Consider the following 70229-nt stretch of genomic DNA (forward strand, 5'->3'; position numbering starts at 1 on the left):
GGATCTCCATCCCCTTCTCCTCCATGTACACTGCGGCCCTCGCTGGAAACTGCCTGATCCTCTTGGCTGTGAGGAGGACCCCCAGCCTGCACCAGCCCATGTACTACTTCCTGTCCATGCTGGCCCTCACCGACATGGGCCTCACCTTGGCCACAATACCCACCACGCTGGCTGTGCTCTGGTTTGACCGTCGGCTCATCAGCTTCAACGCCTGTCTGGTCCAGATGTTCTTCCTCCACTTCTTCTCCATGGTGGAGTCCTCGGTGCTCCTGGCCATGTCGTTTGACCGCTTCGTGGCCATCTCCAACCCCCTGCGCTATGCCTCTGTCCTCACGAACAATGTCATCATCAGGATTGGGCTGGCCATTGTGGCCCGAGCCACTGTGTTCCTCTTCCCATTGCCCTTCTTACTAAAGAGACTGAACTTTTGCCCTGGCAAGATCCTCTTGTCCCACTCATTCTGTTTCCATGCAGATGTCATGAAACGAGCCTGTGCTGACATTACTGTCAATATCATTTATGGGCTGTATGTGGTTCTGTCCATGATGGGAATAGACTCCTTGCTGATTGTGCTGTCCTATACCCTTATTCTTCATACAGTGATGAGTCTGGCCTCTCCCAGGGAGCGTATCCGGGCCCTCAACACTTGTGTTTCTCATATTTTAGCCGTTCTGGTTTTCTTCATCCCAGTCATAGGTGTGTCCATGATCCACCGTTTTGGGAGACACCTTCCCCCCATAGTACATGCCCTTGTTGCCTATGTGTACCTGGTGGTGCCCCCTGTGCTCAACCCCGTAATCTACAGTGTCAAGTCCAAGCCCATCAGGGAGGCTATGCTCAGGGTGCTGAGGGAGAAGAGGAAAGGCTGATGATGTCAAGAAATAACCTCAAAAACAGAGGGAAAACACAGTCACAGAGTCATAACCTATGTCTGAAAAGCTCATTTTTCTGAGCCCTGACCCAGAGACATTATCAAGAGAATGGCAAACAAATGCATATCCTCAGACTCATGGGTGAAAAACAGTCCTGATTCTTTACTTCACTTATTAACCTCAGCTTTTTCATTCAAAACTTACTTGTGCAAGACACTGTAGTTGTTATAAGGAATAACATTAAATGAACCATAGGGAGTCTCTTCCCTCCATTGAAGGATAGAAGCTCTAAATACACAATTACAGTAAGTATAATAAGGCTGTGAGAGTTTCACACAAAGAGTTATAGGAATGTGGAAGAGGGTTTGCTCCCTTGCCAGGGGAAAATGAGAAAAGTCTCAAGGAAGGAGGCTAAAAGGTGAGTCAGTTGTCACGAAGACAAAGAGAGGTCACACATAATCACTGGAAATGATTGTAAAAGTGAATAAACTGAGGTGTGGAGTTCTCTGGTTGCTTGAGGAAAGGTGAGTGGTCAGATGTGGCTCAGCATAATGTGTGTTTGTGTGTGTGTGTACGTGCTACAAGCAATGAAAGTGTAGTACAGCTCTTCTGAGCTATGAATCCAATGGACATTCCTAGCTCCAAAAGTATACCTCCTTGCTTGAAAATGGCCTTTCTCTGGCCTTTGTCTGTCACCTGAGACTCTAATTTCAGAGACTATAGATTTTAATTACACATCATTCACGCCTTCCTCATCTCTTAAAATTCCATGTCCCTGGGTTAGGAACATCTTCATTCCAAAGTCATCACAAAGAGACCACTGAGGTAGGCACTTTCTGCATTGTCAGCTGCACTGGCAGAAAATCAGGGAGCAGGTAAGTTTAAGCAGGGTTTAGAGGCCTATGTTTTGACATAAATATTCTCTTATGATGCTACTGCACATATCTTTTACATCCTGGTGTCCATTTTGGTGGGCATATATTCAGAAGTGATAGTTAGATGATAGAGTAGCTCCCCATTTAATTTTTTAAGGATGCTCCATACTATTTTTTTAGTAGCTGCACCAGTTTACATTATCACCAGTGATGCAGAAGGTTCCATATTCTCCACATCCTCAACAATGCTTGTTATCTTATTTTTTTAGTGATAGTTGTGAGGCGACATCTCTTTGTGGTTTTGATTTGCTTTTTCCTAAAAAGTAGCAAGTTTAGTTGCTACTTGCTTTGCAAGTTGCTTTTTATATGCCTATTAGCATTTCTTCAAAGAAATGACTATTCAGTTCCTTTGCCCATTTTTTAATCAGGTTATATTTTTGTTCTTGAGTTACAGGAGTACTTTATATATTGCTAATTTTAATCCTTTATCAGATATGTAGTTTGCAAATATTTTCTCTTTTCCATGGATTGCCTTTTCACTCTGTTAATAATGTTTCCTTTCCTGTGCAATAACTTTTTAGTTTGAAGTATCCCCACTTGTCTAGTTTTGCTTTTGTTGCTTGTGATTTTGGTTTCATTATTTCATAGGTCTTTGCCAAGTCCAGTTACATAAAGGTTTCCCCCAAGTTGTCTTCTACTAGTTTTATAGTTTATTATGGTCAAATATTTAATCCATTTTGAGTTAACTTTTATATATGATGTAAGATCTGGTTCAATTTTATTCATTTGCATGAGGACATCCAATTTTCCCAACATCACTTGTCAAAGAGAACGTCCTTTCCTCATTGTATGTTCTTGGAACTCTCATTAAAAAGTAATTGAGTATATATGGGTGAGTTTGGATTTCTATTGTACAAGACAGGTTTTGTACCAGTGAAAGTGAAAGTCATTCAGTCGTGTCCGACTCTTTGTGAACCCAAGGACTACAGTTCATGGAATTATAGGCCATAATACTGGAGTAGGTAGCCTTTCCCTTCTCCAGGGGATCTTCCCAACCCAGGGATTGAACCCAGGTCTCCCACATTACATGCATATTCTTTACCAGCTAAGCCAGAAAGGAAGCTTATACACAGTACCATACTGTTTTAAATTGCCATAGATTTGTAATATATTTTGAAACCAGAAACTATGTGATGCCTCCAGCTTTGTTCTTCTAATTCAAGTTTGCTTTGACTGTTGTGGGTCTTTTATGATTACATATGAATTTTAGGACTTTTTTCTATTTCTATAAAAGGTATCATTGAGATTTTTATGTAACTTTCATTGACTTTGCAGATCATCTGGGGTAAAATGCACACTTTGACAATATTAACTCTTTCAATCCATGAACATAAAGTGTACTTTCATTTATTTATTATCTTCTTCAGTGATTTATAGTTTTCAGTGTACAAGTCTGCCACCTCTTTAGTTAAGTGTATTCCTAAGTATTTTATTTTCTTTGATTCTATTGTGAAACAGATTATTTTTTCTTATTGTCCATTTTGGATAATTGATTGTTAGTATAATAAAAACAAAACTGATTTTGTGTACTAATTTTGTACCCTGAAACTTTCTTGAATTTATTGTAAACTGTTTTCTTATAGAGCTTTGGGGATTTCAAATGCATAAGATTGTGTAGCCTGCAAACAGAGATAATTTTATTTCTAATTTTCCAGTTGGAGCTCTTTATTTCCTTTCCTTAAGTCACTACTTTGGCTTGGATTTTAGTACTATACTGAATAGAAGTGGAACAAAAGAGCATACTTCCCTTGTTTCCAATTCTTGTTCATGAGAAAAATGTTTCAGTTTTTACTATTGAGTATAATGTAAGTTATGGGCTTGTCATATATATCCTATATTAAGTTGGGAACACATTCTTTACATATCTATAACTCCCATATTCATTTTAGCATTATTCACAATAGCCAAGATAGTGAAACAATCCAAATGTCCATCAACAGATGAATGGATAAAGAAAATGTGGTATACACATGAAGTGGATTATTACTTAGCCTTTAAAAAGAAAATCCAGCCATTTGCAACAAGGAAACATTTGGAGATGATGGATGTCTGTCACCTCGATTGTAAGGAATGATTTTAAGTGTATATCAATTCAGTTCAGTTCAGTTCAGTTCAGTTCAGTTCAGTCACTCAGTTGTGTCCAACTCTTTGCGACCCCATGAATCGCAGCACGCCAGGCCTCCCTGTCCATCACCAGCTCCCACAGTTCACTCAGAGTCACGTCCATCAAGTCAGTGATGTCATCCAGCCATCTCATCCTCTGTTGTCCCCTTCTCCTCCTGCCCCCAATCCCTCCCAGCATCAGAGTCTTTTCCAATGAGTCAACTCTTTGCATGAGGTGGCCAAAGTACTGGAGTTTCAGCTTTAGTATCATTCCTTCCAAAGAAATCTCAGGGCTGATCTCCTTCAGAATGGATTGGTTGGATCTCCCTTCAGTCCAAGGGACTCTCAAGAGTCTTCTCCAACACCACAGTTCAAAAGCATCAGTTCTTCAGCACTCAGCCTTCTTCACAGTCCAACTCTCACATCCATACATGACCACAGGAAAAACCATAGCCTTGACTAGACGGACCTTAATCGGCAAAGTAATGTCTCTGCTTTTGAAGATGCTATCTAGGTTGGTCATAACTTTCCTTCCAAGGAGTAAGCGTCTTTTAATTTCATGTCTGCAATCACCATCTGCAGTGATGATTTTGGAGCCCCCAAAAATAAAGTTTGACACTGTTTCCACTGTTTCCCCATCTATTTCCCATGAAGTGATGGGACCAGATGCCATAGGTATGTTCAAATGGATCAAATTATATAAATAAAGGAATTTAGTTTTCTGTACATTAATGATACCTCAGTAAAGCTGTAACACACATACACACACACACACACACACACACACACAGATTCTTCTGCATGTTGGCTCTGGGGCTTCTTCATGCTTTCACGTTTTCACTTTAATAGAAGTAAAGGAAGCCCCTGGGGATAGAACGAGATGGCAAGGACAATGTCCTGGGTAGGATGGCATGCTGCATCTCTAAAACACAAGTCCAGAGACACAGGTGAGCTCTCATGTCTTGCCCCATTCATCTCTCTCTGTCTTAAGCCATTTATTCCCCATTTGTCCTCCCAGGTTACTTTATCCATAGTTGCTATGAAACATGATGGTGCTTACACAAAATCCCAGGAGAAACAGACACAGAATTGAATCTGCTTAACCTGCAAGAACAACCCTAGGAACCAAGAAGAGAGTGCAGAGAAATAAACACAACTCACCTGAATGTCTGTAAGGGTCACTTGGAGGGACCAGGAAGTATTCTGTGTGACTCCACATACTAAAAGACATAGTTTTAAAAAAAGTTTGAAGTGCCAAGTAAAATCTCCTACAGATGTGGTAGCAGGAATGAGCCTAGAGAGGATAATTCTAGCCCTCTCCTTCACAAATCAGGTGCTCAATAGTATAACTTTCCAACCAAAAATACATATTTTGCACATTTTTCATTGCCCAGGAAAGACTAAGCTGAGACTATCCTCTGTGGCCTGTCGCCAGGATGTCCCTGGGGAGCAGCAGCTCAAGGCACCAGGTATAAAGTAGGGTCTTAGTTGCAGAGATTTTCTGGCTCCTTCAGAATGAGGAACAATAGAGAAAGCTGCAAGAACAAGCAGGGTGAGTAACCTGGGGCCCAGATACAACCCTTCATACACATGTTATTTATTAGGAGGGGGACCTGGTAAGAGAATCTGAGATGCCCTCTTGATCAGCTGCTTTCATGTGGAAGAGCCATTGAGATGCAGAATGAGCACGTGTCAAGAATAGGAAGGAAAGGAAGGAGGCCAGCCTTCCCATAAAGGCCAGATCCGCATTCATACCCCTCCCCGCCCCCCCACCCCGGTAGGGGAAAAGAAGTGAAAGAGACTACTTTCCTGCAGCATAGAGACTGTCTAATCCAGATAATTATGCAAAAACCCAGACTCTGTGTCCAAGCAGATTAGCACCTTTTTATTTCTCTAAGTAAGGTATCAATATAAAGGTGTCTTAATATTCCACTCCAGAGAGCATGCTGTGGGTAATCTCGATATTTGCTTGCTGTCTCAATTCTCTCTATAAGATTTGTCTTTCCCATGTTTTCTGAGTAAGAAGAAACTCTTAGAAGAGCACTTGGCTTAAATAATGGAAAATTGTTACACCATAGCTTTAGATAGCACCTCCATCATGTCACATAATTATCATGTTTATTTCTCTCTTTTTCTGGTAGGAAAAAGAAAAGCACTTGACCTTTTTCGGCAGGGGGTGTATAGTTGTTTTACAATATTGTGTTGGTTTCTACTTTACAACGAAGTGAATCAGTTTTATGTTTGCGCTCGATTTTATACCTCCCACCCACACCCCCTCATTCAGCCCGTCTGGGTCACCACAGAGCCCTGAGCTGAGCTCCCTGTGCTGCGCTGCAGATATCCTCCCCGCGAGTCCACATATATGTCTGATCTCTATTCCTGCCCTGAAAAGAGGTTCCTCTGTACCATTTTTCTAGATTCCACATATATGCGTTAACATATGATACTTGTTTTTCACTTTCTTACTTCACTCTGTTGGCACCCCACTCCAGTACTCTTGCCTGGAAAATCCCATGGATGGAGGAGCCTGGAAGGCTGCAGTCCATGGGGTCGCTAAGAGTCGGACACGACTGAGCAACTTCACTTTCACTTTTCACTTTCATGCATTGGAAAAGGAAATGGCAACCCACTCCAGTGTTCTTGCCTGGAGAATCCCAGGGACGGGGGAGCCTGGTGGGCTGCCGTCTATGGGGTCGCACAGAGTCGGACACGACTGAAGCGACTTAGCAGCAGCACTTCACTCTGTATGACAAACTCTAGCTCCATCCACATATCTACAAGTGACCCAGTTTCACTTCTTTTATGACTGAGCAATATTCCATCATATGTATGCACCACATCTTCTTTATCCATTCGTCTATCAGTGGACATTTAGGTTGACTCCATGTCCTGGCTATTCTAAATAGTGCTGCAATGAATATTGGACTGCATGTGTCTTTTTGAATAATGGTTTTCTCTGGGTATATACCCAGTAGTGGTATTGCTGGGTCATAGGGTAGTTCTATTTTCAGTTTTTTAAGGAATATTCATACTGTTCTCCATAGTGGCTATATTAACATACGTTCTCATCAAGTGTGGGACATTTCCCTTTTCTCCACATCCTATCTAGCCTTTATTGTTTGCAGATGTTTTGAAGATGGCCATCTGACCTGTGTGAGCTGATGCTTCACTGTAGTTTTTATCTGCAAATCTCTAATAATTAGTGATATTGAGCATCTTTTCATGTGTCTCTTGATCATCTGTATGCACTTGATTTTGAGTTCAAGTAAAGAAAGTATGGTGGATTCAACCTTTTGCTTCTAGGCTATTTGACTTTCCCAGACACATGGAGTCAGAAGATAACAGAATCCTAGAGTGCTAAAGTGGAAAGGATGGAATTCCTCAGGGGAGAGCTATAATTTAAAATATCTTTGACCTTTTAGTGTCCTGGAGATAATAATAGAAGACCAAATCTGGTCTGATTCCAGGTTAAAATGATTTATTTTAAAATTCTGAACCACATGGGAAGCACGAAACATATCAATCCAACTTGGCTACTAAAATAGGCATTTCAGTAAAATAAGAGTGGGAAAAAAAGCCTTCCCTTTTTTTAAAAAACCACAGAGAATCTTTTCCAATACTATTTCCTCATAACACTAATATACACAAAAAAACAGGTAAAAAGGTCATTATCTGGATGTAAGGGAGAAATTGGCTTGGTTGTATAAGAGTTAATCATAATTTTTGGCAATTTTCCTTAAGGGGTATACTATAATTTTAACCCCTTAGAGCTCCAAACTTCTTGTAATGTTCAGCTTAAGTTACCATTTGGATCCTGCTACCACAGCCAAGAGTAATAGATCACACAAATACCCACAGTTACATGGGACCTACATATCAAAAGCAAGCACAAAACAAGAGATTTAATAGTAATTCAATAACAGATTAATTAATGCAGGATGAAAGAAAAAGAACTGTGACATTAATCCCAGATAAAATTAATCCTCTGCTCCTGCTTCTGCTGCTAAGTAGCTTTAGTCATATCCAACTCTGTGCGACCCCAGAGACGGCAGCCCACCAGACTCCTCCATCCCTGGGATTCTCCAGGCAAGAATATTGGAGTGGATTGCCACTTCCTTCTCCAGCGCATGCATGCGTGCTACATCGCTTCAGTTGTGTCTGACTCTATGTGACCCCATGGACAGCAGCCCATCAGGCTCCTCTGTCCACAGGATTCTCTTGGCAAGAATACTGGAGTGGGTTGCCATTTCCTTCTCCAAATTAATCCTCAGATTCCTTCAAATTAAACGGAGAGCTGACACATTCTATTTTGATTTGTGCTGTCAATGGCAAAGAGTATCTCCTGGATTGATCCTAAGCAAATCCAAATGAACTTAGTTAATAATGACAATTAATTGTATTAATCTGAAGAAACCACTGGTCTTTACTATGTACTTGAACATATGGACCTTTGAGATGCTATGTTAATGGACCGAGTGAAGAAGAACTGGGTAATAAAATTACTGTCTTCATTCAATCATTCATTTTCTTATTCATTCATTGGTTATATCTGGAAAAAAAAGAGTATAGAAATTTGTGAAATCATCAAAATCAGAACAGTAAGATGAACTAAGAGCTGAAGAAATATACCTGGGAATAGTAAAGAGAAAAGCAAAACCAAGGAGATAATTACCACAATAAAAGGCAAATGACTTTATAAGAAGGTTCTAAAGGGTCACAGCATTTGCCCTGCTTAGAGCAAAGGCTAACAGAGTTTTGCCAAGAGAACACATTGATCATAGCAAACACCCTCTTCCAACAACACAAGAGATGACTCTACACATGGACATCACCAGATGGTCAATACCAAAATCAGAATGATTATATGCTTTGCAGCCAAAGATGGAGAACCTCTATACAGTCAGCAAAAACACCGGGATCATGAACTCAGATCATGGACTCATATGGCTCAGAACATAAAACTACTTATTGCAAAATTCAAACTTAAACTGAAGAAAGTAGGGAAAACCACTAAACCATTCAAGTATGACCTAAATCAAATCACTTATGATTATACAGTGGAAGTGACAAATAATTCAAGGGATTAGATTTGATAGAGTGCCTGAAGAACTGTGGACAGAGGTTCCTGACACTCTACATAAGGCAGTAATCAAGACCATCCCAAGAAAAAGAAATGCAAGAGGGCAAAATGATTGTCTGAGGAGACCTTACTTATAGTTGAGAAAAGAAAAGATGTGAAAGGCAAAGGAGAAAAGGAAAGATACACCCATTTGAATGCAGAGTTCCAAAGGATAGCAAGGAGAGATAAGAAAGCCTTCCTCAGTGATCAGTGCAAAGAAATAGAGGAAAACAATAGAATGGGAAAGACTAGCGATCTCTTCAAGAAAATTAGAGAATACCAAGGGAACACTTCATGCAAAGATGGGCATGATAAAGGACAGAAATGGTATGGACCTAACAGAAACAGAAGATATTAAGAAGAGGTGGCAAGAATACACAGAAGAACTATACAAAAAAAAGATCTTAATGACCCAAACAACCACGATGGTGTGATCACTCACCTAGAGCCAGATATCCTGGAATGTGAAGTCAAGTGGGCCTTAGGAAGCATCACTATGAATAAAGCTAGTGGAGGTGATGGAATTCCAGTTGAGCTATTTCAAATCCTGAAAGATAATGCTGTGAAAGTGCTGCCCTCAATATGCCAGCAAATTTGGAAAACTCAGCAGTGGCCACAGGACTGGAAAAGGTCAGTTTTCATTCAAATTCCAAAAAAAGGCAATGCCAGAGAATGTTCAAAGTACTACACAATTGCACTCATCTCACATGCTAGCAAAATAATGCTCATAATTCTCCAAGCTAGGCTTCAACAGTATGTGAACCAAGAACTTCCAGATGTTCAAGCTGGATTTAGAAAAGGCAGAGGAACTAGGGATCAAATTGCCAACATCCATTAGATCATAGAAAAAGCAAGAGATTTCCAGAAAAGTATGTATTTCTATTTTATTGATTACCCCAAATCCTTTAACTGTGTGGATCACAACAAACTGTGGAAAATTCTGAAAGATATGGGAATACCAGACCACCTTACCTGCTTCCTGAGAAATCTGTATGCAGATCAGGAAGCAACAATTAGAACTGGACATGAAACAACAAACTGGTTCCAAATAGGAAAGGAGTACATCAAGGCTGTATATTGTCAACCTGATTATTTAACTTATATGCAGAGTACATCATGCAAAATGCTGGGCTGGATGAAGCACAAGCTGGAATCAAGATTGCCGGGAGAAATATCAATAACCTCAGGTCTGTAGATGACACCACACTTATGACAGACAGCAAAGAGGAACTAAAAACCTCTTGATGAAGGTGAAAGAGGAGAGTGAAAAAGCTGGCTTGAAACTCAACATTCAAAAAACTAAGATCATGGCATCCAGTCCCATCACTTCATGACAAATAGATGGGGAAACAATGGAAATATTGACAGACTTTATTTTGGAGTGCTCCAAAATCACTGCAGATGGTGACTGCCGCCATGAAATTAAAAAACACGTGCTCCATAGAAGAAAAGATTTGACAAACCTAGACTGCATATTCAAAAGCAGAGACATTGTTTTGCTGACAAAGGTCCATCAAGTCAAAGGTATGGTTTCTCCAGGAGTCATGTATGGATATGAGAGTTGGACTATAAAGAAAGCTGAGCACTGAAGAGTTGATGCTTTTGAACTATGGTGTTGAAGAAGACTCATGAGAGTCTCTTGGACCTCAAGGAGATCCAGTCAGTCCATCCTAAAGGAAATCAGTCCTGACTATTCATTGGAAGAGCTGATGCTGAAGCTGAAGAACTGACTGTGCAAAGAACTGACTCTTTGGAAAAGACCCTGATGCTGGGAAAGATTGAAATTTAGAGGAGAAGGGGACGACAGAGGATGAGATGGTTGGATGGCATCACTGACTTGGTGGACATAAGTTTGATCAAGCTCCAGGAAATTTTGATGGACAAGGAAGCCTGGTGTGCTGCAGTCTATGGGATCACAAAGAGTCAGCCATATCTTAGCGACTGAACTGAACTGAAACAGTCACAGAGAAATGGCAGAAGATTTTTGGAGAAAGAGGAAAGGGTTTCATTTCCAGAACCTCAATCTTATCACCATGGAACATCAGCAGAAAACAAGCTCTTCTTGATAATCTGATCCTGCCAGCCCCACACTTAACAAATCTCCAGTATCTACTACAGCCAACATAGGAGGTCTAAGATTGTTTAAAGTGTGTAAGCCAAATAGACCTGAATTTTAATTTGGATTCCTTTCTGACATAGCCTAGAGAAACTCTTTAAGCCTCTCCCTCCAGTTTTATCTTTTATTATTATTGTCATTTTGATTATTTGTTTAAAATATACTTTTTTAAAGTAATACTTGTCGTTTTTTGAGACTAAGTGGTATTATTTACTAATATATGAGAGAATAGAATGTCTAATATCTGGAAGACAAGAGGTATCCAATAACTGATAAGAAAATGTATTTCCCCAAAATCAACCTAGAGGGGAGGGGTAGGGAGGGAGATGGGAAAGAGGTTAAAAGGGAGGGGATATAGGTATACCTATGGCTGATTCATGTTGAGGCTTGACAGGAAACAACAAAAATCTGTAAAGAAATTATCCTTCAATTAAAAATAAATAAAAATTTAAAATAAAAAAGGAAAAATGCTATAAAATTTTTAAGTTAAAAATTTTTTTAAATATAAAATGTTGTGTTAGTTTCAAACAAAAAGAAAATTTATTTCCCCAAAATCAGAAACTAAACTGATATTTCTAGGACAGATCCCACTAAATCCTCATTGAGCCTAAATTTATGTCTTTCATTCATATCTTTGATTGGCTACTGTGGAAATTCTAACTTGGAGAAGAGAACCTTACGTGTCATCTCCTGCAGCTGTGGCCCTCCCAGCTAGAGCTGAGATCAGCGCTGAGAGATTTCAGGGAGGTCATTCAAGGACAAATCAAGTCCTCTTGATGAGTGTGCTAAGAGGCTGAACAAAAGATTTAGCTGGTATTCTAAACATTATGGGGAACGCTCAGTGAACTGAGTGAGAAAATGATTCCTACAAAGCAATGTGTAGCCTGGATTGCAGGGGCATTTAAAGACCCAGGCAGATATTCTCTGGGCAAGGCAGAGACAGACCCCAAATATCTAAGTGTTCTCAGCGACCTGGTGAGAATCAAGTGTCTCTTCATTCAACAAAACTTTTCTAGTACTTAACAGCCTAGGTATTAATCATTATGGGTCTTGATTAGAAGACAATGTCCTAGGGTTTGTACTCAGACCCTCCAAACACAAGAAGATCCCAAGTTCTAATAGTTTTAATAATTCAGGAAGAAGCTGCAACTTTCTTTTCCTTTGTTGGACTTCAGAATTTCTCTTTTCACTTTAGATAAAATATTTCCCTTCCCTATCTATCAGGAAAGTAATTATGAGAGCACATGTGATAACTATGTTAATCTTTTAAAATTTTGCAAAAAGGAATGACCATGAGCATTTAAAATGTCTTTTATATATTCAAGAGGGCTAACACACATCACTTTATTTAAAGAAAACACTGGAAGTAAGGGTGGAAATAGTATAAAATTTACATTTATTAAGAACTAAATCTTAAATCTATTTCAATCATTTATTTTCTGATAATCATAGAGAAGTTATGCTATCTCCTAAGTGGCATATTTGTTTTCATGACATATAGGTTGTTATATATACATTCTTGGAACAGTTAATAATACAAAGTAAAAGCTGAGAAATAGAAAATAATTAATGAAAGAGTCTACACAGTATAAATAAATGTCTTCCTAATAGGTGTATGGTCAATGTCTTTGTGTCTGCCCAGATTGAAAAAGTCGCAAATTTCTGGAGACCTCAACTGTCTTCCCAAGATGCTTGCTTCCTTGTCCTTTGCCAACATCTCCTTCTTCCAGCCTCATGCTTTCCTGATGATTGGCATCCCAGGCCTGGAGGCCATTCATGGCTGGATCTCCATCCCCTTCTCCTCCACATACACTGTGGCCCTCGCTGGAAACTGCCTGATCCTCTTGGCTGTGAGGAGGACCCCCAGCCTGCACCAGCCCATGTACTACTTCCTGTCCATGCTGGCCCTCACCGACGTGGGCCTCACCTTGGCCACAATGCCCACCACACTGGCTGTGCTCTGGTTTGACCGTCGGCTCATCGGCTTCAACGCCTGTCTGGTCCAGATGTTCTTCCTCCACTTCTTCTCCATGGTGGAGTCCTCGGTGCTCCTGGCCATGTCGTTTGACCGCTTCGTGGCCATCTCCAACCCCCTGCGCTATGCCTCTGTCCTCACAAACAATGTCATCATCAGGATTGGACTGGCCATTGTGGCCCGAGCCACTGTGTCCCTCTTCCCATTGCCCTTCTTACTAAAGAGACTGAACTTTTGCCCTGGCAAGATCCTCTTGTCCCACTCATTCTGTTTCCATGCAGATGTCATGAAACAAGCCTGTGCTGACATTACTGTCAATATCATTTATGGGCTGTATGTGGTTCTGTCCACGATGGGAATAGACTCCTTGCTGATTGTGCTGTCCTATACCCTTATTCTTCATACAGTGATGAGTCTGGCCTCTCCCAGGGAGCGTATCCGGGCCCTCAACACTTGTGTTTCTCATATTTTAGCCGTTCTGGTTTTCTTCATCCCAGTCATAGGTGTGTCCATGATCCACCGTTTTGGGAGACACCTTCCCCCCATAGTACACGCCCTTGTTGCCTACGTGTACCTGGTGGTGCCCCCTGTGCTCAACCCCATCATCTACAGTGTCAAGTCCAAGCCCATCAGGGAGGCCATGCTTAGGGTGCTGAGGGAGAAGAGGAAAGGCTGATGAAATTAAGAAATAACCTCAGAATCTGAGGGAAAACACAGTCAAACAGTCATAATCTATGTCCAGAAAGCCCATTTTTCCGAGCTCTGACCCAGAAACATTATCAAGAGAATAACAAGCAAATCACCCTCATACATATGGGGGAAATGCAGTCCTGATTCCTTCTTAAGTCTTTGTGGCTTCACATTTGATTTGTTTACTTATTTATTTGTTATTTTTCTCTGTGCTGCATCGCTTTCAGGATCTTAATTCCCCAACCACGAATGAAACCTGGAGCTCCAGCAGTGAGAGTGCCAAGTCCTAACCACTGGACCACCAGGGACTTCCTCAGTTCTAATTGTTTACTCCACTCATTAAATTCATTTTTTTAATTTAGTGTTTATTTATGCTAGAATCTATGGTTGTTATATGAAATATTTAAATGAACCATATGTAATCTCTTCCGTACTTTGAAAGGTAGCAGCTTCTAAACACACAATTATAATAATATGTAATAAGGCTGTGAGAGGTTCACACAAACTGGTATAGAAGCCTAGAAGTGGATTTGCTGCCTTGACAGAAGGAAATGAGATAGGAGTCAGGGAAGAAGGAGGCTGAAAGATGAGTAGGAGCTTATAGGCAGAAAATGTAGGCAATGGGAGGTCATACCTAATAAATGGAAAAGAACATAAAAAATGATAAAACTGAGGCATGGAGTTATCTGGTTGATGTGAAAAAGTGAGTGGTTAGGTATGGCTCAGCATAATGTGTTAGGTGTTGGAGGGAGAACTGGAGATGAGCTGGAAATGACAGGCAGTGGTGAGACCTCTTTAACTTTTCAGATCTGATTGGACCATTTGGTCTTCATTCTTTGTTTAAAAGTCAGCCTTGGAAAGGCTACTGCAACGTAAAAAGTTGTAGAGGCTTTACTGTGTATCACAAATTAGTAAGGTGAAAATAGAGGAGAAAAAAAATGCAAGGAAAACATTTAAGAAGTTGTTTTAACAGTCTAGAAAAAAGAATGTAAACTAAAGCTAAGTCAATAATTTGTTTTTAATAGATGTGATTTTTTTTGTTTAATTTCATCTCCACATTTCTCTTCTCTGTCTTCTGAAAGTACCTGGAAGCAATGATACCAGCATCAATGAGCAAGACTAGTATCTATTTGCTTCTAAATACCATTCACCACTACATAAAACCTAGGATTCTTAGAGTAGTGGCTAATTCCAGGTATCCAGGTATGAGCAGGGAGTACACAAAGTGAGATGAAATCGTTTATGTCTGAAGCAATAAAAAAATACAAAGTCAATAGGAGCATTAAAACACACACACACACAGAGAAATTCATTCAAAAAGGCTACTGCTGCTGCTGCTGCTGCTGCTAAGTCACTTCAGTCGTGTCCGACTCTGTGCAACCCCAGAAATGGCAGCCCACCAGGCTCCACCGTCCCTGGGATTCTCCAGGCAAGAACACTGGAGTGGGTTGCCATTTCCTTCTCCCATGCATGAAAGTGAAAAGTGAAAGTGAAGTCACTGAGTCGTGTCTAACTCTCAGCAACCCCATGGACTGCAGCCTACCAGGCTCCTCCGTCCATGGGATTTTCCATGCAAGAGTACTGGAGTGGGGTGCCATTGCCTTCTCCAGTGACCAAATGTAAGTCAATTAGAACATTAAAAATAATTTTAACAGCAATTGATTATAGAAAATAGAATTCTTTAAGAAAAGTATGAGTCCCCAGTGATATTCAAAATGAAGAGGGAGAAAAGAAGAAACTCTTTTTATAGAAGAAGGTCATGAAACAAATGCAGAAAAGTATTGTTTTATAAGATAACCTCTTTGCAGTTTTTAATGTGTTTTAAATAATCAACAAATGCTTAAAGGATGTTCAGATACAATATTCACACAGTTTCAAAGTACATTGCACAACTCACTTACTATATAAAAAAGGATAAATCTGTTTCAACAATAAAGAGACTGTCAATAATATCTTAAGCAAATGATCAAATTTAGGTTAACCAATAAGATGTAATCTGACCTTATGTGCCTTTTGATATGAATAAGGACACAAAATCTCATATGTAAAAGTCCTACCAAAAATGCTCAACCTGAATCTAACTCTGAGGAATAACCAGGGAAACAATAAATATGGAAAGCACCACACACACACATACCTACACTAACGTACACACACACACACACACACACACACACAAACTAGTAGCCTGGGATAGTTTTCAAAATACGGGGTTATAAAAGTTATGTCAGGGACTTAATCTAAATTAAAAGAGATCAAAGGGGCATAAAAACCAAATGCTAGCATTAATTAGCCATTATTAGGACAATCATGGAATTCAAATATGTATTGTATATAAGTACTAGTATTTAGTACAGTTCAGTTCCGTCGCTCAGTCATGTCTGACTCTTTGCAACCCCATGGACTGCAGCAGCATGAGAGGCCTCCCTGTCCATCACCAACTCCTGGAGTTTACGCAAACTCATGTCCTTAGAGGCAGTGGTGCCATCCAACCATCTCATCCTCTGTTGTGCCCTTCTCCTCCTGCCTTCAGTCTTTCCCAGCATCAGAGTCTTTTCAAATGAGTCAGTTCTTTCCATCAGGTGGCCAAAGTATTGGAGCTTCAACTTCAGCATCAGTCCTTCCAATGAATATTCAGGACTGATTTCCTTTAGGATGGACTGACTGGATCTCCTTGCAGTCCAAGGGACTCTCAAGAGTCTTCTCCAACACCACAATTCAGCAGCATCAGTTCTTCAGGGCTCAGCTTTTTTTGTAGTTCAACTCTCACATCCACACATGACCACTGAAAAAACCATAGCTTTGACTAAATGGACATTTGTTGGCAAAGCAATGTCTCTGTTTTTTAATATGCTGTCTAGGTTGGTCATAACTTTTCTTCCAAGGAGCAAGCGTCTTTTAATTTCATGGAGGCAGTCACCATCTGCCGTGATTTTGGAGCCCCCAAAAATAAAGTCTGTCACTGTTTCCATTGTTTCCCCATCTATTTGCTATGAAGTGATGGGACCAGTACCATGATCTTAGTTTTCTGAATGTTAAGTTTTAAGCCAACTGTTTCACTCTCCTTTTACTTTCATCAAGAGGCTGTTTAGTTCTTCTTCACTTTCTGCCATAAAGGTGGTGTCATCTGCATATCTGAGGTTGTTGATGTTTCTCCTGGCAATCTTGATTCCAGCTTGTGCTTCTTCCACCCCAGCGTTTCTCATGATGTACTCTGCATAGAAGTTAAGCAGAGTGACAATATTCAGCCTGACATACTCCTTTCCCAATTTGGAAACAGTCTGTTGTTCCATGTCCAGTCCTAACTGTTGCTTCCTGTTGCATACAAATTTATCAAAAGGTGGTCTGGTATTCCCATCTCTTTCAGAATTGTCCACAGTTTGTTGTGATCCACACAGTCAAAGGTTTTGGCATAGTCAATAAAGCAGAAATAGATGTTTCTCTGGAACTTTCTTGCTTTTTATGATCCAATGGATGTTGGCAATTTGATCTCTGGTTCCTCTGCCTTTTCTAAAGCCAGCTTGAACATCTGGAAGTTCATGGTTCACATCTGGAAGTTCACTGTTGAAGGCTAGCTTGGAGAATTTTGAGTATTACTTTACTAGCGTGTGAGATGAGTGCAATTATGTGGTAGTTTGAACATTCTTTGGCATTGCCTTTGTTTGGGTTTGGAATGAAAACTGACCTTTTCCAGTCCTGTGGCCACTGCTGAGTTTTCCAAATTTGCTGGCATATTGAGTGCAGCACTTTCACAGCATCATCTTTTAGGATTTGAACTAGCTCAACTGGAATTCCATCACCTCCACTAGCTTTGTTCATAGTGATGCTTCATAAGGCCCACTTGACTTCACATTCCAGGGTGTCTGGCTCTAGGTGAGTGATCACAATAGTATTAGGCTGGTATGATTTGTCTAGGTTTAAAAATAGTTTTGTGATTAGGTAGGAAAATCTATTTTTAGGAAGTGCATACTTCATATTTTTTAAGAAGGGTTAAAATAGCTATAATTTATTTTCAAATGAGTTATCAAAATAAATGTGTGTGAGTGCATATATGAGAGTGAAGGCAGGAAAGAGACAGAAAACAGTGTTAAAAATGTTGCTAATCTAGGTGATTGGAATACAAGTATCGAACCCTGTATACAAGACAGCAAAAGAGACACAGATGTATCGAGCAGTGTTTTGGACTCTGTGGGGGAGGGCAAGGGTGGGATGATTTGGGAGAATGGCATTGAAACATGTATATTATGATATGTGTAATGAATGGCCAGTCCAGGTTTGATGCATGATACAGGGTGCTCGGGGCTGGTGCACTGGGATGACCCAGAGGACTGGGATGGGGAGGGAGGTGGGAGGTGGGTTCAGGATAGGGAACACATGTACACCCATGGCAGATTCATGTCAATATATGGCAAAGCCAATACAATATTGTAAAGTAATTAGCCTCCAAATAAAATAAATATTTTTTAAAAGAATATTCTTTTGACTCCTGCAGACACTTTAAATTTATAAAAATGAGGAAGTGTGAGTGGAGCATATCTCATATATACATATGTGTGTATATATACATACATACATATATATAAAGAGAGAGAGACAGAGAGACCCTCATGCCCATGGTCCTATATTTCAAGAGAGATAGGACAGCCTCTTAGATAATTATTAGATACTGAGGAGATCCTAAGACTGAGCTTGGGTATGCATGTTAGGGATGCTGAATTAGAATTCAGAGGCAGCAAAATAATCATACCTCCTCTTGACTAGAATATGATTTTACTCAAAACTGTAATTGGGACTTCATGAACTCCCACCAACCCCAAGCCAAATCAGAGAGTTCAACAGTGATCACTGAGCACCCAATGTCTCCTTCAGTTGTAATACTTAACACACTGTATTATAATTATGGATAAAAAATGCTTCCCACTCAATGCATAATGTTTTAATGGATGGATGAATGAACACAGTGAGAGAATGTATCAGCAGCATAGGGCCTACAGAATCTCTTCAGAAATGGAGATCTCTGGAGGCAGGGTCTCGTTCCCCTCCCCTAGCTTACCTTCAAATGTATGCAGCAGAGGCCTGGCCCACAGCTGTGCGTCCCTGGGGGGAGGGCCTCCAGCTCCTTTACTGCTAATGTCCCCAACTCCTACTCTCACTGTCTCAATTAGAAGACTCTTCTTCTTCTGGAGGAGATGAAAGTTCCTGTCCTCTGGGTCTGTGATCTTCTCTCTGCTACTCCTTTTGTAGCCTATACACACCACTCTTAGAACTCTTACCACTTGCTGTTGAAACATGCTTTATGCTGACAGTTTCTGGAAGGCAACAGTGAAACCTGATTCACATTGAATGTCTTCATTATCCAGAAAAGAGATTAGACCAAAGGTGGCTTCAGGAATACTGCTTGAATAAACCTATTTATGAATCACAACTCCTAAATAAATGCACTGAAGTTTATTCATGTATTTATTCAACAACTACTTATTAAATTTACATCAAATCTCATGCAATGAAAGCTAGAGTTACAGCTCTTCACAGCTGTGGATCCAATGGACATCCTTGTTGCTCCAAATGTATACCTCCTTGCTCAAGAATGGCCTTCCTCTGACCATTTGCCATTGCCTGAGATTATAATATTAGAGCCTCTACATTTTAGTATATCACTCTGTCTGCCTCACCTTGTAAAATTTTGTGTCTCTGGGATAGAAATACCTTTGTTCCAAAGTCATCCCAGAGACCACTCCGGTAGGCACTTTCTTCACTGGCAGCTATCCTGGCAAAAAATTGGGGAGTGGGTAAATTTAAGCAGGATTTAGAGGTTGACACCTGGAAACATAAATATTTTCTTAAGGTGGTATTGCAGATATCTTTTAGATCCTGATGTCAGTTCTTTGAGTATATACTCAGAAGTAGAACTGCTGGATGATACGGTAGTTGCAAATTTAATTTTTTAGTTAAGTCCATACTGTTTTTCATAGCAGCTGCACCAGTTTACAGTATCACCAAGTGTACAAGGGTTCTAATTTCTCCACTGCCAGAGTCCAGCCCCGGTGGATCCAGGGAATTCGAAGTGGGGACGGAGTCGGCGTCTGGAAAAGGACTATTTAATTAGAAATATAAAGGTTAGGAAAGAATAGTGTAGTGGGAAATTTAGAGGAGGAAAGATGCTGTATTCCTTGGTTTATGTGGAAAACCAATAAAACTTCAAGACAAGAGGTTTGCACCATCTACGTAGGCCACCAGCGCCTGCTTGAATAGCAGAGGATGCCCCACCTTGGGCTCCCTCTTGTGTGGGTCTTAGAAGCCAGGGCAGTAAGTAGGCAGGAAGTAAGTAGATGTGGTGAGCCTCCATGCTCCAAAGGATCAGCCTGAAAAGGAGAGGGAGGGAGAGGGAGAAAGAGAGAGAGAGAGAGTCGACATGGGGGGAGCCCAATTTCCAAGAAACCAGTTTGAGAAGCTGGTCTGAGAAACTGGTCCATACTTTATTGTTCAGGAAAGCATTTTATACTTTTGGTTGTACATAGAGATCAAGGGATAATACAAAATTATGCAGCATCAGCAGCCCTGACTCTTATTGAGACCAGGCTTTTTCTCTGCATACCTAGCTGTATACACAAGTCTTAGGTGATTTACATCATCTTCTGGCCAGGAGGCCTATTAACATTTTACGGCCTTTTTCTGATAAGGGTCTGTCAACCAGAAAACTTATTTGCCTTAATAGTGTTGTTCTTTTCCAAAATCTGGTGCCACTCTCAGAAAGCATTAAATAAAGTTAGATTCCTACATAGCAAGGACACAACAATTTATAACAAGAAAAGACGAATACAGTGATTTATAACAAAGAGAAAATTCATTAACTCAAAAGTCTAGTATTGCTAACATCAAAACTACTATATTCTTGTTTCTGCATCCCGTTTACATTGATTAATATCCTCCCAGGTGCCTAAAAGATAAAGGATATGGAGGCCTGGCAGCAAACACTAACTCAACAATGAAACCCTTCACCAAACTAATTCTTAGCTCTAAAAGCCTCTATATCTTTAAGATGTTTTAAGCTTCGTTCCTCTCATGGTTGGGGGGCTGTAAACAATCACAAGTTGTGAAAGTCCAGGGGAACCTGTCAGGCAAGTTAGAGAGCCATCAGAGAGATTTGAGCTGAAACATTCCTTTCATATGCAGGAGACCAGTTGGAGCTCTAAGTTAACTTTTTCCAGAGAAAGGTGGTCGGGGATAGCCCCCTGTAATGTCAGAAGAGTATAGTATAGCAGACAGTGAACAGACAGATTTTGGTTTCGGGATAGATGCTCAGACAGAGGGCCCCTGGAGACCTGACTCACCTTGCCTTGAGGTCACTCACTCCGCATGACCTTGTCATGGGTGGGATCGCCCGTGCTGGCTCCAGCACTCCACATCCTCACCAATACTATTTTTTAATGACAGCCATCTTAACAGTTGGATCAACTTAGAAAAGATGATGATTCTAGGCCTCTCCTCCACAATTCAATTGCTCAAATAAACCATTTTTTATAAGTTTTCATCCAAACACATGTGTCCTGCATGTTGTCAATTCCCCAGGAAAGACTAAGCAGAGACTATCCTCTGTCGCCGGTGGCAGGGCCATCCCTGGGGAGCAGTGACTCACTAAGGCACCCAGTCAGTGGTATAAAGTAGGATCTTAATTGCAGAGTTTTTCTGGGCTCCTTCAGAATGTGGAACAGTAGAGAGGACTGCAACAACAAGCAGTGTGAGTAACCTGGGGACCAGATAGAACCCTTTCTACACTATTTAGAAGGATGAGGACCTAGTTAGAGAGTCTGAGATCCCTCTCTGTCAGTTGCTGTCTTGAGGAGCCAGTGAGCTGGAGAATGAGTAGATGCCAGGAGCAGGAAGGAAAGGACCTTCCATAAATGGCAGGTCCACCCCCACCCCACCCCCGCCCAGGTAGGGGAGAAGTAAAGAACTACTTTCTGAACAGAAAGATTTCCTAATTCATATAATTATTCAGAAACCCAGGCTCTGTGTCCAAGCAGATGAGTACACTTTTGTTTCTCTAAGTAAGGCGTCAGTATAAGAGAAATCCCACCTGTCCTGTGGGTGATCTGAACATTTTCTTGGTGTCTATATTCTCACTATGAGATTTTTGTTTCCATTTTTCTGAGTAAGAAGAGCCTTTTATAAAAGACTCATCTATTACAAAATGATTATACCATCATAATTACCATGGTTTTCTTTTTTGTAGAAAATTTTTAAAATAGAAAAGCATTTGGCTTTGAGGTCAAGTGGAGAAAGTATGGTGGATTCAGCCTTTTGCCTGTAGACAATTTGACATTCCCAGACACACCCAGTCACAAGCTAATGGAAACCTAGAATGCTAAAGTGGAAGTGCTTGAATTCCTTGGGGGAGGAGAGCTATAATTCATAATATCTTTGACTCTTTAGTGTCCTGGAGATAATAATAGAAGAACTAACCTGGTCTGTTTCCAGGTTAAAGTGATTTATTATAACACTTCCAAACCTCATGGGAAGCAAGAAACATGTTTATAGAAATTGGTTACTGAAATAGGCATTTTAGTAAAAGAACAGAAAATAAAGCTTTTCTTTTGTTTCACCACAGAGAATCCTTTTCTACTATTAGGCTCCTCATGACACTGTAATATTCACAAAAAGGGATAGAAAGGTCATGATCAGGATGCAAGGGAGAAATTCTTGTGATTGCATTGGAGTTGCTCATGGGTTTGGCAACTAGTCTTAACTGGTATCCTATAATTTTACTCCCTGTGCTCTAAATTTCCTGAAAGTTCAGCTTAAATTACCATTTGGATTCTTCCACCACAGCCAAGAGCAATAGGTCACACAAATATCCACAGCTGCATGGGATCTACCTATGAACTGTGGACAAAAGCAAGTTCTAAGATAAGGGATTTGTGAATAACCCAATAATAGATCAATTAATGCAGAATGGAAGAAAGAGATTTGTGACACTAATCTGACATAAAATTAATCCTCAGATTCCCGCAAGTTAAATGAACAGCTCAGAATTCACCTTCTGTTATCATGTCATCATTTATGTTACCAACGACAGAGGGTATTTCCTGAGTTGATCCTAAGTAAACTTAAATAAAATTGGATAATAATAAATAGTAATTGTATTAATCTGAAGGTGCCACTGGTTTTTAATATATACAAAATTTATACTTTAATTTGTGAACATATCCACCTAGGAGGTGCTGTGTTAAGGGTTGCAGTGGAGGGAAAAGTGAAAGCGAAAGTTGCTCAGTCATGTCCAACTCTTTACGACCCCATGGATTATACAGACCATGGAATTCTCCAGGTCAGAATACTGGAGTGGGTAGCCTGTTCCTTCTCCAGGGTATCTTCCCAACCCAGGAATCAAACTGGGGTTTCCTGTATTGCAGGCAGATTCTTTCCCAAATGAGCTATCAGAGAAGCCCCACAGTGAAGGAGAACTGGATTATAAAATTTAGGGTGTCTTCATTCAACTATTATTTTGTTCTTCATTCATCGATTACTCTTGGGAGGAAAAAAACAGAAATTTGTGAAATTATCAAAACACTGAGAATGAATGAGATTAGTGAGGAAATGTGTCTTGGATTAGGAAAAAGAAAAGCAGTAGCCAGGAGATAATTAACACAATAAACAGAAAATTTTAATTCTTTGTAAGAAGGAGCCAAAGGGTCACAGAATGGATTAAAAAGATTTTTGGAGAAACAGGAAGGGGCTTCAACTGCACAACCTCAAATCTTGTCACTATGGCATATCAGAAGAGAACAAGGTTTTCTTGATAATCTAATCCTGCCAACCCCACACTTAACAAATGTTCCATATCTAGCACAGCCCATTTTCAATACAAGTGGTGTATGACCCCTGAAAGTGTGTAAGCCAAATAGGCCAGAATTTGATATTAGGTTCATTTCCAGCGTACCCTAGGGGAACTCCGGAGAAGGCAATGGCACCCCACTCCAGTACTCTTGCATGGAAAATCCCATGGACAGAGGAGCCTGGTGGGCTGCCGTCTATGGGGTCACACAGAGTCAGATATGACTGAGCAACTTCCCTTTCACTTTTCACTTTCATGCATTGGAGAAGGAAATGGCAACCCACTCCAGTGTTCTAGCCTGGAGAATCCCAGGGACTGGGGAGCCTGGTGGGCTGCTGTCTATGAGGTTGCACAGAGTCGGACACGACTGAAGCAACTTAGCAGCAGCAGCAGCAAGGAAACTCACCAAGCCTCTCCCTTCCTTTCTAAACATTGCCTTATTGTTTTTATTAAAATTCCTTAAAAGTTATAGGAGGGAAGAGAGCTGGGGAAAGGGGCAAAATAGGTGAAGGGGATTAAGAGGTACAAACTACTAGGTATAAAGTAAGATATAAGGATATAGTCTTATTTTATAATAACTGTGTATGGAGTATAATCCATAAAAAATATCAAATTACTATGAATTTGAGTTGAGCTATTTCGAATCCAAAAAGATGATGCTGTAAAAGTGCTGCACTCAATATGCCAGCAAATTTGGAAACTTCAGCAGTGGCCACAGGACTGGAAAAGGTCAGTTTTCATCCCAATCTCAAAGAAAGGAAATGCCAAAGAATGTTCAAACTGTAGCACAATTGCACTCATCTCACACGCTAGCAAGGTAATGCTCAAAATCCTCCAAGCTAGGCTTCAATAGTACGTGAACCAAAAACTTCGAGATGTTCAAGCTGGATTTAGAAAAGGCAGAGGAACCAGAGATCAAATTGCCAACATCCATTGGATTATAAAAAAAGCAAGAGAATTCCAGAAAAACATCCACTTGTTCGTTGACCACACTAAAGCCTTTGACTATATGGATCACAACAAACTGTAGAAAATTCTTCAAAAGATGGGAATACTAGACCATCTTACCTGCCTCCTGAGAAACTTGTATGCAGGTCAAGAAGCAACAGTTAAAACTAGACGTGGAACAATGGACTGAATCAACTTTGGGAAAGGAGTACGTCAAGGCTGTATATTGTCACCCTGCTTATTTAACTTATATGCCAAGTACATCATGTGAAATGCCAGACTGTATGAAGCCCAAGCTGGAATCAAGATTGCTGGGAGAAATATCAACAACCTCAGATATGCAGATGATAATACTTTAATGGCAGAAATTTAAGAGGAACTAATGAGCCTCTTGATGAATGTGAAAGAGGAGAATGAAAAAGCTGGCTTAAAACTCAGCATTCAAAAAACAAAGATCATGGCATCAGGTCCTTCATGGAAAATAGATGGGGAAAAGTGGAAACAGTGGTAGGGAATGCTCAATGAATGCAGTGAGGGAATGATTCCTGTAAAGCAATGGATTATAAGGGCACCCAAAGACCCAGACGGATATTCTCTGGGCAAAGCAGAGATAGATCCCAAATACTTAAGTGCTCTTAGTGATCTGGTGAGAATCAAGCATCTCTTCATTTAACCTTCTGAGTACTTAATATGACATTCAGCCTAGGAATTTATCATTACTGGATGTTGATTAGAAGACAATGTCCTGGGATTGTACTCAGATCCTCCAAATACAAAACGATCTCAAGCTCTAATAGCTGAGTCAGGTGAAAGCTGTAGTTTTCTCCTCCTTTCATGAACTTAAGAATTTCTTTCTTTTTACCTTAGCTAAAATGTTTCTCTTATCTACCAACAAGGTACAAAATAATGTGCTGTGTGAAAGCACATATGCAAAATACACTATCAATGGAATGACAATAATAATCAGGGCAAAGGGATGACGATGATGAGCGTTTAGAGAGTGCTTTACGTAGTGAAGGGCTTCTCTGGTAGCTCAGCTGGTAAAGAATCTGCCTGCAATGCAGGAAACCACGGTTCAATTCCTGGGTTGGGAAGATCCACTGGAGAAGCGATAGGATACCCACTCCAGTATTCTTGGGATTCCATTGTGGCTCACCTGGTAAAGAATCCACCTACAATGCGGGAGACCTCAGTTCGACCCCAGGTTGGGAAGATCCTCTGGAGAAGGGAAAGGCTATCCACTCCAGTATTCTGGCCTGGAGAATTACATAGACTATACAGTCCATGGGTTCTCAAAGAGTTAGACACAACTGAGCGATTTTCAGTTTCACTTACTTAGTGAAGAGTGTTAACAAACATCACTTTTTTCAATATTAGAAGACACTGACTGCAAGTAACGGGCGAAAATAGTATAGCATTTATATTTAGAAAGAAAGAAATCCTAAATCTATTTCACTCATTTATTTTCTCCTGGAGGAGGAAATGGCAATACTCCAGTACCCTTGCCGGTGAAATCCCATGGATAGAGGAGGCTAGTGGGCCTCTGGGGTCCATGGGGTCCAAAGGGTTGTAAAGAATTGGACATGGCTGAGCAACCAAGCACCCACCCAGCCATGGAAAATTTAAACTATCCCCCAACATGCTGCATTTGTTTTGAGGACACATTGGCTAATGTATACTCATCCCTGGAAGAGTTAATAATACAAAGTAAAAGCTGAGAAAAGGAAAAATAATAAATGAAAAGCATAAATAAATGTCTTATTTGACAGATATCTGGTCAGTGTCTTTCTATCTATCTGCTGAGACTGAAAAAGTCACAAATTTCTGGAGACCTCAGCTGCCTTCCAAAGATGATCCCTTCCCAGTCCTTCGATAACATCTCCTTCTTCCAGCCTCCTGCTTTCCTGATGATTGGCATCCCAGGCCTGGAGGCCATTCATGCCTGGATCTCCATCCCCTTCTCCTCCATGTACACTGTGGCCCTCACTGGAAACTGCCTGATCCTCTTGGCTGTGAGGAGGACCCCCAGCCTGCACCAGCCCATGTACTACTTCCTGTCCATGCTGGCCCTCACCGACGTGGGCCTCACCTTGGCCACAATGCCCACCACGCTGGCTGTGCTCTGGTTTGATCACAGGCTCATCGGCTTCAACGCCTGTCTGGTCCAGATGTTCTTCCTCCACTTCTTCTCCGTGGTGGAGTCCTCGGTGCTCCTAGCCATGTCATTTGACCGCTTTGTGGCCATCTCCAACCCCCTGCGCTATGCCTCTGTCCTCACGAACAATGTCATCATCAGGATTGGGCTGGCCACTGTGGCTCGTGCTACCCTGTCTCTCTTCCCAGTGCCCTTCCTGCTTAAACGTCTGAACTTCTGCCCTAATAAGACCATTTTGTCCCATTCATTCTGCTTCCATCCTGATGTGATGAGAAGAGCCTGTGCTGACATCACCATAAACATCCTCTATGGGCTCTGGGTGGTTGTGTCCACTGCAGGCATAGATTCCCTGCTCATTGTCCTGTCCTACACTTTCATCCTGTGCACCGTCCTTGGTCTGGCCTCTCCCAGGGAGCGTGTCCAGGCCCTCAACACTTGTGTTTCTCATATTTTAGCTGTTCTGGTTTTCTTCATCCCAGTCATAGGTGTGTCCATGATCCACCGTTTTGGGAGACACCTTCCCCCCATATTACATTCCCTTGTTGCCTACGTGTACCTGGTGGTGCCCCCTGTGCTCAACCCCATCATCTACAGTGTCAAGTCCAAGCCCATCAGGGAGGCCATGCTCAGGGTGCTGAGGAGGAAATGCCAGAGTTGATGATGCCAGATGCCTACAAGATTGGGGGCCTTGAAGAAAGTTTGGCAAATCAAAATTTCAACTCCTGGATAGATCAAGTCCCACCATAGCACTGTTTTGGGCATCTGGGAAAGGAGATGATTGATAATCATGGGAAACTTTCATTTATTTATTTATTCTCTCATTATTTCACATACATTTTTTCACTGCTAACTTTTTTCTGGTCCTATGCTAAGTACAAGGAATACAGAAATGATTTACAAATGGTCTTTCCCTTCAAACATCTCAACTATGAATATACATAAAAATTACACATAGAAAAATGTTTAAGTAAGTGTACATGCTCAGCTGTGTCTGATTCTGCAACCCTGTGGATTATAGCCCACCAGTCGCAGTGGTAAAGAATCCTCCTGCCAATGTAGGAGACATGGGTTCAAGCCCTAGATTGGGACGATCCCCTAGAAAAGGATGGCAACCCACTCCAGTATTCTTACCTGGAGAATCCCATGGACAGAGGAACCTGGTTTGTCATAGATTTTCTTCCAAGGAACAAGTGTCTTTTAATTCTGTGGCTGCAATCACCACCTGTGGTGATTTTGGAGCCCAAGAAAATAAAGTGTGCCCCCGTTTCCATTTTTTCCCCATCTATTTGCCATGAAGTGACGGGACAGGATTCCATGATCTAAGTTTTTTTAATGCTGAGTTTTAAACCAGATTTCTGCCATTAGGGTGGTGTCATCTGCATATCTGGGATTGTTGATATTTCTCCCAGCAATCTTGGTTCCAGCTTGTGATTCATCTAGCCCAGCATTTCGCATGATGTACTCTTCACAAGCTAAATAAGCAGGGTGACAATATATAGCCTTGATGTACTCCTTTCCCAATTTGGAACAGTCTGTTGTTCCATGTCCAGTTCTCTTTCTTCTTGACCAGGTAAGGAGGTCTGGTAGTCCCTCTCAAAACTGACATCCTGTTATGCACCTGACAAATGGGTCAAATGATTATTTTCAAGTGTATAAGTGCTCTCTCTAAAACCCAAGGATGACTAATAGGTTCTGTGCCTGTTTGGAGGAAGTAGGAAGAACAAGGTGAAATAATTTTCCCTTTACCTTGGAGAGGGTAGGCTGACAGGACACAGAGCTTCACTGATGTGTCTGGCTGCCTAATATTTGAGCACCTTTTCTCCTTCTCTATGATGTGCAAATGTCTTTTTTTATATATAATTATTTTAATGATGGCCTTGCCTATGGGTAACCAGAATTGTGGTTGGACCAGCCCTTGGGGTTCTTATTATTTTTCAAGATTTTTTAAAGGTTTTTTTAAATTTGTTACAATATTGTTTCTGTTTTATGCTTTGGCATTTTTAGCCACAATGCAAGTGAGATCTTAGCTCCCCAACCAGGGATCGAACCCACACCCCTTACGTTGGAAAATAAAGTCTTAACCACTGGACCACTAGGGAAGTCCCCTATGTACATATGTTTTATGAGGATATTCAGAAGATTTACCACTTTCTGGTCTCTTCTCCAAGACCTTGGCCAGTGATCTTAATATCCATGTCCAAATATCATGCTCCTTCAGTTTTTGAAAATTCTTTTGGTGAAAAGCATTTTTCCTTCTGTGACATAGGCATTCCTTTTTCCCTCATGACCTACTTCTGAGTGTTCAGTTTAGTTATTGGTCGCAAGTAATGTCATCTCTGTGTTGGCTAACTCTGCCTCTTTCCAGCAAAGAGAAAGGTATTCTTTTTAAAATGACGTGTACAGCATAGATGGGCCCTTGAAGCATCAAAACTTGTTGAAAGCATGTTTTACAGAGGGCTGGGGTAGATTACCAGAGAGTCTCTACATTCTGGAGAGTTCTAATGGCCCATGTCTCTAACTGACCAGGGTTTCCCTTTCTCCTGAAAGCTCCCTTCAGCCTCCTCCATCTTTCTTACCCTCTCATCACATGTTCCCACCCCAGGGGTGAAGCGCAACAGAAAAAACTTTCTCTGTGGCCTAAAGCCTGATATCCCTAGAGATGGGCTGCATTCCCCTGAAGCAGCAAAAGAGGAGTGTCTTGGCTGCAGAGTCTTCTCCGGTTTATGTAAGAAGTACAACAAAGCAGCCTGGGGAAGCAGCCAGGGTAAGTATCCAGAGCCCAGACTCAGAGCCTTCTCTATGTCCAGAGTCCTAGAGGACACTTCTGTTATCTCCCCCTCTCCTCCTTCAAAATAAGAGTCAAATGGAGATAAGTGACAGAAGGCAGAGGTAGCAGAGAAATATGGAGACAGGAGCGCTAAGTACCCTCAGTGGTAGTTTCATATTCTGTGTAAGGGAAAGATCAAGGATAATCTTTTCCTGTGGCTCCTGGATTAGCTCAGAGAAGGCCTCAAAATCCTAAGCTCTGTTTCTAAGACTGGCGTCTATATTGGTGATCCAGAGTGGTAATGGTTAAGGGTACCAAAATCTCTTCTGGGCTACCATTCTAGAAAAATAGAAAGATGCATGCTTGGCAACACGCAAGCATAGTATGCAAATCACTCTGGTGACTTTCACTCATTCAGTTGTTCATCACAGCAACCAAATTCCCAAGATATACCATACATTGTGCTGAGTAGAGCCTTATGAATATAAATCAGAATTGCTGTCCTTGGGAGGCTCAAGCTAGCTGAGAGGAGAAAGAAATCAGAAATCTCCAGGTAAATGACTGAATGATTGAACGGGGTTTCTAAGAGATGTGAATGAAGAAACAGAAGGGAGGAAAAGAATGGTTGGGCATATGGAGGGTTGTTTAGCTAAAACAAAAGTGTAGGAGCATGAGAACCTTAAGGGAATGAGAATCAGAGGGCAAAAAAACAATAAAAGGAATAGGTAGGGAAGTGAAAAACAAATCTATCTTAGGAACACTGGGTCTTGCAATCATAGAATGCCAGAATTAGAAAGAGAGATAATCTGTCTCAGTTCCTGAGGAAATTGAGGATCACAAGGAGAAACTGACAGATTTTTAGTAAGCTTGGTACCTAGTACAGTCTGTGGCAAACAGTGCAGTTTATTTGGAACAACAAGGTATTATGTGACAAACAGAATTAAGGTTAGATCATGCAATGCTGTATCCTCACTAGAAACTTGATTTCTCCAAACGTCAGTGTCTTTCATTGATATATGTGGAAAAAGTTAGATATATCCCACCACGTGGCTTCAGAGTAGAGGGAATTCATTGTTGATCGTAACTTGACTAATTTCTAATCTGTGCAATACATAACCAGCACAACTCAATGATATAGCGGCATAACTCTAATTCTCTACATTAAAATAAATTGGAATGCATTGTATCTGCTGTCTGCTGTGTGATAGTGCTACTCCACCAATTACAAAGCATGGAGACAGAACCGAGGGTCTCTGCTCCTGTGCTTGCCCCAGAGATTCGGAAGCCTTGAAGGGATGTACACCTAAGTGACAGTACAGAGCTCCAGCCAAAGGCACTGGTGGACTGGCCTAGAAAGTGATTAAGAAGTTCAGTGGTGTAGGGATACACCAATTTCAGTGTGGAAAGGAAAGTTAGGAAAATTGAACTGATTGAAGTAGCTTGAGAAATCTGCCAGAAGAGGAGGTGGTCATTTAGGTAAGAGAAATGATACCAGCCAAGCATCCACCCTAAGAAACTGTAAAAGAAATGATGAGACTATGAACTATAGAATTAGGGACTGAATGATAGGAAGGAGAGCAGAGATGTAAGGCATATTGGGCAGATAGAGGAAGTTGATGAAAGGACATCTATTAGCGCTTTTTTTTTTTTTTAATTTTTATTTTTGCCTTATTTTACTTTACAATACTGTATTGGTTTTGCCATACATTGACATGAATCCATCACGGGGATGATCCAGAGAGATGATATGGGGTAGGAGGTGGGAGGGGGATTCAGGATTGGGAACTCATGTACACCCGTGGTGGATTCATCTATTAGCTTTAATTCTAGACAATAGTAAGGTTGGAAGTACACACATGTCTGTGAAGGCCCCCATCACACTTCTCAAAGCAGTATGGATAGACCCAAATACTTGAGATTCATTGTTGACCTTAATTCTTAAATTTATAAAAAATTCATTTTCAAAGATTTAACAAGACCCTTCATTGGGCATTTCTTTTATGCCCAGTCACCCTGAATCAAACATGTTTTCAGTTCTATAATGCATTAATGCCTAGGATAAGACCTCAACTACCTTCCTCTTTAAAATCAGCCCTTTTCCCAATATTTGGAGGATAGGGGAATAGTAGTTTTCTTTTCCTTCCTCTCCTTTCATTGAGTTTACAGGCTTGATTATTTATTTTGTCATTTATTTATTCAAACGAGCAAATATTGACTGAAAATCTGCTCTGTTCCAGGCACTGCACAATGCAAGAGCTCTGTGTCAGCAAATACAACCATATGGCTGTTGTATTCCCGGCTCGTACAGTCTCAGTGAGAGAGAACAAAAGATTTCCAGGAAAGCAGCAATCATAAAATTTTAAAATATGTGGAGTGGTATCAAAGAAACTAAGTATGTGTAGGGTGAGCATAATGGGTTTGGTATATGGCTCTTGGCACCTACTTAATGAGGGTCAACCCAAATGGTCTCTGAGAAAATATTTAAGATCTAAAGACAGAGGAGTGACCCAGGAGAAAGCAAACAGAGGGATGAAGGATGAACAGGAAAGCCCCAAAGTGAAGCAGTGACTTGGCTTTTTTAATAAACTGAAATAAGGTCTGTGTGGTTAAAGAATACTGAGCAAGAGGTTTTCTGTTCTGTGATAAGGGTGGAGAGTTAGGCAGGTGGGGTTGAGAGGGACAAACTGAGAGCTTGGGACTGACATATACACACTACTATATATAAAATAGATAACCACTAAGGGCCTGCTATATAGCACAAGGAACTCTACTCACTCTGTAATCATCTATGTGGGAAAAGAATCTTAAAAATGAATGTATATATATGTATGTGTATAACTGATTCACTTTGCTATACACCTGAAACTAACACAACATTGTAAATCAACTATATCCCAATTTTTTAAAAATGTTTGAAATGATAGGGGTCAGTATCACCATATAACATCATATCACAAGCATTTTATCAGACTGCACTTAGGAATGATTGAGAGATTTTAAGCAGGGGAGTAGCATAAATAAGCCACTTCTCTGAATCTCAGTTACATTATCCCTAAAGTAAGGATAGTAATCCCTTCAGAGTCTATATCACAAGATAATTGTGAAGACTAAAGGAATAATATACAGGGAAAGATTTAAAGAAATACATATCACACAATAATAACAAAAATCATGCCTGCGGTGCTTTGTGCTTAAGACAGTTTTCAAATACTTTCTCTCATTTGAAGAAGTCGCAGGAAAGAATATTGGATTTGGAGTCAGAGAGACTCGGATTTAATGTGAAGGACTACAACATAGGAGCAGTTCACTCAGAGGCCAGCCACTAGAGTTGAGTCTCAGTTTTCTCATCTGTATAATGGGAGGGGGGAGGTGGCCTTGTCCAAAGTCTCTGCTGGTTCTGAGATGGAGAAATTCAGTCAAAAATTCTTATGCACAAATCAATCCATTTATTATACTCAAAATGGTTTGTACAAGAGTCAAAAGTAAGAAAAACATGGGACCTTAGGAATGCCTGGTTTCAGGAAGTGTAAGGCCATCTCCATGGGGGAATAAAGCACCTAGTCACTCTTTCAGACCCTGTCTCTATCAGACTGCATGAGCTCTCACCCTTGCCTCTCCCTGGGTATCTGATTCAATTGTCCTTCTCTCTCTCCAAACAGGCATTCTTCTTATATCCCAATGCGCATAACACTACATCCTCAGTTTGGGCAACAAGTAGACAATGATCAGATTCTCTGAATTCTAATCGCTATTTCCCTACAGAGAAATGTCCTCAGCTCATACCTGGGCTCAACATTAGGGATGGTAAACTTTTGCAAGATAAAATTATGTCATAGTGACATGACTTATAGGGCCCGATATTGTGGATGAGGGGGAACAGCCTTAAAAAGAAATTTATGACATTGATAATGAAATGAGAATTTCATGCCAGGCAATACACTAGCATACTACATGAAATATAATAGGGGGTTTGTAAAGATTTAACTTGTTATTATCATTAGGTTTTAGACATGTTGATAAAAAATACAACCAGTTACTTGATTGTACTGGGACTCGATCAGGTACGGGACTTGATTTTTAGAATTCAGATTCAATATTAGATTTTTCTTTACTATCATTCTGGATCCTCTCAGTGCGTGCCCAGATTGAAGAAGTCACATCTTTCTGGAGACCTGATCTGTAAACTAAAGATGCTCTCTTCGTGGTCCTTTGCCAGCATCTCCTTCTTCCAGCCTCCTGCTTTCCTGATGATTGGCATCCCAGGCCTGGAGGCCATTCATGCCTGGATCTCCATCCCCTTCTCCTCCATGTGCACTGTGGCCCTCGCTGGAAACTGCCTGATCCTCTTGGCTGTGAGGAGGACCCCCAGCCTGCACCAGCCCATGTACTACTTCCTGTCCATGCTGGCCCTCACCGACGTGGGCCTCACCTTGGCCACAATGCCCACCACGCTGGCTATGCTCTGGTTTGACCATCGGCTCATCGGCTTCAACGCCTGTCTGGTCCAGATGTTCTTCCTCCACTTCTTCTCTGTGGTGGAGTCCTCGGTGCTCCTGGCCATGTCATTTGACCACTTTGTGGCCATCTCCAACCCCCTGCGCTATGCCTCTGTCCTCACGAACAATGTCATCATCAGGATTGGGCTGGCCACTGTGGCCCGTGCTACTTTGGGCCTCTTCGTTGTGCCATTTTTGATTAAGCGTCTAAACTTCTGCCCTGGCAATAATGTCCTGTCTCACTCATTCTGTTTCCATCCTGACATGATGAGAAGAGCCTGTGCTGACATCAGCATCAAATACGCTATGGGCTCTGGGTGGTTGTGTCCACTGGGGGCATGGATTCCCTGCTCATCGTCCTACCCTACACTTTCATCCTGTGCATGGTCCTGAGTCTAGCCTCTCCCAGGGAGCACATCCAGGCCCTCAGCACCTCCCATTTCCTGGCTGTCTTTGTCTTCTTTATTCCAGGTGTCACCATGTCCATGATCCACCGTTTTGGGAGGCACCTTCCTGCTGTGGTACACTCCCTTGTTTCCTACGTGTACCTGGTGGTGCCCCCTGCGCTCAACCCTGTCATCAATAGTGTCAAGTCCAAGCCTATCAGGGAGGCCATGCTCAGGATGCTAAGGGAGAAAGGCAGAGGCTGATGTAATTATGACATGTTACAGAGTCTGGTGAAAGTGCTGCACTCAATATACCAGCAAATTTGGAAAACCCAGCAGTGGCCACAGGACTGGAAAAGGTCAGTTTTCATTCCAATCCCAAAGACAGGCAATGCCAAACAATACTCACACTACCGCACAATTGCACTCATCTCACATGCTAGTAAAGTAATGCTCAAAATTCTCCAAGCCAGGCTTCAATAGTATGTGAACTTCCAGATGTTCAAGCTGGTTTTAGAAAAGGTAGAGAAACCAGAGATCAAATTGCCAACATCCACTGGATCATGGAAAAAGCAAGAGAGTTCCAGAAAAACATCTATTTCTGCTTTATTGACTATGCCAAAGCCTTTGACTGTGTGGATCACAATAAACGGTGGAAAATTCTGAAAGAGATGGGAATACCAGACCACCTGACCTGCCTCTCCCGAAATCTGTATACAGTTCAGGAAGCAACAGTTAGAACTGGACATGGAACAACAGATTGGTAACAAATAGGAAAAGGAGTATGTCAAGGCTGTATATTGTCACCCTGCTTGTTTAACTTATATGCAGAGTACATCATGAGAAACCCTGGGCTGGAAGAAGCACAAGCTGGAATCAAGATTACCAGGAGAAATATCAATTACCCCAGATATGCAGATGACACCACCCTTATGGCAGAAAGTGAAGAGGAACTCAAAAGCCTCTTGATGAGAGTGAAAGAGGAGAGTGAAAAAGTTGGCTTAAAGTTCAACATTCAGAAAACTAAGATCATGGCATCTGGTCCCATCACTTCATGGCAAATAGATGGGGAAACAGTGGAAACAGTGTCAGACTTTATTTGTTGGGGCTCCAAAATCACTGCAGATGGTGACTGCAGCCATGAAATTAAAAGATGCTTACTCCTTGGAAGAAAAGTTATGACCAACTTAGATAGCATATTGAAAAGCAGAGACATTACTTTGCCAACTAAGGTCCGTCTAGTCAAGGCTATGGTTTTTCCAGTGGTCATGTATGGATATGAGAGTTGGACTGTGAAGAAAGCTGAGTGCCGAAGAATTGATGCTTTTGAACTGTGCTGTTGGTGAAGACTCTTGAGAGTCCCTTGGACTGCATGGAGATCCAATCAGTCCATTCTAAAGGAGATCAGTCCTGGGCGTTCTTTGGAAGGAATGATGCTAAAGCTGAAACTCCAGTACTTTGGCCACCTCATGCGAAGAGTTGACTCATTGGAAAAGACTGATGTTGGGAGGGATTGGGGGCAGGAAGAGAAGAGGGTGACAGAGGATGAGATGGCTGGATGGCATCAGTGACTCGATGGACATGAGTCTGAGTGAACTCTGGGAGTTGGTGATGGACAGGGAGGCCTGGCGTGCTGTGATTCATGGGGTTGCAAAGAGTCAGACATGACTGAGCAACTGAACTGAACTGAACAGAGTCTGGGTACCGCAAAAGATGCTTTCTGTAGCCTCATAGGATCCTGCTATCCTCAGCAAGCACTGACAATTCCTAGCCTGTGCTCATGCAGTGGGATGACAATGAGGCTTCTTCATGATACAAATGGACATTCGCCATTTACTTTGTACAGGAAGCAGTGCTGGGGAGCAAAGGCTAAGAAATGTTTTAATCATGGTCCTTTCTTTCTAGGAGTTCACAATATTGTGCCAGGATAAAGGTATGTAAATACACAATCAGAGTATAGATTTAAACATACCATAATAAAATTTAGTGCAAGCGATCACAAGAACAATAAATCCATACATGCTAGAACTTTCCTAGGAAGATCAGACAAACCTCCACAAAGGGGAGAAGGCTTTTTATTTCATCTTGAAAACTGTATAGGGTTTTTCTAGGCAAAGTATGAATTATGGAAGAGGAAAATCTAAAGGAAAAAACAACATGAAAAAGCCATCTTTAATTTTTTCATAAACTTTTATTGAACAAGTGAATAAATGTGTTAATCATGTGATATGGTGCCACCTGCCTAAGCACTAACTCTTCTTGTAACCCCTCTCAGGAGCGTCTTTTTCTCCAAGAGACTTGCTTGCCTGACAGATTCCATGGTGAAGTCTGACACTGACAGTTGCATCCTCTCCTATAACCCCATTTCAGATTTCCAACCAAGTCTTCACACCCTTATTCTTGAAGTGTGTTAGAGTTAAGAACTCTACATCCTTGTTGGCTTCCTTAGGAATAGCAGATTACAGTCTGGTTCTGCTTCAGCTTCATATTCTTTGGATCAAATCTAGGATAACAAAAACTATGAGATTCCAGGGGAATGGACATGAAGTACTTTGAAAGTACTTTGCTTAAGAGATAAACAATGAACATCAACCCTGAAAGCCTAAACCAATGTTATCATATATTCCTTTCCCAGGTTCAGATCTGCCTATGTCAAGAAGGCCAGCCATAGTGGAAGGGAATGGCCCTCCACATGTATGTCCATTGCATACAAGGGAATCTTCTCAACTTAATTGAAAGAGTGATATAAGATACGTTATTATCTTAAACAGATACAACTCAGCGATCTCATTCGAGCTTTTCTGAACTGAAAATGGTCCAGTTCTAAAAATCTTCAAGAAGTCAGAGCACGCTGAAGAGAGAATACTTCTTCTGGCCTGACAAATCATGAATAACTTCATTTTATAAGGAGTTATTAAAAAGAAAAAAAAAGGCAAAAGATCAGTTCATACAATGCAACAGAGTGAAACAAAGGCTTTAAAAATGCATGAAATCAATCAGAGACACCAAGTAGCTGAATACTATGTTGTGTGGAAGAATTATAAATGTTATACTGGAAAAATAAGACAGGAACAGGTATTAAAGGGAAAGGTGTAGCCTACTGTCTTTCTGAGAAGTAAAAATTTTTATGGGAAGTAACAAAAGATCTTTGATGGATTTTAAGCAGGGAAGTTAATCAGAGGTGTGTTTGGAAAAAAAACTCATACCAGCTTTGTGGGATTTAGGACTGGCGCAAATGATATTCAAAGCAAGGAGACCAGTGTGAAGGTTTTGACAATGACAATTGGTTTTGACAATGACAAGCAGCAGGGGAGTATCTGGACTAGAGAGCTGGTGGTCATAACTGGGAACACAAGACACGTTTATGAATCATTTCTAGGGAAAACCAAAAAAAAAAAAAGAGTAAGTGACTTAAAGACTGAAATTTCATGTTATTCTAACTTTTCTAGGACCCAGAAAAGGGCCAATTAGCTGCAATGGTGAGGCCAGAGACAAGAATATCTAAACAAAGGAAATGGGGTCAAAAAAGATGTCCAGGTAAAATGTACATGATAAAGTTCTTTGAAAAGTGAAAGTGTTAGTTGCTGAGTCGTGTTTAACTCTTTGCGACCCCATGAATTGTCGCCTACCAGACTCCTCTGCCTGTGGGTTTTCCCAGGCAAGAATATTGGAATGGGTTGCCTTTCCCTTCCTCAGGGGATCTTCCCAACCCAGGGATCAAAACCAGGTCTCCCACATTGCAGGCAGATTCTTTACTATGAAAACTACCCAGGAAACCTCTAATTTCCAGTCAACTCTCCTAAAAAAGGCAGCCTCTCTTTTCATCCTAGTTCTTACCTCTGGGCCCTCCAGATGACCCAGTAAGTACTGAAGTAAATGACCAGATATAGTTTTGTCCCTAAATCTGGCATTTAGTACTTATTGAGAAACACAGGAAGGAAGGTAGTGGAAGTGTTGATGTGTGTCCATGTGGGTTTACATTCAGCAAATGGTTAATCCACTTAGGATCAAAACCATGAAACTTTGTCCTGAGCATATTAACTACTATACACTTGCAATCTCTTTTGAAATCTAAGATAATAGCTGCATCCCCAGAAATAAAAGTAAAAAATGTGTCTTTCTGATTTGTCTCTTTTTACTCATTTGTCTATGACTCTTTGGGATTTCAACTACTAAACAGATACCCACATTCATCATACAGAAGCATGTATACAAACACTTATTAGAAATCTGGAAGAATAAACACCAAAATGCCAGCAGTACTTTTTTTTTTTTCTTTAGGGTGACAAGTTTACTGGAGTTTTTATTACATTTTTATTTCTGTTATATTTTCAGAATGTCTAAGATTTTTGTTTACTGTGATCATATACTGCTTTCCTAATAAGAAAAAGTCTTTCTCTTGTCTCTCATTCTGTTTCTTTCTTTCAGTCTCAGTGTCAGGGCACTACTGGGGACTGGGATGATCCTCCATACAGTTCAGAGTGACCCTAGCTGGCACTGACTAGTTTATATACCTCGATATGCTGGTCACCACTCACCGGGCACAGCAGATTCCATACTGCTCACAATTCTCATCTTCTGGATTCCAGTCCAAGAAATTGGATATGCTCTCTTGATATCTTTTCTACTGAGTAGTCCTGTGCTTCTGGCTATGGCCAGAAAAGTCTGGCCAGCCATGTGCCATGCTCTCTACTCTCCTACCTGCTTCTCACACTTACCTACCTCTCCTTAGGTCTGCCTAGCACGTCCCTGTGGGTGGAGATCTCATTCCTGCTCCATTCATTCCTCCCGCACCCCTGCAATGCCCACACACATTCTTCCCATTTGGCTTCCTTCTGGAAGTGCTATACTTGGCTTGTGGGGCTCCTGGGTGGGCCTTTGGAACCATACTTATGCTAAATACAGCTATCAGGGATACAGTCTTAAAAAAAAAAAAAGTCTGTATTGCATGACACAACATGTGGGATCTTAATTCCCCATTCCCCAATTAATTCCCCAATCTTAATTCCCCATCTTAATTCCCCAATCAAACCCATGGCACTTTGATGCTGTGGGTGTCCCCAGCACGGTACCTCAGAACCCTGGGAATACATGTTCCACTTGTATGTTCTATTCACTTTCTGTGGCCCTATGCTTGCCTTAGCTTTTCTTCCTTGCTGGTCACCTGGGCCACTGACCCTACTCAGTCTCACAATGTTTTGTGCTCTTGACTCCCTGGTCTATGGTACCAGCCCTGCCCTTTCTGCCATGAGCTTCTAAGTTTTCTCAGCTGCATCTCTCTATAAAGTGTGTCTCCAGATATCCAGTGAATGCCCCAACTACTAATCATACTATTACCCGAAATAGCCACTGTTTGGGAATTACCCAAACATATTCCTGTTGCTACAATGTAAGTACAATGGCAAATAGGCTGGGAACCTTTGAAATTAAAGCCATCAACAACATTAACAGGAAATTCCTAAATACAATACTGAACGAGAAAGGAACTTAAATACAGAAAATTCGAGACTTCAAGATTCTAGAATGTCTGACTTACTACCCCACTAGTCTAACAGCCCCCCCTCAAAGATGGGATTGGGCATCAAAAGATAGTGTTTTAAGCCCATGTGATCTCATTGACCATCAGTTCCCCCATCAGTACAACAGGGACATCAATCATATTCCTACCGAAATCAAAAGGTTGATAAGAAAATTGGAAAATAAGGAAAACTGTCCAGAGTCTATGAAAATTCTCAGATACAGTATCATCTTTCATTAATGTGGATAAATGTAATCTTCTGTGAATTTACTTTCAATCCTCTTCTTAAGGAATGGTAGTCAGAAAAAAAGAGAAATCATGTTTTCTCTGTGGAGGTCACCTTGAAGAGGGAAATCCAGGTATGTCTCCTTTCCTAAGATCCAAATAGTAGGGGATTCTGAAGAGGAAGTCAGTTTTAAGCCAGATTATCTAATTGTATTATGTTCTTGTATTTAATTTTTGTCATACTCAAACCTTTCATAAATATCCTTTAGAAATATCGCCCTTATCTCAGAATGCTGTGAACTATCAGTGCAAGCAATTATCTGAATGGTTTGGACTTGAGAATTGAACTGAATTCCAACCAAATGGGAAGTAACAACCACAACTACCCCAAAGAACTAAAGGGAAAAATAATATTGAAAAATAAGGATTGGGAATATACAGTTCTGCTGCCCCTACACACATGGAGATCCTCCAACCAGGTTCATCTTTAAAGGATCAGTTGTGTTTTTATTAAGAATTTTTTCCCTAATACTGTCTTCCAAAATGTTGATATTAAAATCTGAACTGAAAGACTTTGCACGAAAAAGAAATTTGATCCCTTAGGGATCCAAAGTGTGGGTGGTCACATGAAAAAGACGAAGGATGCGCTGTCGGATCTCCTTTGTCTTCACTCCGTAGACAATAGGGTTGAGCACGGGAGGAACAAGCAGGTAGGTGTTGGCCAGGATGATGGGCAGGAGAGAGTCCTGCCGCTTGCCAAACCGGTGCACCATAGACAAGCCAATGAATGGTACATAGAATATAAAAACAGCACACACATGAGAGACACATGTACCAAATGCTTTTGCCTGGGCTTCACGTGTCAAGCCCAACACAGTCTTGAGGATAAGCAGATATGACAAAGAGATGAGAAGTGAGTCCAGGCCAATGGCTGAGATGATGACAATGAGGCCATAGATGATGTTGACATGGATGTCAGCACAGGCCAGCTTCATGACATCTTGGTGCAGGCAGTAGGAATGGGAAAGGATATTGGACCGGCAGAAGGGTAGCCTTTTGATGAAGACAGGCAGGGGTGCCATAAGCGCAACCCCCCGCACCACAGCAGCCATGCCAATCTTGGTTACACGAGGCAATGTTAGCACAGTGGCATGGCGTAGGGGGTGGCAGATGGCCACATAGCGGTCAAAGGCCATGGCCAGCAGCACTGTGGACTCCATGCCAGATAAAGAGTGGATGGCAAACATCTGTAACAGACAAGCATCAAACTGGATGGTAGTGGAGTTGAACCAGAAGATGGCCATCATTTTGGGCATGGATGAGGTGGAGATGAGAACATCAAGGCCAGAAAGCATGCAAAGAAAGATGTACATGGGTTCATGTAGACTGTGCTCCGTCCGCACAATGTAGATGATCGTCAGGTTACCTAGCACAGCAATAAGGTAGAGGGAACACAATGGGAAGGCCAGCCAGAACTGAGCTTCCTCCAAGCCTGGCAGGCCTATTAGGATGAAATATGTGGCACTGGATTCGTTGCCATTGGGACCCACCATTGTGAAGAAGCTGAGCTGCAACCACTGCCAGGCACGTAGAGGCTGGAATACAAAGAGCAGCCATTGTCAGATCCTCTAAGATTTTTCTGTCATTTTCCTCCCCACCTCCACCCTCCCTGTTCCATGCCCTATTCTCTGATAAGAACTCTAATTTCATTGCCTATCCAAACTCTGATTCTATTCTAAATTCAACCTAACTATCCTTCATAACTCAAGGCCCAAATGGGCATTCACCCAGTCTTACTCACTAGCCTCACCTCAAAGTGAATTCGGAAAACAAATAAAATACTGAAGCAAAAATTCTAAGTGTTTTAAATCATGTAGTTCACCAAGAAGAGATAGCTGACTAGTTCATATCAGACATAGATGATAAAAACTCCCATTGCTTCTATCCTAACTACCCTGTGCTCCCCTATCTTTAATACCTACTGTAATTCTATCATTAGACTATCTTTAAGACTAATCACGGTCCAATGTAGCAATACTCTAGTAACACAGACTAACACTGAAATATAACCTTATCACTAATTCTAATGACCTCTCCAATTCTAACCCTAACTTTAGCATTAACCTAAGACTTCACTCCAGTAGCTATATAAAACAATGTAAAACTTAATAATGGCCTTCCCAGGTGTCTCAATGGTAAAGAATCCACCTGCCAATGCAGGAGATGTGGGTTTGATCCCTGGGCTGGAAAGATCCCCTGGAGAAGGAAACAGCAATCCCCTCCAGTATCCTTGCTTGGGAAACCCCATGGACAGCTCCAGTCCATGGGGTCATGAAAGAGTTAGACACGACTTAGCAACTAAACAATAAAGACTTAATTCTTGTAGCTATTTAAAACTTAATATAAAACTTAATAATACCTATTTTATTATGATAACCCTTAATTCAATTTAAAAAGAAAAAGATACACTAAACTCATTCTGAACTCTAACTATACATTTTTACTCTTGCTTAAATGTTCACCCAAAGTCTTACACTTGTTCAGACTGCCCAGTTTATATCATTAAAGGAACAATGACCGCAATGGATGCCATAGGTGTCCCACTCAGATCCCCTTCACCAAGCCAATGCATCTATATCCCTTCTGCAGTGGATGTTGAGTAAGACAGAGTCAGAATTCTTCCTTTCTACAGAAAATTTTTATTTACCAAATGAGAGGCACTTCATCCAGAAAGTCATGTTATCCCCACCAGGGCAGATCTAGAGTGATCTAGATGTCAGCAATGAGTGCCTGACACAATGGTACACAAGGCCAGCCTCCTTGACTCCAGGTGGGACCAAAGCTGGGAGGCAACGTGTGCTCCAAAGCTTCCTGAGGAACCAAACCTGTGGCTGGTCTCCAGTTGAAACCACAGCCTCACATTATTTTCTTTCCCTGCCTATCCTATTTCCCTCACTCATCTTCTCGTGACAATATGTCCTTTAAATAAGAATTTCTATTTACGCTCTGTTTCTAGGGGTCCTACTAGGCCGAAGACAGTGGGACTGACACAGAGGACTAAACGTGAAAGATGATGGCATTAGGAGCACTGGAGGAACAATCAATCCTATACCAGGGTTCCACCATCCCCAAATCTGGCTATTGAAGTGAGGGATATAAGTAGGGATTCCTGAAGTGGGAAATATCAGACTTGAGTTTTCTCAGATCACATCTCTCTGTTGAAACAATTAGAGAGTTAACTAACTTTCTCCCTGTTTCCCTTTCCTCCATTAATTCACTAATATTCACATGCTCCTATGATTTATTAGATTATATAAATTGTATTTAAAAGCCTCTTGATGAAAGTGAAAGAGGAGAGTGAAAAAGTTGGCTTAAAGCTCAACATTCAGAAAACGAAGATCATGGCATCTGGTCCCATCACTTCATGGGAAATAGATGGGCAAACAGTGGAAACAGTGTCAGACTTTATTTTGGGGGGGCTCCAAAATCACTGCAGATGGTGACTGCAGCCATGAAATTAAAAGACGTTTACTCCTTGGAAGAAAAGTTATGACCAAACTAGACAGCATATTCAAAAGCAGAGACATTACTTTGCCAACAAAGGTCTGTCTAGTCAAGCCTATGGTTTTTCCAGTGGTCATGTATGGATGTGAGAGCTGGACTGTGAAGAAAGCTGAGTGCTGAAGAATTGATGCTTTTGAACTGTGCTGTTGGTGAAGACTCTTGAGAGTCCCTTGGACTGCAAGGAGATCCAACCAGTCCATTCTAAAGAAGATCAGTCCTGGGCGTTCTTTGGAAGGAATGATACTAAAGCTGAAACTCCAGTTCTTTGGCCACCTCATGCAAAGAGTTGACTCATTAGGAAAGACTCTGACGTTGGGAGGGATTGGGGGCAGGAGGAAAAGGGGACGACAGAGGATGAGATGGCTGGATGGCATCACCGACTCAATGGATGTGAGTTTGAGTGAACTCTGGGAGTTGGTGATGGACAGGGAGGCCTGGAGTGCTGTGATTCATAGGGTCGCAAAGAGTCAGACACGACTGAGCGACTGAACTGAACTGAACTGAACTGACACTATATAGGGGTATATATATTATATATATAGGTTTCTCCTCTTCCCATTTTGCTACGGTATGTTTAAGATAATTTTATCTTGGTAAGAAAAAAGAGGGCTTCCCTGGTGGCTCAGATGGTAAAGAACCCACCTGCAATGCTGGAGACCTGGGTTCAATTCCTGGGTTGGGAAAATCCCCTGGAGGAGGGTTTGGCAACCCACTCCAGTATTCTTGCCTGAAGAATCTCCATGGACAGAGAAACCTGGCAGACTACAGTCCATGGGTTTGCAAAGAGTCAGACATGACTGAGTGACTAAGCACAGCAAAGCAAGAAAAAAGGACTAGGTTCTTAAGATTTGGTCCTTGATAACTGAGGTAGGGGCTTCTGCATGGGCTACCAGACAGCAGTTGAATGCAGAGAAGAGCTCACAGCCAGCATCAGGAGGGGCTTACACCATTCACTGGGCTCAGAATGTGTTGATGGTTTTTGTTCCACCATTGATCTGTCACCCAGAGGTTCCCTCGGGCCAGACGCAAAGGGAAAAACACTGAGAGCATGAGTTTTAGAACAGAGAGGGACAGAGTTTAATTCCAAAAACTGGAGGGAGAAGCCCTAAGGAGTCATGCTTAATGAAGAAGTTCAGGTTAAGAGACCAAAGTCTCCAAAGTCACTTAAATCTTCTGTACTGATCTCTCCATAGCATATGACACTGTGATTATTTCCCTCCTTCTTAAAACTTCTCCTTGATCCTTCTTCTTCTCCTCATCTCTCTCTGACCATTAGTTCTTGGTTCTTTCTGGATCTTCAGCCTCCTTCACTTGACCCTTAAGCATGCTTTTAAATGATAATGCTCTCATAATTATATCCTCAGAGCTCTTTTCAATCTATATACATTCCCTGAGCCATCTCATCCACTGCAGTAAACCTTCAGTAAACTGTTGATTCCCAAATATTCTTGGGAAGGCCTGAATTATCTTTTGTGACCCAGATTCATAATTCTAAAGTTACTAAAAAAAACAACCTAGTTGTCTCTGAAACACATCAAACTCTCCATGTCCAAAGATCAAGGTCTTCCAAGGGCAGTATTGTACAGCTGTTAAGACTGGATTTAAATCGAGCCTGGATTTAAATCCCAGGCAACAACTTTGTAAGCTGTACGATCTGGGGAAAATCATTTAACCTTTATAAGCCTCAGTTTCCTCATCGCTAAAATGAGGATAATGGTCCCTGCTTAATAGAAATCAATGTAAGGATTAACTGAGATGATCAGTGTTAAAGCTTTTAACATAATGCCTGGGACAGAGTAAATCTGCACCCAAAAAAAATTATATGTGTTGCTGTTAACTGTTTTCCTGTAGTGTTTCCCTTTTTCTGTTATGGTGGCCTAAACAGACACAGGACTTCCCAGGTAGTGCCAATGATAAAGAACCCATCTGCCAATGGAGGAGGCATAAGAGACCCAGGTTCAATTCCTGGGTTGGGAAGATCCTCTGGAGGCAGGCATGGCAACCCACTCCAATATTCTTGCCTGGAGAATCCCATGGACAGAGAAACCTGACTGGCTACAGTTCATAGGGTCGCAAAGAGTTGGATACGACTGAAAGAACTTAGCAAACAGACACATAAACTAAATACTCTGATTCTCATAGCCATGCCCCTAGCGTTACCTTTTTCATCAGCACAGTCCCAAGAATCTTCTACCCAAATGAAATCAGGTCACCATTTATTGTTTTAAAAATACCTTTTAAAACTTCAAATTAATTCTGGAATAAAGACAGAGCTACTAGGGTGTGGCAAAGCTCCGCCTTTCAGCATCCAGCCCTAGTTTCTCTCTGACCACTCTTCCCATACTCCAGGCACATTGGAATACACACCATTTCATACATGTAGCATTGATTTTGTGCCTCTGTGTCTATTTGTCTTTTTTTTTTTTTACTTCTCTTTTGTCACTTTCCTCCTAAATCTCCCTCCTTTCTTCCCACTGGGCAAAACTGCATCTTCCACATCCTGGTTTACTGTCTCTCTCCTATGCACTTTCCTGAACCTCTTCCCCCTTGATCCCCTTGGGTATAATTCAATGTTTCCTGTTCTGTGCTCCCAAAGAACTTTGTTTAGATCTCTTTTTATGCATTTACCATCCTGAACTAGAGTTATTGCTATGTTTGTTTGTCACTAAATTTTTAATTCCTAAATGGCAGGGACCCAATCCTGTGTTTAGTTAATGTTTGTTGAAAATAAAAAAGAGTTTTATCACAAGAACTCCTCAGTAAATGTCTAATGAGGGTAGCATAGCCAAGGGGATAAGAAAAACTGCCAATTGTCTGAACTATAGAGATTTTTGAGAAAAAATAAAAACTGGAAATTCATAGCAGGGTGTTGTAAGTTCAGAACAAGAATTTTTAGGATCAAACAGAAAAGATCTTTCTCATTCAGGGATCCAGAGGGCATGAGAATGGATATATGGAGAACAGGGCAAAAGCAAAGCCTTGACTCTAAATAAATGCAAAATGGACATATTTAACTGGGAAGGGTTAAATCTGACTCCATACTGGATCTGCTTCTGTGACTTTAAATCTTATTTTGCCGATTTTGTTACTATGTGGTTTAGTCGATAAGTCGTGTCAGACTCTTGTGACCCTATGAACTGTACTGCCAGGCTCCTTTGTCCATGGGATTCTCCAAGCAAGGATATTGGAGTGGGTTGTCATTTCCTTCTCCAGGGGATCTTCCCAACCCCTGTCCTTCTCCAGGGGATCTTCCCAACCCAGGGATTACGGGCAGATTCTTTACCAACTGAGCTATGAGGGAAGCCCTTTTGTAGGCATTCATAACAGCCTGCCTCAGGGAACCCTGCCTGCCCACCTCTGCCTGAGCCCTGGGCTATGGTCCCTTTGTTTGACTCACAGGTAGATAGCCTGACCCTGCCCACCTGTGAAAGACTGAAACATCCTTGAGTTCTTTGTGTGGAAAATGGTGCCTTTTGTCTCTTGCTTACTAGCTTGGCTCAGAAATTCACATGTGGAGGGCCGGAATCACAGATAGCTGTGGCATATTTGTTTATTGATATGACAGGAGATACTCCATTTCATACCACCTGTGAAATGAATGTAAGGAAGTGAAACTAACACAGCCCCCTGCCTAAGGCTTGCCATTCTAGGAGACATTTGCAAGAATTAAATGATCTTTTACTTTGTTTCCTCATCTCCCCCCATCTCTGATCCAGAAAAGAACCTAGCATCTAAGCCCTGGCATCCAGAACAATACAATTATTTTGAGATACTAGTCTGACATTTTCTCAGTCAGTCAGCTTTCCAAAGTCATATCACTTGCCTCAATACCTTGGATTTATTGGCCTATCGTGTGACGAGCAGAATGAGCTTGGACTCGGCGACGACTGCAGCACAGTTTGTACCTAGGAGAGAGGGTGACCAAGGACCCCCGACCTGGAGACGTCAGAAAAAGGCTCTAGTGCTCCAGAGGGCCAGATATCAACACCATCCAGAAATTTCACATGGACAGACAATGCAAAACTGGGCAGTTCCCAGGATAAAGATGTGCTGTCTTAGGAAATATACTGAGAAGAAATTATGGGTTGGCACATTCAGTCCTGTTACCTAGAGGGTAAACTGATGTGTTGAGTGGAGCCCTGGGACTGCAAATGCAAGTCCTGGGTCCAAGTAAATGCAGAGGATGATAATAACCTCATTGTGCTGTTGCAGAATCAATGAGGTCAGGAATGTCAAAAGACATCATAAAACAGCATCACAGTGTACAAAGTGTTTTTTTTTTTCCGCGTTTGCATAAAAATGGGGAATAAGGGCTCTGAAAATGTCTGAGGTTTCCAAAAACTTTTTATCACCTGCCCCCACCCCTGCATTTGTCACCTTAATTTCCACTTTACCTCAAGCACATCCTCATAGACACACGCACACTAACTAGCAGCCAATCTCTCCCAAAGGCAAAGACTGAGAACTGAGGAGACACTAGAAATCAGAGAGAAGAGGATTTAGCTGGCCCAGAAGAGAGTTGCCTCGACAGCATGAAGTGGACAGCTATCTGAGGTAAAATCGGGCTGGACCTCAGATGGCGGCAGCAAGACAGAAATGCAGGACTGGAGGGGGAGCCAAACCAACAACCCAAGTGTCACCCTTCAGACTGCTCAGCCCTGAAGCACCCCAGTCTCCCACAGTCCTGCCAGCTGACTGCCAGCCTGAGCAGCAGTTAGTAATTAGAATCATGGCACACACTCAGATAACATTTGGAGGCTCTGAAGGAAATTGGAGCTAAATCACTCTATTTTGAAAACAGAACATAATCAAGGAAAAATAAACAAAGAAAAGGTCTTCTTCTTTTTTAGAAAGCCTACACTGACTCATTGGAAAAGACCCTGATGCTGGGAGAGATTGGGGGCAGGAGGAGAAGGGGACGACAGAGGATGAGATGGCTGGATGGCATTACCGACTTGATGGACATGAGTTTGAGTGAACTCCTGGAGTTGGTGATGGACAGGGAGGCCTGGTGTGCTGTGATTCACGGGGTCACAAAGAGTCAGACATGACTGAGCAACTGAACTGAACTGAACACTGCCTTAAACCCCCAGGGGACAGCTCTATGCTTGAGATTTTCTCTGAAAAATCACACCATTTTAACAAGTCTTGGGAATGTTTCTCCATAATAAGACTTTTATGCATCATGTCTACATTATAGGTGAGAAAACTGAAGCCCCCCCAAAAGTTAAATATTCCCAAGGTTTAATAGTTGACTGGTAAAACAGAAACTTGACCTAGACTGTTCAATTCCAACACCTGTACATTTTCCCCTTTAACTGTCTTTAATTGTGTTGCACCTTGTGAAAGCTAATCAAATCTGCCCCAGAGGCAAAGCAGAAAGGGGGCTTGGCAAGTAGAACACCTGGCCCAGTTAGATCCTTGGAAGAGAAACTAAGAGGGCCCTCCTGAACTGGGACTTAGGCACTTCCCGCCCGTCAGCCCCAATTTTGGCTGTGACTTGGGCAGGGCCCACAGTGGAAAGTAAAAATCTTTACCCTCTACTGAGTACTTCCTTCTTATTCAATACAGGCCTCTCATCAAGCTGTCAAGCAGACATCATCAATCCCATTTTGCATACAGGGATGCTGAGGCTTAATTAGAGCTCTCAGCATCATATCCATGTGCTTTCCAATATGCCAAACTACTGCCCTGCCTCTCTCCTAGTATCCTTTTGAATGATTTTTAAGGACTATTTCAAGGTTAATCTCCAAGGAATCCAAAATTTAAAAAACCCATGAGTACAGAGGGCTTCTCTAGGACTCAGGACACCTGACCAGCTATCCCCACTTGGGTTCAGTGGGGAAGGGGGACAAGGAGGGAATGGAAGAGGGGATTTGTGATCACTGCTCTTACCTAAACACACAGAATGTTCTGTGCCTAGAACAGTGGGGTAGGGGCCTCTGGTGCCCCTGCCAGCATCTGTGGGAACAGCTGGAAGAAAATGTCCTTGGAGGGAAGCCCAGGAATACCTGGGAACCTCTGACTGTTACTGCCAGGCCATAGAGGGAAGGCAGTCCTCAGGGATATTACTGTGACTGGCAGGACTACCAGGGCTCATCACTCAATTCATGGAGAGGGAACCTTCTCTTCATACACTATAATGGTATGATTCACACATGCTAAGTCACTTCAGTCATGTCCGACTCTTTGCGACCCAATGGACTATAGCCCACCAGGCTTCTCTATCCATGGGATTCTCCAGGCAAGAGTACTGAAGTGGGTTGCCATGCCCTCCTCCAGGGATCTTCCTGACCCAGGGATTGAACCTGTGTCTCCTATATTGCAGGCATATTCTTTACCGCTGAGCCACCGGGGAAGACCCTAGAAGAGTATCACATCCATCCAAGTCATCTGCATTTTCTGCCCCTCATACCTTGCTGGTATTTTATAATGCAGATAAACTCTTATAGGGCCTTGGCCATTCTTTTTAGAATGGCCATAAAGAGACTGGATGAGAGAGTACAATTTCTGACTCACAAAAGGCAGAGTGAGGCTCCCATCGCCACTCTCCCTCCCATCCCCGTTCTCCTCACTCAATCCAGTCTGTCCCTCCAAAATCAACCACAGTCAGAGCTCCAAGCAATCATGGCCATGCCCCTCCACTTCCCATGTAGCACCAGAGCCAATAAGGTTCCCACACACCTTCACATTTGATCCTTATCAGAGACCTTCAGAGCTTCTTTGATTATCATCTATACGCAGCAGAATAGCCTGAACTTGGACTTTGATTAATATACATTTTTTTGTTTTTTTAAAATATCAGACTATGCCAGACTAAGCACCAGAGATACTAAAACACAGAGTAAACAAGTTATGTTTCAGCCTTCCAGTGTGCGTGGGGGGGGGGGGGGAGGGGGGAGGGGGCGGGGTTCGGGGGGGAGAAATTGAGACAAATATGCAGCTATCATAACATGTTATGATAAATGCTAGGGCAGGGGTAAGTACAAGCGGCTCAGAACAAAGCAGACAATAGTTCACCAACTTGTCAGGCTCTGAGGAGATGACATCTGAGCCAAGACTTGCAGGGCCAGTCACAGTTAGCAGGGTTGGGAACACAGGGCCAGCAGCATTCAGTTAGAAGACAAAACACATCAATGTGCCCAAAACTGGAAATAAGACAGTGGATACAACAGAAAAGATCAGTGCTTCTATGGAGCTCAAGCACTAGGAGAGCCATAATAGAAAAGAAACAAATAAGCAAGAATATTTCAGAGAAAGATAAGTGCCCTGAAGATAAGACAGAGTGATGGGATAGAAAAGGACAGGGGCAGGACAGCCCTGTTTGAGACAGGGGGTCAGTGAAGGCTTCTCTGAGGTGGTGACATACCAACTGAGAGGTGTGTGATGAGAAAACACCAGCCGTTCTAAGATCGAGGCAAAGAGCTCTCCAGGCAGAGGAGGCAAGAGAAAAAGGTCTGCTTTGGGGACTCACAGGAGGAAAAAGGTAAAGTTGGCCAGAGTATCAGGAGCACAGCAGAGTTGTAGGAGATGAGGTCAGAGAGGAGAGGAGGGGACAGGTCATGCAGGGACTTGCAGGGCGTGGCCAGGAGCTTTGATTTAATTCTGAGTGACTTGGGAGAAATTAAGCAATAGACTTGATCTAATTTGTTTTCAGAAGTGCATTCTACAAATGCAAAGACCCAGAGAGAACGAGAACACACCCTGTTTGAAAAGCTGCAAGTGGTTCAGTGTGTGTGCATATGTGTGTGTGTGGTGGGGCGGGGGGGGCGGGGGGCGGTGGTGGTAGGGGAGAGGGGCGCCTAAAGAGTGCAAGGTAGGAGAAGTCACAGTGTAGACACAAAATCCAGTTTTTTAAGTGGGCTGAAGACTGAACCCTGATCCTAGACCTGGACTGGGTCAGGATCGGAACCCTAGGAATTGTGCTAAGTTCTAGACTCAGCACAGCCTGACTCCTAATGTAAAATACAGCATGAGCCCAGACCCCATTCAGAGCCCACACCCCACACAGGGCTATAATCTGACCCCTGATCATAAACTGAGCTTCAGCCACACCAACAACCTGGGTGGAACCAGCCCTGTTCACACACCAAACCCCAGTCCAACTCTAGAGTGGTCCCAGGCCCATTTGCTCTCAACCCCACTACCTTCATTTAGCCCCATCCCCACCAGGCTCAAGATGGGTGCCCCAGTAAACTGATCACAGGAAAATGTCTTAAAAACTGCAAAAGAAGCATCAAGCACCACCCACGTTCCATTTACCACAGGAGCACAGAAATTGCTGAGGCCGTCTATCCTTAGAGTCCGGGGCCTCCTTCACATCCCCGGCCCCACTCCCTACTTCTGGTTCTCCTCAGCCTGGTCTCTCATTCACTTAGCAGGTCTAATGAGGGACCCTTAGCTGCAGGAAACCCACACCCCAGGAGTCACCTCCAGTCTCCCACACTCACCTCAACTGCACTGAAGGAACGAGTGCCCTTTTCTCCAGGACACTTCCAGCAGTGATCTGGCAGGCTGCACCGTAGTTCCGCCCTCTCAGTCTCCGCCCCCTCCCTCGTCAGGCTTATTTATTCTGTCATATCTCCTCCCCTCTTTTGGCTTCTCCCTGCTGGGGGTAAGGCGCTGCCCAGAGGGTCTATCTGCAGATACCCCTCATAGCCAACTGTGGGACTGATGTCCTTCTGGGCTGCTGTGTCCTGAGAAGGTGTGTTTGGGGTATGAGGAAGGAGGGGTAGTGGGTAAGGGGTCTCTAGAGTCCTCCCCAGATGGGCCCTGTGCCAGTTGGAGTATTTCTGCCAGCTCCCAATGTGAAGTTAGGGTAAATGAGTACGGAGAATCTAGAGAAACTCACGTGTGTGGCCATGGTCTCTGGGAGAGGCTTTCTCCAAATCTCCCTCAGCTTCATCAAACTCAACCAGAGGAAAAGCAGGATATGCTTTCAGGGAGACTCTGTGATTAGGTGCCAACTCATCACCTGCCTGAAGCTTTCTCTGGCCTCCACCTTCCTTCCATGAGTGGTGCCTGCTTGGTCCTTGCTGGGCCTGCATCCATCCCAGTGGACCCATCTGCCTTTCCCAAAAGCTATAGGGCTGGGTCTTCTTTATCCCCCAGGTTCTAGGGCCCATCTCTAGCTAATTCATAACAGGGATCCCTGGGGACCATGCCTCTGCCTTCTATTCCCTGGCCTTGAACTTCTTGTTGAGAAAGGAGGATGTGGTTTCCTTAGCCCTCCCCTACCTCCAGCTCCAGCCATATAAGACCAATGCCATCTGGTTTCTCTCTTAAGGGCAAAAATAGTGAGAGAACATTTTAGAGGGTTAGAGATCAGTGGGAATGAGAAACCAAGTATGTTACATATTTAAATAATTTTTAATAAATCTATTAATAAAGCAAAGTGAATTTTCATTGGTTTCTCCTGGTGTTTTTACTGATCAATTTCACAACTGCAAGTTTTAAATTCACAACACAGGGCGATCTGATATAAGCTATGCAAAATTAGACAATGTCAAATCAGACAATTCCAACTCAGACCATATCAAAACTCGCGATTACAAGATCTCCAGGTACCTGTAAACCTGCAGCCTGTCATTCATTGCTATCACCCTGGAGCCATCTCTGTTGCTTCCCTCAAACTCCCATAGACTGAAAAGGGGTGAAAGATACCCCAGGGACTTCTACTTCTGGCCAAGAGAGAATAACATGAGGTAACATCCCACCTGAAGGAACCTAAAATAGACAGCATACATTAAAAAAAAGTTTGCAAGCTACTAGATATCAGGCAATGAAGGACAATGAGCCCTGAGGCATGGAAAACAAATGAAGTGAACCTGGGGTTTCCCCAGCTTACTGCCTTGGGAGGTTCCCTGCTGCAGTCTAGGGAAGGAGAATGCAGGGTCCAGAGGACATCTTAAGTTAAAGATATAGAGCTGATAGTCCAGGAAGACCCAGCTAGCTAGAATTTGAAGACCGGGTATTGGAGGTGAGAGATCTACAGAGAGAGAGAGAACTCTAAAGACATGCAGAGGTTCCTCTGCAAAAAGCCAGCTGAGTACTGAGCCCACATGCATGTGAACAAGCTACTTAAGACTGGGGACAGAGCCACCTGGAAAAATTAGCGATGGCATCCCCACCCAGGGTTCACATAGGGTCACAGATAGTGAGTGTTCCTACCTGCCAGATTGGAGAACTTCAGGATTCACAGGGCACTGAGTAGAGAATACAGAAGGATCCTGTCTCTGTAGTGGGGAATAATTAACCAGATATTATCTGCAGTATCATGTGGATTTTAGATCATAATTAATCATTAATGAGTGAGGAAAGTACTTTGTTGACTTTATAAAATAGAACCAGTCAAACTACGGACTATAATTTATAGAGACAGGAACAAGAGATGAGTGTAGATGGGGATTGGAGGGGGTTTGCAGAGGGATGAGTGAATTTGGTTTATCTTAAGTAAGTAAACCAGAACCCACTCAGGCTCTGAGAAGTCCCAGACAGATAGCCATTGAGCATATAGTATGTCAGGCCCTGGAGACAGAGAAGCCTAGTCCTTGTCCTCAAGGGAGACAGACAACTATGTATAAGGATATTTCAGTTCTAAAGGAGTTCAGTCCTGGGCATTCATTGGAAGGACCGATGTTGAGCCTGAAACTCCAATACTCTGGCCACCTGATGCAAAGAGTTGACTCATTGGAAAAGACCCTGATGCTGGGTAAGACTGAGGGCAGGAGGAGAAGGGGACAACAGAGAATGAGATGGTTGGATGGCATCGTTGACTCGATGGACATGGGTTTGGGTGGACTCTGGGAATTGGTGATGGACAGGGAGACCTGGCCTGCTGCAGCTCATGGGGTCGCAAAGAGTTGCTCACGACTGAGCAACTGAACTGAACTGATGGAAGATAAACATACAGCTATCATAAAACTATTTAAGCTCTATGACAGAGGGATAAACATCCAGTTGGAAAATAAAACTTTAAAGTTTATGACAAGGGAAACAGTTTGTGGGAACCTTGGGGAAGCCCTTAATATAGTCTGGCATTTAGCCAAGTTTTCAAACCAGTGACAATTATCCAAGTCATCATCATTTATCAAAATAAAGAGATTCTAGAGGACTCCAAGATTTCCCAAGATCTCCTGAGAAAGAAGGCCATGAGTTAATCTAAAACCAAAGACACTGTAGCCTGGATAAGAGACTATCTTCTGGCCTTGGCACAGCAGGGCCTTATGAAAGCTGAAGTCTCTTGTTTGAATATTCCCTAAAATGGAATAAATATACCTCATTTAATCAGTTTTATTATTTAAAACCACTACCACCAATGTGTATTGATCACTGTCTATTTTCCATATGTTTTCACATCTGTTATTCTACTTAATCCCCACAACCACCCAACAGAAAGTACATTATATTTCCTTTTTTACAGCACTTACAATTTCCAAAATTACTGAGGTACAGTAGGCTAAGCAATGAGCCCAAATATTTAAGCTAGTGATCCTAACCTCTATTTACTCTAATGCCCACCCCACAATGTCTTTTCCTGATACAGCTATCAACCATGTTTAAAGGAACTTCTTGGCAAGGTTGTGCTTTCTTTGAATTTCATTTGTAAATTTGCACATCACTTGTAAATCAGACACCAGCATGGGAAAATAAATGTCAACTTGTCTGAAGCTCTGTGAAAACAATTTATTATGAGATAGTAAATAATAATGTTTTCATTAATAACAGTAAATCAGGATGGCCACATGAGGCCAAACTGGTGATGCGCTGCAAAATACAGGAGCACCATTCACATGACCATGGATGTGGATGTTGTTTCCTAAAGCTGTACAATGAGACAGCCATGAATATGATCATTTCTTGTATGTTTACACTTTTCAGTTTACATAAGAGGTTCCTAGGATTTAAGCTTTACAGCATCACTGCCATTGTAGCTTCATTATTCAGAAGAGGAAATGAGATCCTGAGAGGTTTTACAGTGTGCCATTTTATGATATTTCTGAGATTTTAACCTTATAAGTCTTACTTCAGTATTCTTTTATCTCCCTCAAATGAACCTACATTATTTTCTACCTATAATTCTTCACTGTGAATATTTTTGACCTAACAGTTTCTAAGTTCATTATGACACACTCTTGTGCCTTATAATCCATACCCATTGGACAAATGAGTGCAATATGTGTTAAAACATAGTAATCACAAACAATACATACACACACACACACATTTGCAAACACATATCCTTCAGATATCATTCCACCTATATATGACTAAAGACATATATATTACACAGATGGATTTCATATCACAAATACTTTGCATCATAGGCATACACCCAAAGATAAACAAGCCAAAGGACACAGCCAACCCAACACTACATATTCCACACACTTATGTGTATTATATGGTCTACATTGTTACAAACATGCAACATTATACATCCTACCATTTATATATTATTAATGCATTCTACATTTTACATATTATATTCTACATTTGCATATTGCATTCTACATTTACATATTACAAATATGAGGGGAAAAGGAGGCATCTATTCTCATTAGATACACATGCTCTACAACCATTCTCACATAGATGCATATCATATACCAAATAACAGAGGTCACATAAACACAAGAAGTATGGAATTATAGAATTATTCACAAAATATTATACATGACAGGACACAGCTGCCAGGCATATCAGCTGGCACATATTCTGTGTACTCACACACACAGGCTAAAATCACATATAGCCACACAAACATACCTACATACTCACAGCTGCAACCAAGATAAACATCACCCTTATGGAAAAATAATCTCCAGTAGAACCACATAGATGACATTGGCAGATTCCACATAAATACACCCTCATATATATAGAAACATAAACACTTCATGGGAACTGTCTCTTTGCTTACTACCATCTCGCTCCCCTCCCTTCAATCACCATCACACAAATACCTTTATTAACCCTAAAAAATGACTGTGTTACCTCTTTGGGATCCAAGAAAGAAGTTATAGTTAACACATATTCACTGATGTGGATACATGGGAGCAAAATAATAAAAATCATACATCAAGAACAGAATGAATCATGATGTGTATCATTTACAGCCTTTGCATGTCAAAATTACATGTATTTTCTAGTTGGGAAAGAGAAATAAGGCGAGGTCACCATAGGAAGGGAGTGTAGAGTGATCATGATCCAGCATGTCCTGTCAAAACTGGTTCTTCTGAAGTGACCCATTTCTGGAGATAGAAATTGAAGGTCTACTTAGATAACCTGGAGCAGAGAGCCCAGTGGGTTGGATGTTCCAGTCACCAAGATGCTCAACAGGACCTGAACCCTGCCATCTTTGGTAGAGACTAAGGACACTGGGGAGGAAATCCTGCTCACCTGCCATTCTGTGAGAATATATGAAAGACCCGAGAACGAATCTCCTTGGTTTTGGCCCCATAGACTATAGGGTTAACCACAGGTGGTAGCAGTAGATAGATATTAGCCATAATCACATGGAGCAGGGAAGTGGGGCCACTCAGCCTGTGCACCACGGAGAGCCCAATGAGGGGCAAATAGAAGACCAGCACAGCACAGAGATGGGAGATGCAGGTGTTGAAAGCTTTGAGTGCTGCCCCCCGAGAGGAGAGCTCCAACACAGCCCTCAGGATGAGGACATAGGAGAAGCCAATGAAGAGGGAGTCGATGCCCATGACCGAGAGGATGATAAAGAGCCCGTACACCACATTGACCGTGGTGTCAGTACAGGACAGCTTCATAATATCTTGGTGCAGACAGAAGGAGTGTGTGACAGTGTGCTTTCGGCAGTACGATAGCCGCTTCAGGATGAAGGGCAGGGGGAAGAAGAGTACAAACCCTCTGGCCAGGGCAGCTAGTCCAATTTTGGCGACCATAGGCCCTGTGAGTACAGAAGCATGCCGCAGTGGGTGGCAGATGGCCACAAAGCGGTCAAATGCCATGGCCAGCAGGACAGCTGACTCCATGGCTGACAGAGCATGGATAAGGAACATCTGGGCCAGACAGGCATTGAACTCGATCTCCTGGACACCTGTCAGGAAGAGGCTGACCATCTTGGGCATGGTGACGGAGGAGAGAACTAGGTCAATGGTGGAAAGCATGGCCAGGAAGAGGTACATGGGCTCATGCAGGCGCCTTTCCACACGGATGATGAGGATAATGGCCAGGTTGCCCAGGGTGGCCAAGGCATACATACAACACAGTGGGAAAGCCAGCCAAAAGTGGGTGTTAGGTCCCAGGCCAGGGATGCCCACCAGCAGGAAGTATGCTGGGTGGACCAGAGTTCCATTTGGCACAGTCATGGCAGGAACAAAGAGCCGAGGTTTCTGCATCCCAAGTCCGAGGTCTATGAAAGGGAAGAGGAAAAATATTGCTCAGTCATAGTTCAGCGGAGAGAAAGGACTTAGGAAAGGGCACTGAAACAGTGAGGGCTGCAAGCAGAATGTCTAAGTACTCCTGTTAATTCCAAAACTTCAGTCTCATTTTGCTTTAAATCTTTTTTTTTCTTACATTTTTAAAAGATCTTTTATTTTGTATTGCGAGTACAGCTGATTAACAATGCTCTCACAATTTTAGATAAGCAGCGAAGAAACTCAGCTGTACATACACATGTAACTGTCCTCCCTTAGATTTAAGGGACTAGTTCTGATAGAGTGTCTGATGAACTATGGATGGAGATTCATGACATTGTACAGGAGATAGGAGTCAAGACCATCCCCAAGAAAAGGAAATGCAAAAAGGCAAAAATGGCTGTCTGAGGAGGCCTTACAAATAGCTGTAAAAGAAGAGAAGTGAACAGCAAAGGAGAAAAGAAAAGATATAAGCATCTGAATGCAGAGTTCCAAAAAATAGCAAGGAGAAATAAGAAAGTCTTCCTCAGCCATCAAGGCAAAGAAATAGCAGAAAACAATAGAATGGGAAAGACCAGAGATCTCTTCAAGAAAATTAGAGATACCAAGGGAACATTTCATGCAAAGATGGGTTCAATAAAGGACAGTAATGGTATGTATGGACCTAACATAAAAAGAAGATATTAAGAAGAGGTGGCAAGAATACACAGAAGAACTGTACAAAAAAGATCTTCACGACCCAGATAATTACGATGGTGTGATCACTCACCTAGAGCCAGACATCCTGGAATGTGAAGGCAAGTGGGCCTTAGGAAAGATCACTACAAACAAAGCTAGTGGAGGTGATGGAATTCCAGTTGAGCTATTTCAAATCCTAAAAGATGCTATGAAAGTGCTGCACTCAATATGCCAGCAAATTTGGAAAATTCAGCAGTGGCCACAGGACTGGAAAAGGTCCGTTTTCATTCCAATCCCAAAGACAGGCAATGCCAAAGAATGCTTAAACTACCGCACAATTGTACTCATCTCACACACTAGTAAAGAAATGCTCAAAATTCTCCAAGCCAGGCTTCAGCAATACGTGAACCATGAACTTCCAGATGTTCAAGCTGGATTTAGAAAAGGCAGAGGAACCAGAGATCAAATTGCCAACATCCGCTGGATCATTGGAAAAGCAAGAGAGTTCCAGAAAAGCATCTATTTCTGCTTTATTGACTATGCCAAAGCCTTTGACTCTGTGGATCACAATAAACTGTGGAAAATTCTGAAAGAGATGGGAATACCAGACCACCTGACCTGCCTCTTGAGAAATCTGTATACAGGTCAGGAAGCAACAGTTAGAACTGGACATGGAACAACAGACTGGTTCCAAATAGGAAAAGGAGTATGTCAAGGCTGTATATTGTCACCCTGCTTATTTAACTTATATGCAGAGTACATCATGTGAAATGCTGGGCTACAAGAAGCACAAGCTGGAATCAAGATTACCAGGAGAAATATCAACAACCTCAGATATGCGGATGATACCACCCTAATGTCAGAAAGTAAAGAACTAAAGAGCCTCTTGTTGAAAGTGAAAGAGGAGAGTGAAAAAGTTGGCTTAAAGCTCAACATTCAGAAAACTAAGATCATGGCATCTGGTCCCATCACTTCATGGGAAATAGATGGGCAAACAGTGTCAGACTTTATTTTTCTGGGCTCCAAAATCACTGCAGATGGTGACTGCAGCCATGAAATTAAAAGACGCTTACTCCTTGGAAGAAAAGTTATCACCAACCTAGATAGCATGTTGAAAAGCAGAGATAGTACTTTGCCAACAAAGGTCTGTCTAGTCAAGGCAATGGTTTTTCCAGTGGTCATGTTGGATGTGAGTTGGACTGTGAAGAAAGCTGAGCACTGAAGAATTGATGCTTTTGAACTGTGGTATTGGAGAAGACTCCTGAAGAATTGATGCTTTTGAACTGTGGTATTGGAGAAGACTCTTGAGAGTCCCTTGGATTGCAAGGTGATCCAACCAGTCCATCCTAAAGGAGATCAGTCCTGGGTGATCATTGGAAGGACTGATGTTGAAGCTGAAACTCCAATACTTTGGCCACCTGATGAGAAGAGCTGACTCATTTGAAAAGACCCTGATGCTGGGAAAGATTGAGGGCAGGAAGAGAAGGGGACAACAGAGGATGAGCTGCTTGGATGGCATCACCAAGTCAATGGACATGGGTTTGGGTGAACTCCGGGAGTTGGTGATGGACAAGGGAGGCCTGGCATGCTGCAGTGCATGGGGTCGCAAAGAGTCGGACATGCCTGAGCAACTGAACTAAACTGAACTGTCCTCCCTTAAACTCCCCTCCCATTCAGGCTGCCACATAACATTATCTTCTCTAGTTTGTCATAGACGTGTCTCCGGAGGGTCCCATTAATCTCAGTGTGAAGCCCACCCAGGATACAGAGCAATGCCCTTCATTTCCAGAGCTGATGTTGCTGATCACATATCCTGCTTTTGGTCCCTTCTAAACCAGTACTGCCAAACTTGCACAAATCCTGCCAGAACCCAGCTTTGCTAGTGCATGTTAGGGTTAGGGTATGTCTGGGTTCAGAGTCTAAGGCTCAGTCTCTGGTTGCCTTTTAAAATCCATTCTCAACTGACTTCAGGGCAGGAAGTAGGGTGGGGGTGGAAATGTCCATCTGAGATTCAATTTCAAGAGATAGGTTTGTGTTTCAGCTTGAGTACCATTTCTCAGACTTCACTGATGGAATCAGCTAAAGCTGTTATTGAAAACACTGTCTCTCAGGTTCTACTCCAGATCCAGAGAATTGGATTTTCCAGGGGAGGGGTCCAGAAATCTGGTTAAAAAGAACAATAAATCTCTTCTGTCCCGGTGATTTTTTTTTTTTTAATCAGAGAAATTTAGGAAAAGTTGTTCTGGTGTTCTGGGAGGTAGGGAGATTCCAGCCCTTAACAAAGAATGAAACAGTCTTTCAGTGGGTTCTCTTAAGGCCCACATGAGAGTCGTCCTCAGATTTGCTTAGCTGGAGTGTGACATGGAAACCAGATGCAGCTGAGACATGAAAAGACAAATCAGTCCGCATCGCTGCCAGTGCTATGTGGTATCCACAGGCATAGCCTCCTTCCTTCACTACCCTCCCTGGTGAACACAGAACAAGCTCAACTTCCTTCCTCTACACAGACCACTCTGTTCTAAGCCTCTGTCCTGAGACCCAAACACATATGACATGTTTCCTCTTCATATTTCTACTTGGATAATCCAAGAGTTTCATACTCATTTTGTCCCAAATAGGACCCCTCTGAATAGTATCAATGAGTCACTCATGTCATCCTGGTCAGGGAAGCTAGACCCATCTCTGCTCTTTCCCCTTTACTGTAATTTTGTTTTTCCTAGTAATCTATCATAGCTTTCTTTTTATTCAACATGTCCTCCCTCCCCCCCAACCTCATTATATCATTCATTCTGCTCTGAGTATGAAAAGAACTTCTGAACTCACCTCCCTGCTTCCAGAATCAGATTCTTCAATCCACCTTCCACGTGGCTGACATCTAAACAGAAAAACTGGATATGTCAGGCTCCTGTTTGGCAAGTTACAGGTGACTCCCATAGCCTTCAAGATCAAATTGGAATCCAACAGTCTGCATTCAAAGCCCTTCCCAGTGTGGATCCCACTTAACTTTCCTGCCAAGCTTCTCAATTTGTTTCTTCATTTACCAGTTGCCACCACCACCACCAACATACACGAATATTTTTCTCTGGGTAAATTAACTCCCCTTGCCTCATGTTTCAGCGAAAGGTGAGAAGCTAGAACTGAGGGGGTTCCTGGCACAGGGGTAGACAAAGTTTGGAATGAGCCTCACATTGGTTAGAAGGAATTCCTCTTTGGGAAGGTCACTGAAAAGGGTCTGGGATCCTGAAGGTGGGTTCCGGAACAGGGCGCGCTGGCAGGCTGTGTGAGCAAAGCGCAGGCTTCCTCAGGCAATGTGCCCTCCCTTCCCGGTCTCCGCGAACTTCCCAGGACCTGGGCAAGGTTCCCTTCCCGTGCCCTCCTCTCCCCGCCCTGACCTAAGCCTGGCACACTTTCCTACAATGACGCTGCCCCAGGCAACTGCCCTTATATAGCTTCTCTGGGGGCTCTAGGGAGCCTGAGGGATGATGAGCAGTGAACTTCGCCAGACTCCCTGGGAGCACCGCTCGGCTCAGGCACCCAAGGAAAGCCGAACCCCGACTCCTACCTCGGGGGGCTGCGCTATGTTACTATTTTAAGGCCCCTCAGGAGACTAGAGAGAGAGGGAGTACAGTGGAGGTGAGAGATGACCGGCACTGGAAGAAAAGAGCTACTGGAATGGAGGTGAGGGCGTGCATTTAAAAGCACACAGGAAAAAAAAAAAAGAGAGAGAGAGAGAGAGAGAGAGAGAGAGAGAGAGAGAGAGAGAGAGAAAAGCACACAGATGTGAATACTCTTGTTCTCTGCCCGGACGCAGTCCTCGGGGATCCCGAGCTGGGCTAAGGCACTGCCTCTCGCTTCTCGATGGTGCCCCCTTATGGTAATATAGGCGAATTGCAGTCTCGTCGCTGCTTGCTCACTGACTCAGGACGATGAACTAAGGACCTAACTTACCTTGTATCTGAGCTCCTGTCACTGCGCTACGGCTGCCCCTAAGCTCTTTCTCCTCTCCCTAATAAGCCAATTCTTTATTCCTCAGGCTGATAATAATACTCTCCTGTCCCCACCTCCCCATCCAAAATGAGACTGTGTAGAAAGTCTATTTAAATACGGGGCTCTATCAAGGAACAAACTTATGTCCAAATCTGAGCTCAACCACTTACCATTCTTAGCCTCAGTTGGAAGTGAAAAATAAAATGAGATACTAGCAATTCTCCAGTGAATGATTGTGACAGAGGATGAGACGGTTGGATAGCATCACTGACTCAATGGACATGAGTTTGAGCAATTCCAGGTGATAGTGAAGGACAGGGAAGCCTGGCATGCTGCAGGTCATAGGGTTGAAAAGAGTCGGACATGACTTGGTGACTGAACAATAACAACGATTAGCCATTTTCCAGTGAATGTTCATTAGTATTGCTCAAATGTTCATTATTATTGCTCAAAACAACAGGAAAAGCCAACAAAATAGGAGAAAATCTAGTTGAGATAGTGTTAGAACAGCCAAAGGAAGCAAATACATTAGAGTAGACAGCAGGGCTGGAGGCTGCTGAGAGATCAAGTGGCTGGAGAACTGAAAATGAAAGGTCCCTAGTTACCTCGTGAAGAACTGTTGAGGTGGTTGGTAGGAATGGAATCTTGAATACAGCAGAGTGAGGAGTGAGTGAGCTGGGAAAAAATGGAGAAAGTGGCTGTAGACCACAATTTTGATAAGTTTGTATGTGAAGAGCAGAGAAGGCAATGGCACCCCACTCCAGTACTCTTGCCTGGAAAATCCCATGGATGGAGGAGCCTGGAAAGCTGCAGTCCATGGGGTCGCGAAGAGTCGGACATGACTGAGCGACTTCACTTTTACCTTTCATTTTCATGCATTGGAGAAGGAAATGGCAACCCACTCCAGTGTTCTTGCCTGGAGAATCCCAGGGATGGGGGAACCTGGTGGGCTGCCATCTCTGGGGTCGCACAGAGTCAGACACGACTGAGGCAACTTAGCAGCAGCAGCAGCAGTATGTGAAGAGAAGGAATGAAATGGACTATACATGAAGTATTAATAGCTCAAAAGGGAATTTCTACAAATTTGAAGCTTAAAGAGATTAAACACAAGTAAATGTCAACAGGATGGAATTAGTAGCTGCTGCTGCTGCTGCTAAGTCGCTTCAGTCGTGTCCGACTCTGTGCGACCCCATAGACGGCAGCCCACCAAGCTCCTCTGTCCCTGGGATTCTCCAGGCAAGAACACTGGAGTGGGTTACCAATTAGCAGAGAGCCCTTTATTTCTCATATTCGTAATGAAGTTTTTCAATGCTGTGACCCAGGTAGACCCTCTGTCCTTGCCCCTCTATATAGTGAGCATGAGAAATCTTAATTGCTCCCATATCATCCCCCAAACAGTCCAAACCAACACCCTGAACTCCAGACATGGTCATGCCTACTGGACATTATTTAAGCATCCCTCAGGCATCTCAAACTCAATGGTTTCAATCACTTTCACTATCTCTGATCCTCAGTCTATGCCTCCAGTCATGTTTTCAGTTCCGGTGTCTGCTGCCTCAGTCCGGAACCTAGAATCCATCATCTCTGCCTTCTCCCTCTCTCTTACCTCTCTCTGATCCCATCCAATCAGTCACCAAGTTCTCCTTAATTTACTTCCTGGAAATTTTGTGAATCAGATTCTTTTTATCCATGTCTTTTGCCTCCTAACCAAGATAATCTCTGCCTAGATCATCAGAATCATTTGTTCACCTGCCAGCCTCATAGACTATCTTTGCCATCAATTCATTATCCACCAGTGTGATCTTCCAAACACACATCAGTTCACAACATCTTCCCATTGATTTCAGAATAGGAAGTTTAAATTCACACTTAATAATATAGCTATTAAAGCTTTCATGTGCCATCTCTGTGCACTTTTCCATCTCATCTTTAACCACTCTACCTTCCTTTCTGAGTGCCAAGTCCTAGACACATTGAAACTGGTCCCCTGCTTCAAAGTGCCATGCTTTCTCTCACCCTTTAATTTTCACATATTTTCCCTCATGGGAAAAATACTCACCCTCCTCCCTGTTTTCATTAAGTTTCAGCTTTGAGATATCTGTTTAAACCTCCTTCCTTAGAAAGATTCTTTCCTGGGGCCTAATTTTGACAGAATCACTTGACTCTTTTTCCCTCTCTTTCAAATAAAGCCTTTAACATTATGAGATTAATTAGTCTCCATAATTCTGAGTAGATCATACCCTCCTATTTTTGGAGGGGGGAGATGGACACTAACGTGCATATTTAAAAGGGGAGATTTACAGAGTACTCTTTCATTCACTCTTCATGCAGAAATTATTGGTCTTCATCAATGTTCACTCATAGCTCACAATTCAGTTACTTCAACCAAGGCATGTGTAACAGGTTCAGTTCAGTCACTCAGTCGTGTCCGACTCTTTGCGACCCCGTGAATCACAGCACACCAGGCCTCCCTGCCCACCACCAACTCCCGGAGTTCACTCAGACTCATGTCCATCAAGTCAGTGATGCCATCCAGCCATCTCATCCTCTGTCGCCCCGTCTCCTCCTGACGCCAATCCCTCCCAGCATCAGAGTCTTTTCCAATGAGTCAACACTTCACATGAGGTGGCCAAAGTACTGGAGTTTCAGCTTTAGCATCATTCTCTCCAAAGAAATCCCAGGGCTGATCTCCTTTAGAATGGACTGGTTGGAACTCCTTGCAGTTCAAGGGACTCTCAAGAGTCTTCTCCAACAGCACAGTTCAAAAGCATCAATTCTTCAGCGCTCAGCCTTCTTCACAGTCCAACTCTCACATCCATACATGACCACTGGAAAAAACATAGCCTTGACCAGACGGACCTTACTCGGCAAAGCAATGTCTCTGCTTTTGAATATACTATCTAGGTTGGTCATAACTTTTCTTTCAAGGAGTAAGTGACTTTTAATTTCATGGCTGCAATCACCATCTGCAGTGATTTTGGAGCCCAAAAAAATGAAGTCTGACACTGTTTCCACTGTTTCCCCATCTATTTCCCATGAAGTGATGGGACCAGATGCCATGATCTTCATTTTCTGAATGTTGAGCTTTAGGCCAACTTTTGCACTCTCCACTTTCACTTTCATCAAGAGGTTTTTTAGTTCCTCTTCACTTTCTGCCATAAGGGTGGTGTCATCTGCATATCTGAGGTGATTGATATTTCTCCTGGCAATCTTGATTCCAGCATGTGACTTATCCAGCCCAGCATTTCAATGATGTACTCTGCATATAAGTTAAATAAGCAGGGTGACAATATACAGCCTTGACGTACTCCTTTTCCTATTTGGAACCAGTCTGTTGTTCCATGTCCAGTTCTAACTGCTGCTTCCTGACCTGCATACAGGTTTCTCAAGAGGCAGGTCAGGTGGTCTGGGATTCCCATCTCTTTCAGAATCTTCCACCATTTATTGTGATCCACAGAGTCAAAGGCTTTGGCATAGTCAATAAAGCAGAAATAGATGTTTTTCTGGAACTCTCTTGCTTTTTCCATGATCCGGCGGATGTTGGCAATTTGATCTCGGATTCCTCTGCCTTTTCTAAAACCAGCTTGAACATCAGGAAGTTCACGGTTCACATATTGCTGAAGCCTGGCTTAGAGAATTTTGAGCATTACTTTACTAGCATGTGAGATGAGTGCAATTGTGCGGTAGTTTGAGCATTCTTTGGCATTGCCTTTCTTTGGAATTAGAATGAAAACTGACCTTTTCTAGTCCTGTGGCCACTGCTGAGTTTTCCAAATTTGCTGGCATATTGAGTGCAGCACTTTCACAGCATCATCTTTCCAGATTTGAAACAGCTCAACTGGAATTCCATCACCTCCACTAGCTTTGTTCGTAGCGATGCTTTCTAAGGCCCACTTGACCTCACCTTCCAGGATGTCTGGCTCTAGATGAGTGATCACACCATCATGATTATCTGGGTTGTGAAGATCTTTTTTGTACAGTTCTTCTGTGTATTCTTGCCACCTCTTCTTAATTTTGTATAGGAACCTGGAATGTTAGAGCCATGAATCAAGGCAAATTGGAAGTGGTCAACAGGAGATGGCAAGAGTAAACATTGACATTTTAGGAATCAGCAAACTAAAATGGACTGAAATGGGTGAATTTAACTCAGATGGGTATTATACCTATTATTGTGGGCAAGAATCCCTTAGAAGAAATGGAGTAGCCATCATAGTCAACAAAAGAGTCCAAAATGTAGTACTTGGATGCAATCTCAAAAGGGACAGAATGATCTCTGTTCATTTCCAAGGCAAACCATTCAATGTCTGGATCATGTAGCAATTCTATTTTTTTTTTAAATTTTTGAGGAACCTCTGTACTGTTTTCCATGATAGCTGTACTAATTTACATTCTCACTAACAGTGCAGGAGGGCTTTTTTTCCTTATCCTTGTCAACACGTTTTATCTCTTGTCTTTTTGATAACAGCAATCTCAATGGGTGTGAGGTGACATCTTATTGCATTTCCTTATGATTAGTGATGTTAAGCATCTTTTCATTACCTGTTGGCCATTTTTTTAATCTTTTTTAGAAAAATGTCTTTTTTTTTGCCCAAGTTGTTTTTAATTGGATTCTTTTGGTTTTGGTTTTGCTATTAAGTTGTATATATTACCCTTCATCATATAGATAGCTTGAAGATACTTTTTTCCTGTTTCATAGGTTGCCTTTTTATTTTACTGATTGCTTCTTTTATTATTGTGCCTGTTCAACTTAAACTGAAATGATAGTAAGGGATATGTGTACTCTCAATACCAAGCTTGCACCTGATATTTCTGTTTATCTATCTGTATATCTTGGGCCCATGCAAGGCTATATGGCAAAAAAATTTTGGTATGAAAAAATGCTAACAAAAGATTCAACATTACACTCAGGAAGGTTCTGGAAGTATTGAAATATATCTTTAACTCTCTAGTTTTGTGTTAAAAAAAAACTCAACTAAGAAGATAAAATTCAGTAAGAATCTACAGTTCCATCGCCAGAGAGAGCAAAAATTCTCCTTGAAATTTGGGGTTCTTGTGAATCTTTTGAGAATAAGGAGAAAGGCAACTCTCTTGGAAGAAAGCTCTCATAAAACCATGCTAGTAGGCCCTCACATCAGAGCCTCCAGTGTTTGTGGAAAGAGTTCTACTTCATGTCTCCATGAGCTGGCTAGCTGACCTGTGCCATTCCTTATAATCTTCCTAAGAAGACACCCAACCTACAGTTCACTGAGAAGAAGGCAGAAGTCCATGATAACATACATTCAGCTAAGAACAGTAACTTATTAAACCATCACTCATAGTCATGAGCAAACAAAGGACATAATGTGAAAAGTATCAGAACTTCACGGAAGGGAATAAATTTGAGAAATAAGATCAAATGCCCAGAAAAAAAAAAAAAAAAAAACAGGGCAGAAATGAGAGAACTTAGAAAAAAATTTATAGCATCGGTGAGAACTGAGAAAATCCTGTTGTGTTAAAAACAGATTGCTACCAAAGAAAAGAAATGTGCAAGCAAAAAATAATAATAATAATTTGAAATAATAATAAAAACAGAGTATATAAATATGGTGGGGGAAAGTTGTTTTTTAACCAAGAAGGGGAAGATAGATGAATGTTTTCTTGAATCCTTTAATCCCCACGATGAAAACAAAATAGCAACAACAAAATCAAGTCACTGAATAGAAACAGAGCACCTGTTGTCTCTCTGCCCAATGTTCTGGGAGAACCTCTCAAGTTGACCACACATAGCTCTTTGTTCTTCAGCAAATATACAGACTTAGGCAAGAAAAGGTAAAAGACATGGAGGGAAAATACAGGCATTCCAGAAGGAAGGGAAGGAGGGGGTGGAGCAGACAGAGTAAAATCAACAATCAAGGAAATAACTAGAAGAAAATTCCCCAAAGCGCAAAACCTGTCTTAAGATATTCCATGTTCATTCAGTCATAAAAGATATATACTTAATTTCAGATGAAAATTCTAAATTCAAATAAAAAATAAACTATCCTGTATGCATCTAGACAAATATGCCTACAAAGTAATGCCAAGTTATACCAACTAGCATGTAAGTTCCACAAAAGCATTTTCCTATTTTTGTCCACTGATATATTGCTGATCACTTGAAAGAGTACCTATTACATTGTAGACATTCAATAAATAGTCATGGATGAATTAGCTAGCATTAAGGAATCAATCTCTACCTGAGGTTATAAAAATATTCTTTTCATTGTTTGGGAAAGTTTAATTGTTTTGACTTTTATTGTTATATCTACAATACATATGTGAGTAGTATGAGGTTAGATTTCATGTTTAATTTTTTCCATATGGGTGTTTGGTATTTCCAGTACCATTTATTAAAAATATCCTTCTTTCCTTATTGCTCCATTTGTCACTTAACAATTGGCCATATATGAGCAGATGTACGCCTGGCCTTTTATTTCTGTTCAATGGCCCACTGGTACCCTGCACCAATATCACACTTTCATAATTACTATGATAGCATGGAGAAAATAATTGAGAATTGTCTTAGCAGATAATCTTACTTGTCTTAGTTTGAGTGCCCCCAAAACAAACTGGAAACATGAATCCAAGCTCAAGTAGTTCCCAAGACAAAATAGTAGGAGTGGTGGGAATGAGAAAGGGAAGGAAAGAAAGTCAATGAAGTGTATATTATCAAGCAGGTTATCACCATGGAAAGCTGGGACTCTTGTCACTCGTCTCCCTTAGCACAGATAGAGCCTATTCCACAGTGAGTCACTCAACTTGTCCTGGTCCACCTTGGATTAAGGCAGAGGGATGGGATCTATAGTTACAATCATGGGATGTATTCAAGACAGAGCATCACCCGGAACACCTGTCTGCCTCTCACAGCAAACAAAACACCCTGATGGCTGCCAGGAAGGAGAGCTGCTGTCTCTGTGCAGTGTGTTGATCTGTCTTCAGAACTGCTCCATCCAGCTTTCTCTTAGTGAACACAAACCCCCTTCCCCAGCAACACTAATGTGTCCTTTCGCCAGGGTCCTTGAGAGTCAATCATAGTTATGGAAAACTTGCCAAGTTATAAACGAAAAGATCTTCCCTTTAACTGTTTTAACTTTACAGAGGCTCCAGACAAGTACCATCGACTCTTGAACAACACAAGTTTGAATTGTGTGGGTCTAATTACTTGAGGATGCTTTTTGATTAACATATTAGAAAATGTTTTAGAGATTTACAACAATTTGAAAAATTTCATAGGTGAACCATGTAGCCTGGAAATACTGAAAAAATAAGACAAAGTTAGGTATATCATGAATGCATAAATTATATGTAGATACTAGTCTATCCTCACATAGACATAAGGTGAGTAATATTTTATATAAAATAACACATTCATTTTCTTACTGTTTCATAACTTTGCTTACATTACTGTACAGTATGTCTCTCTTAAATAGAGAAATTGCATATAAGCCTATCATC

The 70229-nt window shown here is 42.0% G+C and overlaps 6 protein-coding genes across 6 annotated transcripts in view; 4 read left to right on the top strand and 2 right to left on the bottom strand.

The window, feature by feature from the left end:
• LOC128060553 (olfactory receptor 51I2-like) overlaps positions 1-869 on the top strand; it is a 1023-nt gene extending 154 nt beyond the window's left edge. Inside the window, exon 1 of the mRNA XM_052652956.1 lies at positions 1-869. This exon is cut by the window's left edge and continues 154 nt beyond it. Within this exon, the coding sequence (XP_052508916.1) occupies positions 1-869 (869 nt within the window).
• An 11886-nt stretch (positions 870-12755) lies between these two features.
• Positions 12756-13796, top strand: LOC128060528 (olfactory receptor 51I2-like). Its single transcript, XM_052652933.1, has one exon. The coding sequence runs from the start codon at positions 12768-12770 to the stop codon at positions 13794-13796; it is 1029 nt and encodes a 342-aa protein (XP_052508893.1). The 5' UTR covers positions 12756-12767.
• A 12584-nt stretch (positions 13797-26380) lies between these two features.
• Positions 26381-27403, top strand: LOC128060720 (olfactory receptor 51I2-like). Its single transcript, XM_052653095.1, has one exon. It carries the CDS (start codon positions 26441-26443, stop codon positions 27401-27403), a length of 963 nt encoding a protein of 320 aa, XP_052509055.1. The 5' UTR covers positions 26381-26440.
• A 6248-nt stretch (positions 27404-33651) lies between these two features.
• LOC128060777 (olfactory receptor 51I2-like) lies at positions 33652-34658 on the top strand. Its single transcript, XM_052653156.1, is given in 2 exon segments — positions 33652-34303; positions 34306-34658. Coding segments are annotated over 2 exon segments (954 nt in total). The 5' UTR covers positions 33652-33702.
• A 6078-nt stretch (positions 34659-40736) lies between these two features.
• LOC128060784 (olfactory receptor 51E1) lies at positions 40737-52195 on the bottom strand. Its single transcript, XM_052653160.1, has 2 exons — positions 52152-52195; positions 40737-41732 (listed from the first exon to the last, which is right to left on the bottom strand). Exon 2 carries the CDS (start codon positions 41688-41690, stop codon positions 40737-40739), a length of 954 nt encoding a protein of 317 aa, XP_052509120.1. The 5' UTR covers positions 41691-41732; positions 52152-52195.
• Positions 52196-57098: 4903 nt separating this feature from the next.
• Positions 57099-58073, bottom strand: LOC128060811 (olfactory receptor 51D1). Its single transcript, XM_052653181.1, has one exon. It carries the CDS (start codon positions 58071-58073, stop codon positions 57099-57101), a length of 975 nt encoding a protein of 324 aa, XP_052509141.1.
• Between the last annotated feature and the right edge of the window lie 12156 nt (positions 58074-70229).

This window comes from Budorcas taxicolor, chromosome 15 (genome assembly GCF_023091745.1).
Source record: "Budorcas taxicolor isolate Tak-1 chromosome 15, Takin1.1, whole genome shotgun sequence".
In the NCBI taxonomy this organism is placed as follows: Eukaryota; Metazoa; Chordata; class Mammalia; order Artiodactyla; family Bovidae; genus Budorcas; species Budorcas taxicolor.

Bases quoted from the DNA above. Each gene is read 5' to 3' on its own strand.
- LOC128060784 (XM_052653160.1), bottom strand. From the start codon at position 41,690: ATGGTGGGTCCCAATGGCAACGAATCCAGTGCCACATATTTCATCCTA.
- LOC128060720 (XM_052653095.1), top strand. From the start codon at position 26,441: ATGATCCCTTCCCAGTCCTTCGATAACATCTCCTTCTTCCAGCCTCCT.
- LOC128060528 (XM_052652933.1), top strand. From the start codon at position 12,768: ATGTCTTTGTGTCTGCCCAGATTGAAAAAGTCGCAAATTTCTGGAGAC.
- LOC128060811 (XM_052653181.1), bottom strand. From the start codon at position 58,073: ATGCAGAAACCTCGGCTCTTTGTTCCTGCCATGACTGTGCCAAATGGA.